The sequence below is a fragment of the Cinclus cinclus genome, chromosome 21 (assembly GCF_963662255.1).
Source record: "Cinclus cinclus chromosome 21, bCinCin1.1, whole genome shotgun sequence".
NCBI lineage: Eukaryota > Metazoa > Chordata > Aves > Passeriformes > Cinclidae > Cinclus > Cinclus cinclus.
Window position 1 is genome coordinate 10093444 of NC_085066.1, and position 69797 is coordinate 10163240.

At 49.9% G+C, this 69797-nt stretch overlaps 3 protein-coding genes across 5 annotated transcripts in view; 2 read left to right on the top strand and 1 right to left on the bottom strand.

The window, feature by feature from the left end:
* Window positions 1-14163: 14163 nt before the first annotated feature.
* On the bottom strand, window positions 14164-40713 carry NDUFA10 (NADH:ubiquinone oxidoreductase subunit A10). 3 transcript variants are annotated; one of them, XM_062506673.1, is made up of 10 exons: window positions 40600-40713; window positions 39562-39730; window positions 38955-39170; window positions 38785-38871; window positions 37748-37869; window positions 36268-36347; window positions 33175-33229; window positions 29500-29585; window positions 23958-24066; window positions 14164-14585 (listed from the first exon to the last, which is right to left on the bottom strand). In XM_062506673.1, the coding sequence occupies exons 1-10, from the start codon at window positions 40699-40701 to the stop codon at window positions 14517-14519; spliced, it is 1095 nt and encodes a 364-aa protein (XP_062362657.1). In that variant the 5' UTR covers window positions 40702-40713; the 3' UTR covers window positions 14164-14516. The 3 variants fall into 3 exon arrangements, with proteins under 3 accessions (XP_062362657.1, XP_062362660.1, XP_062362658.1); XM_062506676.1 differs by lacking the exon at window positions 38955-39170; XM_062506674.1 differs by lacking the exon at window positions 23958-24066.
* Window positions 40714-42554: 1841 nt separating this feature from the next.
* LOC134052255 (uncharacterized) lies at window positions 42555-59727 on the top strand. The gene is made up of 10 exons (XM_062506603.1): window positions 42555-42595; window positions 45545-45732; window positions 53302-53417; window positions 55726-55815; window positions 56065-56164; window positions 56272-56414; window positions 56554-56744; window positions 57054-57163; window positions 57451-57592; window positions 57966-59727. The coding sequence occupies exons 1-10, from the start codon at window positions 42555-42557 to the stop codon at window positions 59725-59727; spliced, it is 2883 nt and encodes a 960-aa protein (XP_062362587.1).
* A 2227-nt stretch (window positions 59728-61954) lies between these two features.
* Window positions 61955-69797, top strand: part of LOC134052291 (aryl hydrocarbon receptor-like) — a 17991-nt gene continuing 10148 nt past the window's right edge. Inside the window, 3 exon segments of the mRNA XM_062506656.1 lie at window positions 61955-61998; window positions 62567-62791; window positions 63564-63807. Of these exon segments, the coding sequence (XP_062362640.1) occupies window positions 61955-61998; window positions 62567-62791; window positions 63564-63807 (513 nt within the window).

Genomic DNA, 69797 nt, shown 5'->3' on the forward strand with positions numbered 1-69797 from the left:
TGACCAAATCTGAAGCACATTTGCATCCTGCAGGCCAGAGAGGGATGGATCCAATCCATGAGCCATCAGTGATGCCCTCCCAGAGATGTCCTCCTCAGCAGGATAATGGGTCACAGGATGAGACCTGAACCTTCCCTGATGCCACTGGAGGCAGTTCCCTCTCCTCCTGTCCCTGTTCCCTGGAGCAGAGCCCGACCCCCCGGCTGTCCCCTCCTGTCAGGGAGTTGTGCAGAGCCACAAGGGCCCCCCTGAGCCTTCTCTTCTCCAGCCTGAGCCCCTTTCCAGCCGCTGCCCACCGGCTTTGAGCATCCTGGGATTTCTTATTTCAGCAGAGGAGCTGACATCGCACCCACCGCGCTGCCACTGGTCGCACTCTCCGCGCTCCCCCCACTTTCCCTCCTGCTGCCCCCAATCCATTCCACATTTTTCACATTTCTGGGAATTGTTTTTCACCGCCCAGCGCTTTCTGGAGCGCGTCCAACAGAAATAAACGCAGTCTGACCATCGCTGGTGGGGAGAGGGGCAGGGGGTTACGCTCTCGGTAAATTTAGCCCCTCACTGACAGATTTATCTTCCTTAATCAGAACCAGGCGTAGTTAGCGAGGTTTGTTTTTGCAGTCTGAACTTCCCCAAAGTCCTCGCGCACTCACCTCCCCCTCCCCACCTCCCCAATTACATAAATGCTTTTAGTTAAGAGCTAATTTCCTGGAGTGTGTGCCAGTGCTCTCTCCGAGCAAACAAAGCAAAGGCGACACTGAATGGAGCCCGCGTTTGGCATTGAAAAGGAAGATTATCCTCACAAAAGGTGAAGAATGAGGTGTCAGAGGGTCTCTTGCCCGTTTCTCCTTCTTTTGCGCACGGGAGACAAAGCTCAGGTGGGGAGAACCTTCCCAGCTCCACCATCCCCTCTTGGGAGCAGTCCTGGAGGCTGTGTGGTTGGAGAGATTTTGTGGACATTTTCCCTGACGGGGCTCCTCCTCTGCATCTATCCACGGTCTTGCTCTAACATTCCCCTTCCTTTTCCTTCCTGCCACGCCAATTAATTAAGAACATTCCTAGCACGGGCCAGCCTGGAGTGTGTTGTGATGGCCATTTATTTTCTTCTGTTTCAGCTTAAACAATTCTTTTTACAGAGTTCAGCTGCTTTCCCAGTGATTAGGAACCACGACTGATTTTGGGAAGTAATTCCTCCCTGTGAGAGTGGGGAGACCCTAGCACAGGGTGCCCAGAGAAGCTTTGGCTGCCCCTGGATTCCTGGAAGTGTCCAAGGCCAGTTGGATGGGACATTGGCATTCGAAGCAGCCTGGGATAGTCGAATCGAAGGTGTCCCTGCCCATGGCAGGGGTGGAATGAGATGAGTTTTAAGGTCCTTCCCAACCCAAACCATTCTGTGGTTCTTTGTTTCTATGACAAAGGAGCTCCAGGAGCCCTCCCTCTTCGGGCAGGGTCTGGATCTGCCTGTCCCTGCCTCCTGCCATGGATGGAAGCAGCTTTCCCTAGACTAAGCTCTCAAATGATGTCCACTCACAGCCCCAGAAGCCCGGGAGAAGTCCCACACATCCCAGGGCACGGACAAATTTCAGTGGATTTGGGTTTTCATGATAATACCATTAACACTTTTCTCCCACTGATGTAATAAGGGTGAATCCTTCCGTTCCCTTGCAGTTAAGTCAGCTCCGAGGCATTTGCTGAAGCATCTGAGAGCTGAGCTGGGCAGAAAGGAGAGAAATTCCCTCTGCTAAGAGAAATTGCAGGAGAGGGAGGCAACAAGGCAGAGGGAAGAGGTGCACACTGACATGTTTTGTGGATTTGCACAGGCTGAGATGGAGTCCCAACCCATGACATCACTGATCCACTTCTCTCCCCCCTGCCTGGACACAGGTCCTGTTTTTCAGGGGGTGAGCTGGGAAAATAAATTTCCGTTTCTTTTTTTTTCTTTTTTTTTTTTCCCTTTCCCTTCAGATGAAAAGTCCCCTCGTTTCCCCTCGAAAGCAAGCACACGTGGGACTATTTTTACCCAGGTTTATTTTTAGCTCCTCTTGCCTGCGTTGCCTCTCACATGGCTGCATCGGGAGGGATGGAAGCAGCTGCAAGGACACGTTCTCCCTCTACAGCACGGCATGGCTGGAGGCAAGCACGCCGGCAGTAATTACAGCACAGCCTGCGTAATCCATCACTCTTCCCAGCCCTGCTGGGGTGCAGCCAGCAAGCTCCCATCCAACACTGCTGCTAGAGACACCCCCACTCAAGCACGTCCCCATCCCGCTGCTGCAGTCCCGAGGGACCCAGTTCCTGCTGTCCCTCTCCCTGCTGGACCCACAGCTCGGCCACAGGAAGGCAATCAGGGGCTGGAGCAAGCTGAAAGCCCAGGGAGCTGGGTGGGAGCCGAGCCCTGGCCACAGCTACCAGCAGGGCAGGAACTGGGGCACTGCAGGGCTCCTCTGGGGACAGAGTTTTCTGTGCCTGGCCCTGCCTTCCGCGTGGAACCTGGCAGGCAGGCAGCTGGGGAAAGGGGGTTGGGGTGTTCGGGAGCTGCTGTGACCGGGAACAAGGCTGTGGGTGCTGGCCCAGGGGAGGCTGCAGGACATTGGACGTGTGTGGTTGGGATGAGCAACATACAAAGGTCTGGGCTGCACTCTGTAGGAATTCGAGCACAGCCCGAGGCCTGGTGGTTTTTCCCAGAGGGGAACTCCTGCTACCCACCAGCATGACTGAGCTGCCCCATGGCCTGTGTGCTCCATCCAGCAGCAGCCAGGCCAGGAGCAGCACAAGGACTGCAGACATGGGGGCACAGGTGAGGCACAGGAGGCTGTGTCCTGCTCAGGAGACTCCCGTGTCCCACAGCTGCCTCTCTCTCAGTCTGCCGCCGGCTTCCACAGCATCTTCTCAAGGCCTCTGCGGACTTCCAGAAGGGAAAGCACAGCCTCTCCACCAGCTCTCTCCATCCTGGATCACAGCGTGCCATAGTGCCACACTGCCTGTGCCAGGCTGCAGCAGGTCCCCCATTACCATGGCAATGCTGCCAAGGTTCACATCTTCTCCTGAATCCTGATTTATCCTGCTGCTTTATCTCCCCCACACTCTCCACATCTCAGGAAGGGTCAGGGTGCAGCTCTGCCATCAGGACTGTGGTCATATTGCATGAAGTCCTTGCTCAGGAGTATCAGCCTTGGATCTCCTGTCAGCACAGAGGGAAATCTGGAATCAGGGAGCAGATACTGATAAATCCTCTGCTGTCTCTTCTCATTGACTTAGTCACATGGAAAAAAGCAAAAGGCCTGAAATGCTTTCGTTGAGTGACAGGGATTTTTTTTTTCTGGTCATTATTTTAAAAGAAAAGTTCCCTGTGCAGAGGAGACAGCTGTGGATGCAGATCCTTGTCAGTGCTGATCCCCCCACCCACCTGGTCCTGCCTTGGGTATCCAGCCCATCCCAGTGCCCAGCGCCAGCCACCTGGGCAAGCGGGAATCTCCCCTGGAACATCTCTCTGGGGCCACAGTCCCTGCCCACCCGTGTGCTGTTTCATGGAATCACAGCATCGTTAGGGCTGCAAAAGACCTTCAAGATCCTTGAGCCCAACCCCAGCACTGCCAAGGCCACCACCAAACTGTGTCCCCAGGTGCCAAGCTACACATCTTTCAAACGTTTCCAGGGATGGGACTCCACCACTGCCCTGGCCAGCCTGGCCCAGTGCCTGACCACCTTTTTGGTAAAGGAATTTTTCCCTCATCTCCAATCTAAACCTCCCCTGGCCCAGCCTGAGGCCATTCCCTCTCCTCCTGTCCCTGTTCCCTTAGAGCGTGACCCCCACCTGGCTGGCCCTCCTGTCAGGCAGTTATGCAGAGCCACAGGGGCCCGCCCCCCTGAGCCTCCTCTTCTCCTGGTGGCCTCCATCCAGCTTCTCCATAGCAACATCCAGAGACTCAATATAGATCCCAAAACTGACTTTGCTAAATGCCACCTCTCTCTACCACAAAGAAGCATTCTCAGGGAAAATCCCAGTTTGATTCCAGCCTGGGGGATTCATCATGAAATGGCAGCAGCTCACCTTTAGCTGATATTTCCAGGCTCCTTCCTACACTGGCATTGTTCCTTGTGCACTTGGCTCCTTTTAGCCTGTGGTGTGATAGGAAAGAGAAACCTAAAGGGGCTCCTAGAGAACTGGAGAGGGACTTTGTACAAGGGCCTAGAGTGACAGGACAAAGGGGAATGGCCTCACACTGATAGAAGGCAGGGATAGATGAGATATTGGGAAGAAATTCCTCCCTGAACTAAACAGAGAGCTTAGTACTTGGAGCAATCCTTTATCCAAGCACTGAACCCCATGGAATTCAGGAGCTGGGGCTTGGATTGCCATCCTGCCCTGCTTGGGGCTTTTTTCCTCACCATCCTTGATTTACAGGAGTGGCACTTTGGCTGAGGATGCCAGTGAGCTGATGTTGGGACACAGTTCCAGGAAAGGCAGATCTATTTATCAAAGTGCTTACAGCTCCCAGTTCATGGCAGGTGAGGTACCAATAAATATCGAACAATGCAAGGGATCAGACTCCAAAGTAGCATATAGTAGTATCTATCTATCTATCTATCTATCTATCTATCTATCTATCTAGCTGTCTATCTGTCTATCTGTCTATCTATCTGTCTATCTATCTGTCTATCTATCTGTCTATATGTCTATCTATCTGCAGATGCTCATGAGTCCTCTCCAGAGTCCCTGCCCAGGTCTGAATCACAGCTGAGAGCTGAGAGTGCCTGGCTGGGTCCTCCTGAGCCGACATCCCAGAGGAGAAAGATCCAAGGCACACTGCAGGCTGCACAGACGCGGGTCAGTGGGAAGGGAAGTGCTGTCTGGCAAAGGAACAAGCTGCTAATTTATTGAAATGCTTTGGAAAATAATTGCATTTGGAAGCTTTCAGCTGTCCTGGGTTTGTGCAGGACTGGAATTTCAAGAGATGGGACATAAAAGGGAGTGGAAAAGCAAAGAGAGCTTTGAAGCTGGGGCAGGAGAGCACTCTATCCAATGGAGTGAAATTCCCTGCTCCCACCCCATGAAGGCAAAGTTCTGCAGCTCCCATGGACCAGCAGTTAGGGAACAAATCAGGCCTGTTTGTTATCATAGAGGTGAGAAAAACCTCCAAACCTGGAAGCTTTTGCTCCTTCAGACAGCTCCAGGGGTGGGGAACAGATCCAGCACGAGAAAAAGCAAAGGGCAGAGAGCAGCCCCTGGAAGGGCTGAGGAGGGAATGAGCACAGAATGAGCACAATTCCAGCCCTGCCTTCCCCAGGCCCTGCTTTGCCAGGGGCTTCCAGGCACCTTTACAGCACTAGCACCGAGGCAAGGGCCAGAGATGGACAGGGTCACTGCTCCAGCAGCACAAAGAGGGGTTCAGAGCTGTTCCCAGTGGAGCTGGCTGGCTTCCCTCCATGCTCCCAGGGTCAGCTCACTGCCACCATCCCCACCTTCCTCCTGGGCCATCTTCTGGAGAAAGAGTGTCACACACAGCTAGAGCAATGGCCCGCCTTGGAGGGCTGCTCTGAAAATCAGCACAATGAGGCAAAAGCCTCCTTGGGGTTCTCTGGTGCCCAGTGGATGGGGCCATGCTGGTTCCGGGACAGAACTTGTATTCAGGCTTGGCAAACAACAGCCCTTTCAGAGGGAATGAAGGGACACTAAATCCAGAAGTGATGAACAAATAAAAGCATCTTTTCACACAATTTGCCTCGAGGAACTCCATGTTGACGTGGCCAAGGGCAGAGACTTGTGAGATCAAACAACTGCTGAGCCAGCCTTGGGTATTGCTATTGTTCAAACCAAAAAATAAATCATGTTAAAGATGGGGAAAACTCACTGAGTTTCTGAGCAGCAGAAATCACTCAGGCTGTTGAATGACCATGCTGGAGAAGACTTCCCAATGATAGGACACCTTTTCTGGGGACAGGTCCTTGGGAGCAGCTTGGATGAAGGTAGCAGGACACCCTGCAGCTTTCCCTGAGGTTCCTGGCACCAGCTGCTGAGCCAATAAAACCCCTTTGATAGCCACAGTGGTAAACAGCCCTCTCACCACAAGGATTCTCTCCTTCCAGCCACTCCTGGGAGATTTTCTTTACACCTGGCTTGACCTTCCTCTTCATCTCTGCACCTGCTGTGCAGGGAGCTGCATCCACTGCTCAGACCACATATTCATGGAGTATGCATTGGGTTGGAAGGGACCTTAAAACTCACCTCAACCCACCCCCTGCCATAGGCAGGAACTCCCTCCACTGTCCCAGGGTGCTCCAAGTCCTGTCCAGCCTGCCCAGGACACTTGCAGAGATGGAGATTCCACAACCTCTCTGTGAACAGAGACTTGCCCTGGGAACTTGGAATAAAGCATGTTGCATCCCTTCTAAACTGCAGAGGAAAAGTTTAGAGCAAAGAGCTGCTACAGAAAAACATTACCTCCAAAAGCAAACGTGCCAACAAAAGCCTCCAATTATTGAAGTTTCCCTATTAGCACTCACAACATATTTTTTCCTCTCTTGGGCACCAGTGATGCAGACACAAGAGCACAGCCTGGGAAGGATTTGGGATGCTGTTGGAGCTTTCCTTGCTGGATTGAGCCATCCCAGCACATTCCCAGGCTGAGGCTTTTCGAGCTGCAGAGATAGGGAAGAGAGTGAAGAGGTCACATAACCCAGCTCTATAGCTCATGTTTTTTGGTGTTCTGTTTTTTTTTAAGCCAGTCAGATAAATGCTTTGAGAAGACACTTTGAAGCCATGGCTGCTTTCTCCAGGGAACTATCAGGCTGATTTCTTTTGGCCAGAGTACAGTCCCAGGGTCAGGCTGTCAGCTCCCATTAAGATTTGGACGTGCGTTACAGAATGGAGAGCATTCCAATTGCTGCTCATTAGATGGCTTTATGATAAATCTCAACATTAACCTGCTCCACTTGGCCCAGCTGAAGGTGATAAGTCTGGTGCTGCAGCCAGCCCAAGAGAATTCAAACCAAATGGCTTGCCCAGGAAGAGCAGCTCCATCATGGCCATGCCAGGTCTCCCTGTTCCTGTGTCCCAGTGGGACGCACCTGCCCCAGATTTAGACCCAGATGGATGGGTTTGGGTAATTAAGGGTTACTAAAGCTTGGCCATGTATCACTGCTTCACATCTCCTCCTGCAGCCCCAGCAGGGCATGGGGCTGGGCTCCAACACTACTCCTTGGGCATCACTGGGAACAGAGGTAAAAGCTTTCCCCCCCTTTTTTTAAGACTCACCCATGGATCAAGCTCCATGTGACCCCTCCTGTGCCACATCCAGGGGTTGGAACCCTGCTACAGGTGGTACCCACAGGGTAACAGGGTTACTGGGGACCCAGGCTGGGACTGAGCCTTCCCAGCATGCCACAGCGGGGTCTGAGCCGGTGTCTTTCTCCCTGGAGATTTGGGCTGAAGGTTTGTCTGCTCCTCAGGAATTAACATATCCAGAGCAAGGACTCACATCCCCCATCACCATCATCATTTACAGAAACGGATCAGCTCTTCAAACTCCTCTGACCACCTCCTCTGTGGGCACATGGATGGGCAGAGAGGCCTAGAGCATCCACAGCTCCCTCCTCCTCTCCCACGGGCATCCATGAGGACAGTCAGCCCTTTCCCAGGGCACAGGAGCATCCTGAGACCTCTGGCCATGGCAGACGGTGGAGTGGTGCCACAGCTCCTGTAGAATGCTTCCCATCTTCCTCTGGTTGCAGGAGCTCATGAAGTCATCAAGGGGAATTAAGCTGCCCCTGTCTGAGGCATCCCAGAGAAGCTGCTGGAGTCCTTCTGCTCTTCCAGAGCAGGGTGGAAAGGGTTTGGCACCATCAGACCAGGCAGAGCCTCTGCCTGGAAATCTGGCAGCAGCCAGGTCATGTGTGGTGGGAGCCTGTGCCACCTTCCCATGCCTGGGCTGCACAGGCCCATCTCCATGGATCCTGCTGAAGATGGGAGATGGAAAGTAAACACAAACAAGCATATTCTCCAAGGAATTTAGGGAGCTGGAGCAGGAGGGGTCATGCTGGGAAACGCAGAGCTGTGTTTTTAGCCACTCAGGGGCAGCAGTGGCTCCCAAAAGCCATCAGATCATCAGGTCTTAGCTGAAGGAGGCTGCTGCCTTCTAGCAGCTGAGCTGAATTTTCTCTCCAACAAGCTGGCTGAAGTTTCAGGCCCTGAATTAACTTGCCCATGGTATTTTGGGAAGACCTTGGGATGGCAGCATGCATCCTTGGGTGCAGCAATATTCATCCCAGCAGAGAAGACCCTCCGGGTGGAGCGAGGGAGTTCTCCCAGGATGCTGTGGTAGTTTCCCACGCCTGGGGCTGTCCCTGGGAGGGCCGATGCCAGCCCCAGCACTCCTGCCTGTGTTGGCACAGCAGCCCAGCCAGGGGCTGATCCCAAACCACACACAGAGCTGCAGCCACAGACAGCAGGAGCGGTCGCACTGCTCCCTCCCAGGCACCCAGGGCTACGGATGCAGTTCAAAGTTCTCCTCAGTACAAAAATGAGCTTTAAGGGTAATTTGTTGCAGCTTGAAAGCAGCTGAAGTTAATTACAGAGCAATGAAATACTGCACTTAAATATTGCTTAATTCCCCTTGGCTGGGCTGCCATGGAACGCTGCTTCATGCTGAAATCCGGAGCCGAGCATTCTCTCATCTCCAGGTGACATCTCAGTTAAACCAGGGAGAGGCAGGCTGAGCATGCACAACCCTCAGGACAAGAGTGACAAGGCGGGATGCAGCACAGAGCTGCACCCAGGGGCTCCCAGTGGACTGGTGCTGGTCAGTGCACCCCTAACCCAGCCAGGGCACCCCTGGAGCCCCCGGGCTGTGCCCTGAGCCCATCTCCCATTTAGGGTTCAGGCCCGTTCTTCCCCATGCACAGAGCACTCCCACAGGGGCTGGTGCTGCTGCCTGGCCCAGTGGCCAGCCCGGGAAGCCCCTGGCTGTGGGCCAGCACTACCCAGGTGAGCTCCTGACTCACCTGCCTCTGGAGCAAGAGCTTGAGCACAGTGGCCGAGGGCAGTGCAGGTGTCTGCATCCTCTGCAAGCCTGGGAAATGCTGCTGGGAGCACGAGGCTGAGCAGCCCTGTCCTGCCTACAGCTCGGGGTGGCTCCATCAGGCAGCTGATGAGCAGTTGACCTGCTCGCTAGTCACCCCAGAGAAGATGCCAAGTGTACCCCTTGCCCTGGTGCCATTTAGGTGCTTTCTCCTGCTTGGAAATGACACAGAATAAAGCAAGGGGGAACACTAGGGTGGACAAAGCACATGCAAACAGAACCTGTGTAGCCTAGGCAAGGGACAGAGCTGGCTCGAGTATGGCCACAGCCATCACTAGACAATACAGGGCACCCCAAAGCCAGGACAGGAATCCCAGCGTCCTTCTTAGTGCCAGCAGCCAAAACAGAGCTGAAAACACTGATATGAGAGCCCTTTGCACACACTGAAGAGCCTTGGCTGTCGCAGCCCACCCCACAGAAGCTGCAGCCCCTTTCTCAGTGCTGCCAGAGGAGCAAGCTGCATTGCCACCTAATGGGATGTGCCGGGAAAGGCTGAGCATCCCGCTGGAAAACAGCGAGACCCTGGAGGCTCTGCAAGTGCCTGTCGCTCCCTTCACTGGCAGCTCTGTGACACGAACCCGCGCTGGGGCACAAACCAGAGGGGCAGGCAGGATGAGAGAGGGGTTGGTGTTCTTGGAGCGTGCCAGGGCACAAGGCAGCCGCTGGTGATCCAGGGCTATCAGCACCCACATCTGTCTGGGCACACCAGGAAAATGGCTTTACTGGTATCAGTTTCCCCTCGCTGCCTCCCACACCTCATAAAAAGCTTCTGCCAGCAGAACCCGTTGAACATTAAGCTCCTCGAGGAAGCGGATGTTGTCAAGTTGTCCAGTTCAAGCTGCCTCCTTGCCAAAATGCTGCATGCAGGCAGACACTGAAGGGAAAACCAGCTCCACAGGAGCTCCAGAGATGGAGGTGGGATGGTAAGCAGCATGGCTAGGAGAAACAGGGGTGATTGTGACAGGAGAGCACAGAGACTGATGCACTGTGCCAAACCCACAGCACTGAACACAGCCTTGCACCCTGCTCGTCTACACTGCCACCTGGAGAGCACCACCTTCCAGGGGACATCATGGGAATAGCTGGGAGCAGCAATTCAGCATCTCCTGAACTATTGCACTGACAAAGTCACAAATGCACTGCCAGGAGGGTCTGCTCACAGCCCCGCTTCTGCCTGGAGCACCAGCTCACAACCCAGCTTGTGCCCAGGGAGCAGCAGAGCAGCAGCATTGATGCCTCGCTCACCTCCCTGCAGAATTCTCTTGGCTCACAACAAACACCACAACAAGTCAGAAGGGACTGCAGACCCCTTAGAGCCTGTGACAGCTTTGGTTTCCCTTCCTCACTGAAGGTGCAGTCCCTGCCCATGCCAGCCTCACTTCCAGGACAGCCTCAGCTGCCCACTGAAGGCAATAGGAATCTGATTTTTACCCATGTCCAAAGATAAAAGTAGAAATGGATTTTTCATCAAGTTCCTCCCTCCTTCAGCCTTGAGTTGCTCCTGTAAGCAGAGAAACCAAAACCCAAAAAGCAGTAAATAGAGTCTGCGCCCTAATGGCAAATCCCAGCCCAATTTCTGACACTCTCACCTTTTGTGACATAAAGGAAATCAACCTTGTCCCTCAAAACACCCAGAAGTGAAGGGAACATCTTGAGGGCTGCCATGGACCCTGCCAGGGCTGCACAGGTCATGACTGCTTATCTTAGCACCACAGTGTGGGGTTTTTTTGCATGCACCAACTCCTTTTAGACACCATAAACTCTCCTGGGAGCATTATATCAAAGCATTTGGTTCCCAAAAAGCAGATCTGCTTCCATAACGAGCAGTCACCTTCTCATAGGCAGGAGAGGAAGCAGAAAAGAGCACACCTGTGCATCAGCAGCTGGATAAATCCCATTTATCTGCAGAGGGGCACTGCTGTGCCATGTTGGCACTGTAGCATGGCCCCAGGAGCTGGGTTCCCCAGCTGCACTCCCTGCTCCAGGAGCAGACAGTAGGATGAGGAGCAGTGCCTTCCTCTCCCAGAGGGAATCACAGCACCTGCTGCCAATTCCATCCCCAGGTGCCTTTGAAGGTGCTCAGCACCAAACTAACTGAGACAAGGCTTTCTCAGGCATGGAACACTGCAGTCTCATTTGTAGCTGCAGATTTCGCTTGGAGGGTACGGAGCACAGCAGGAGCAATCCCATCAGATAGCAGCAGTCAGGCTAGGCTCCAGCACCTGCAGAGGGATTACACAGCCCTGGGAGGCAACGTGCCAGGCTGGATCTCGCTGGGAAGGAGCGTTTGGCAGAAAACATGTCTTAGAACTGGGAACCAGAGCAAGTTCCATGGCATCCTGCCACCCATGGTGCCAGGTGTGAGAGCTCAGCAGGATCACAGGGAGCCATGCCGTCAGATGGGATCGGTGTTAGCCAACGTGGATGGGAGCTCCCAAGGCCAGGCACTCCCAAGGAGCTTTGGCCAGTATCACAGTCAGGGAACGGTTTGAGCTGAAAGGCACCTTAAAGCTCTGCTCCAATGTATCTGCCATGGGCAGGCACACCCCCTACTATTACAGGCTGATCCAAGCCTGGCCTGGGACACTTCCAGGGATGGGACAACTACTCTAGGAAGCCTGTGCCAGGGCCTCACCCCCCTCATGATGTACTTTCCTGTCACCTTCACACCAAATGCAAGTTAACAGAAGGCCACCCGAAGGAAGAGTCCATCCTTTTCCTTGATCTTCAGACCTCCTTTTCTTCCAAAGCCCCCTTGAGCACAGATGGCTTCTGGGGTTCTCCATAAAACACTCGGCTCACATTAAACCTGTGCAGACACGGTTTTGGGAAGCAGGTGACATTGTGCCATCCCACCTCCCCTCTGCTTTGGTTGCTTCCACTCACTTCTGCACAACTGATTCATTTTGCTTTTGTGAACAGCAGTGGAAGCCAGCTGGGATTTGTTATGCACCTAAATTCCACTTGCTCAGCAAGCAGCAGGGATAATAATGAAACCTCACTGCTCTTGTATTGCCCAGAGAACCTATGACTGCTTCTGGGTCCCTAGAAGTGTTCCAGGCCAGGCTGGACAGAGCTTGGAGCAACCTGGGATAGTAGAAGGTGTCCCTGCCCATGGCAGGGGGTGGGACAGTATGGGCTTTAATATCCCTTCCAGCCCAATCTCTTTCTGCTGTTCTGCAATTAAAACATGCAAGTTTCACTGTGAAGTAGGAAGAAACAACTTGCTGGATCTCAAAACTTCAGCCCTGGGCTTGATGTCACTGCTGAGGAGGCAATTCCTCAGCTTGGCCATGCACAGGTAGGTGCACAGCCTGGATGGCCCCAGCCTGCCCCAACTGAGGGGGAGCTATTAATGGACATACTGGGATAGCACAGACAAGCACTGGTCGCTCATCTCCTCTCTTTTTCCCCTCCTGTGCAAAGTGGAGCCAAGGGGGAGGCTGTTGCTGAACTGGAGTGAGCACAGGGAAAGCTGTGGTTTTGCCCATAAATGTGACCTTCCTCAGGGAATCTGCCCTGGGAAAGCAGACAGAGCCAAGCACAGAACATGACAGGCAAGAGGCAAATCCCAGGCACTAGGAATTTGGGATAAGGGGACAGACTGCAGATGGTTTCACACATGCACCTACGCAGAAGCATGGAAAGGACTTGAGCTGTTTTATCTTCCCCACTCTAAGCAAGAACTGGAGATGGATTCATCCAACTGGCACACCATAGCCTCCAAAATCCAAATCTTTACAGCTGGTCTGCTAGGAGATCTTTCTGAGTGTTGGAGTGGGAAGGAGGGAAGAGAAAAAACACAGAGGAGGGAAGAGAAAAACAGCTAGCACTTCTTTCTACACCAAGGGGAGAGAAAGTTATTTCCTTCACAGATTTAGCTTATGAACAGTTTTAAAGCAGAGTTAAAAGACTGAATAAAAAAAAAAAAAAACAAAAACAAAACAAAAAAAACCCCTGTCCAGACGCATGTTCTCATGCATTGTTTTCCCTAACTAGAATGAAAATCTTGTATATCCAAGGCTCAGCCCTCCATGCTGCTGGAGTGGGTGGGGAAGGCTCCTAAAGCTGCTCTGCACCACAGTGAGCCCCCCCCCCCCCCCCCAGTGTCCCACAGCAGGTTCCCCAGCTCCAAACACCTCTCCAGATCGGGCATCAGGCTGCACATGCTGCCAAGCAAATCCCAGCACCCGGAGAAGTCGGCAGCACCAGGATGGAGCACACGTGTACAAACAGAGCTGCACCCTCCAGAGGGATCCCAAAACCACAGCAAGTGTTCCTTTCATCCCCACAGCCCTCAGAGCTGGGAGATGGTGCTCTGGGCAGATGGGGGGAGGTTCACACTCAGGATTTTGTGGCACTGGCTGTGGGTCCTGAAGGATTCAAGCATCCATTCCCAGTGGACAAATGGATGAGGCACAAAACATGGAAACAAAGAGCTACAGGATCAGCAAAAAGAGGCATGTTTCTGTCCCACTGCTCCTTCATCCAGTGTCTCACCAGGCCCCCAAGGTTCTCATTAAGGGACTCTTTTCATCCTAGGTTTGATACAAGAAGGGGTATGAGCCAGACTTGGCTGCTTAACTCCGAGGCACTGCCCTAAATTCTGGAATGCCTGGCAGCACGTATCCTCAGTAACTGAAGCAGTGAGCCCCATGCTGGAAATGCAAAATTAACTGCAGCCTAAATCTGGACAGTGGTGCTTGAACCAATGCCAAGATACCTAATTTCTGTGACTAATACCAAATAAGTATTTTCTTTTTAAAAAACACCTCCAACTTGGGACTTTTAGGGACTTGCAAAAATGATAATTGCCTTTTATACCCAACAAACATTTGGCTCTATAATGGAATCAAAGCAAGAGGCTGTGAGTACAACTGCTGGCAATTATTTTGACTATTTTTAATAATTTTAAGCAGAGATTTTTTTTCTCTATGAATTGAAATCACTTATTTCCATCTCTCAATGAGCTTCTTATGCTTTGCTGAGGTCCAATCAGTGCCTTTCAGAACACATTGGTGCTTCTAATGAACTTCATAAAACACCATGCATGACAGAGCAAAAAATTAACTTTGTGAGACCAAGAGGGTACAGGGTAAAGGTTTAATTTCTCTTGAATCAGCAGAACAACAATAATCCTGGATAATAATGGGCCACAGTCTTGAGGAAGAGAAAGTTCAGCTCTGATGTTGAGCCTGCCCCCAGCTCACTTGGCTATCCCACACTGACCATCCAACACCCCTAAGTTTCTCAGGGAAAAACAAACCAGAATGAAGTGGTTTTCCTTCCGGGAGTCTACTCCCCTCTCCTGGGGATGGGAAATTATTTAAGTAGCATTTCCTTGGTGCCATGCAAGAGATATGGAGCAGGTGCACTGAACGTGGCTCCTCTTCCCTGAGGTCCCATGGTCCATCCTGGCCAGGACTCCAGCAGGACCAGATTTCATTTCAGCCAGATCCACTTGTCCCCAACGTCAGCGTTGCAGCCAGGCTTGTACTTACGCCCAGGGAGCTAAAGAAAGCAGAAAGCTCAGTCAGAACTCTGGGCATGCCCCAAAGAAAGTTCTGAAGTGCCTCATGGTATGTACAGAACAAGAAATAGTTTTTTATATTGTAATGATAAAACAGAAAAATCAATCTCTCATAAAAGACTGAGCTATGCAGCTGAAGAAGGGACTGCAAAAACCATGATACAAAACCCATAATATATGTATGGAAACGAGGCCAATGATCTCAGCACTGCATTCCACCTGGATTCACCCAGCTCCTCCCACCCTGAGTGAGATGGGTCCCCTAACTGTATCATGGAGGAGAGGAACTGAATCGTGTTCCAAAACAGGCACACACGTTATTAAATATATGAAATACTTCATGCATGAGATACGGAGTTAATTACCGTGTGAAATTAAACCGTTCAAATGAAACTGCAGATTTAGCCTTTAAGAGCTGAACTTAACTTCATTAAAGCAAAAGCAGTATCTGCCTGCCTTCATCAGCAAAGCCAGAAACCACTTTTGGATGGAAAAATCCAAAGATTTTTTGAAGACTTTACCCAGATTTCAAGGGTAGCCTGGGACCTAAGCAGCAGCCTGTGAGTCTCAGTGCTGAAGCAGCACCCTTTGGAAGGTACTGACCAAGACCTGCCATGCCAGAGATGGCGAGACCCTGGTTCCAAAAGCATAATCCATCTCCAGAACATCCATTCCTACCTCCAGGAATGAAAAATAAATGGAACAGGGTACTTATGAGCTTCAGTATTGGACCCCAGAAGCGAAGCATCAGAAAAAAAGCCAATGAGTTTGGTGAGAAAGGCTGAAGCCAGCAAAGATGCTGTAATAAATCTCTACCTTTAAAAATAGGCTATTCCCTGGCAGCCTCTCCAAATAATTAAGCACCGATCATCTGCTCTGTCTCTACACAAACACTGGTTTCACACAAGACCCAAGACCTGTCCTGAGGATTTGTCCTTTCAAAAAAAAAACAAAAAAAAACAAAAAAAAACAAAAAAAAAAAAAAAAAAAAAAACCCAAAAAAACAAAACAAACATGTAAGAGGATCTTGTTGGGGTGAGCTGCCCCTGCAGAGGGAAGCAAGATGCAGTCTTGATAAAATCTGTACTCAGGCTGCAAAAATGAGCTATTTAATAAAAGATGAAGCCTGTTGTTTGGAGGAAGAGTTGTTTATATTCACTTGAATGTCAAAAAACAGGACACTTCTTTCCCTAAAAATCAAGCTGACAGATGACCTGACCTCCTCCACAAGGCGGTCCCCACCCTGCTTTGCCACAAACCATTTGTGATCAGTTTTTCTGAGGTTTTTTAATTAATTAATGTCTTGTCTAAACATCAGCAGAAACCACACAGTCCTATTGAGAGTCCCCCCCCACTGAGCAAAGAAGAGATGGGAGATGAAAATAAATGATTACTATCTCTGCCCCACAGATTTCCAGCAGTGAGCCAGGGAGGACATAAGAACTCCTGTGACCAGCCTGTGACACAAAAACAGCCCTCTCTGGTCCTCTCCATGCAGCACATAATTGGCCCTTTGATACTTGAAGAGATTCCCAGATAAGTAGATTATTAAAGCAATGGGAGATCTCTGGGAAAATACAGCCGTTTACAGTTTTGTTTCTGGGTACATCTGCCCTCTTTAAAAAGCTACAGTATCAACCCCAACAAAATTCAAATTCATCATCCAAAACAAATTCCCTGTGTGCCTTCGGTTAAAGACATGCGAGACATCAAAGCAAGTGTTATAATAAGTATTCATCCATAACTCCATCATTCACAGTGGGCCTTGGCAAAGGCAGGAGAGTTTGGGGATTTGTTACAGATAAGCTTTCAAAATAGCAAGAAAAAAAACCAAAAAAGCAGCAGAGTAAACAAATCCTGTATTACCTAGGAAGCAGAAGGATGGGAATTGATGTTCTGTGCATGAGCTGCACATGTGACACAGACCACTTCCCCAAAGCATGCTCTTCAAACCCCACGTTTTCCAGTTGTGACTGCAGTAAAGGAGCTGCATGCTTTGGAACAAGAGTGGTAGGGGCACTAGGGAAGGTGTGGGTATGCAGGGCAAGGGGTAGGATGTGCTGGTTCTGGTTAGCCTGGTGCCCCAGAGTGCACCCAACTGAAATTCCCAGGCTGCTCTTGGCCAGCACAAGAGCAGGGCTGGGAATCAGAGACCAGCCCTGAAGCTGCTGGGTTTGTCTAGGCTGGGCAGCCTGGCTGCAAGAGATGATGAAAAGGAGACAGCAAAAAGTTCTATGGGACTTGCCAGCAGCTGAGACGACAGAGAGGAACTGAATATTCACCTTGTCTTGCAGTACAAGTTCCCTGGAAGTGTCCTAGGCCAGGCTGAAGCACCCTGGGATAGTGAAAGGTGTCTCCTCCCATGGCAGGGGTGCTTAGATGAGCCTTAAGGTCCCTTCCAACCCAACCCAATCCATAATGTTATGATCACAGATCCCACCAGGCCCAAGAGCTCCCCCACATCCATGCAGCAGCAGGCAAGGCTGAGCTCCTGCCAGGTCACCAAGGAACAAATTTTTCCACTCCATGCAAATTGAGAGAGAATGAAGCCTTGGCCTGTTGCATTACACTGCACAGAACCCAAAAGTTGGGAGTAAGGATTATTTCCAGAGGGATAGGATAAAATCCACCACACAGAGCATGAAACTCCTGAAATGAGCTGTACCCACAGTTAGAGCCAGCTCAAAGGCATCAAACTGCTCAACTTTAAAAGACCATTAGGAAAAGAGATGAAAACAAGACCATCTCATCAGTTAAATTAAGAATCTGCCACAGAAGTGCCTGTCAAAACTATACACATGATGAAAAGCCCCATAAAGTGGCAGAGGCTGTGGAGGAGAAACAAGCAGCTCCAGCCAGCTGCTTGCTCCAGATCATTCCGCAGCAGGCATGTGCAGGTAGAGCTCTGGAGAACTCTAACCACCTGGAAAGGTTGTTGAGGAGCCTGCCTTGTTTTCCAGCCTTTGGGGAACAACCAGAATTGCTGGTTTTGCCTTCTGTTGCTGCACTGCGCTGTGCTGATAGCTGGGCTCCACAGCTCTAGGAGCTCTATAATTAGCCTGTTTGGAGCAGCACAGATCAAAGAGCACTTAAAAGTAGAGCCATTACTCTGGGAGCTCAGGCTCATTCATCAATATCCCAACCTCATCCTTCAATGGCTGTTTAGAACAGCCACAATAATAGCCCCTTCCATCACTGCTGAGAGCAGATGACTGCTGCTTACAGGAGAAATCCTAGCTTCCAAAAGGTTGGTAGTGTTGTAGGCACACAGCTAAAATCTGAGAGAATCTAGGAACACAGAGCTGCAGATATTGGCTGGATTCTAGGAGGGTTTGGTTCCTGTTTCTTATTATTCCTCCCTTGGTTCCTCTCTACAGCTGCACAAAAGGAGGCTGTAGCCAGGTGGGGTCGGTCTCTCCCCCAGAGTGACAAGAGGAAATAGCCTCAAGATACATGAGAGGACATTGGAATCAGGTAGTAGGGAAAAAATTCTTCATGGAAAGAGCTGTCACCCTTGGCACAAACTGCGCAGGAGTCCCCATCCCTGGAGGGATTTAAAAGCCAAGTGGATGTAGCACCTGGGGACATGGGTTGGTGGAGGTCTTGGCACTACTGGGTTTAAGCTGGGCTCAGTGATCCTCTCCAACCCCATTAATCCTGAGTTCCAAAGCAGCAGTTAAAGCAGGGAAGGGTAGTGGTTTCACCCCCAAACATACATCTGAGGTGTGCATGGCTCGGTTCCCAAAGGCCTGGCACAGACAGCCTCACTCCAATAAAACCCTCAATGCTGTTAACATCCATCACAGCCCAAAAAACAAGAGCATCCAAATGTTTCACTGAATTGAGGCTAAAACAATTCCAGTTTGCTGCAACTATTCAGTGGCTGTTGTCCTGCCCTTCATTCATTCGTTAGAAAAATAGACAATAAAAGTCCTTTGGAAAGAGAAGTACCCCAAGAGGATCAGTTACCCACCAGAGAGTGCAGGGAAAAGCCAAGGAACTAATCCAAGCCACACAGCACAGTTAAACACCTCAAGCACAGTCTAAGGTCCATGGAGATGTTACCCCCCTATTAAATTATATGCTAATCAATTTTAATTTAATAGACATCTACCCTGGGGATCACATCCCTCCACAGGTATGGGATTGAGAGGGGTTTGGGAAAGGGAGATGTGCTCCCACATAAAAAAGCATTTCCTTTCACAGGGACAGACTATCAAGTTGAAAATTGATTACTTTAATGCCAGTGAGATTTGACTGTCTTTTTGATTTACAGAGGTACTCGGTGCCTGGGACAGCAGGGGCCATCACATAAAATATAACAGACACAACCACCAAGCCCAAGACTAGAGAAAGTTTCAAGGTCTGTCAGGCTTATTCCCTACTATTTCTGGGATAGATATTCCTGCTAACTGTCCATGATACTTTTCAGGAGGAGCAGGGTAGAGAAGCTGCCTGTTCCTAAAGAGGGGCTCTCATACTCTCTCCCCATATGGACAGGATTGGTGAGAGCAGAGGAGAAGTGGGAAGGTGGGAAGAGGAGGAAATCCAGGTATCCTTCAGCAACAACTGTCATTCTCATGTTTTTGTTATTCCTCAGGTTCTTTTGGTCTTACTGATACCTAGCCAGGCAACATCTTGTTACTTTAGAAAGGGCTAAAACATTTTTGCAGTGATGAAAGAGAAGAAAGAAAAAATCCACACAAAAAAACAAAACAAAACAAAACAAAACAAACAAAAAAAAAACCCTTAAATTAAGCCTCTTCTAATTTATTGAGTGTCTGCTCTCATTCCTTCCTGGATTCAAGAGGACACAGGGCTGGGCATTACAGATGTCAAACACCTCCTTTAAAACAGAATTAGGAATGGATATCTTAATCCTAAAAAGAATGAAAGCTTCATCAAGCCAAAACAAAAAAATGGCAGGAGAGAAAAAACAGAAGGCAGCATCTATAGCAACGATTGCAAACATGGAGAAGGAAAGATATCCTAAGCTCCCTGCTCCTGCAAAGGCCAGAGTTGTTCCTGCTGTCGATCTAGACTCTGGCTTTCTGAAAGCTCAAATATTCATTCTGTAGCTCTTCTAGGAGATTTTTATGTGAGAAGCTCCCTGCACTCTCAGTGGAGATGGGGAACTAAGGGCCCTGCCAGCAGCCACCTTCAGCCCCACAGCTGCCAAGAAGAGCCAGGGCTGCCCTCAGGCCCCTCAGACCTGGGGAGTCTTCCTTTAATGCCCTCCCTCTGGGGCTGGTTGTGGCTTCCCATTGCAAACACAAACTCTTCCAGCACTCTCACTATTGGGCTGTGGGACAGAGCTGACTCATGCTGCAGGCTCACCTTCTGCCTCTCAAAGCTACTGCCCTGCAACCACCTCAGACCTGGAGGCACGGCAGACACTGGAGGATTTCCCCTGCTAAGGCTGCACCCTTATGGGAAAGAGTGAAGAAAAGCCTGGGAAAAGAGTGTGGGATTCCCCTCTGCTCTGCTTGCTGCTACACAGGACTGCAGGGCCCTGCCAGACCCACATTCCCAAGCCCCGAGGCAGGAGGGAGGAGGATGAGGAACCGGGCGAAGTTTGGCAAGGCAGCTGAGCTTTGGAAGGAGCTGGCTTGCACCTCACAGCAGTAGCCAGGACTTTGATCTGCTCAAGTTTTCCTTGCCTCATGCTCAGCATCCCTGTATTACAAAAGCAATCTTCCACCAAGGAAAACAGGGAGGGAAATGAGAGCCTTCTCTTATCTTTCCAGGCACAGGACAAAGAGGAATCGCCTCACACTACCAGAGGGCAGGGATGGATGGGATATTGGGAAGGAATTTTCCCTGGGAGGGTGGGCAGGCCCTGGCACAGGGTGCCCAGAGCAGCTGTGGCTGCCCCTGGATCCCTGGAAGTGTCCCAGGCCAGGTTGGGCATTGGGGCTTGGAGCAACGCGGGATAGTGGAAGGTGTCCCTGCCCATGGCAGGGGGTGGGAATGAGATGAGCTTTAAGGTCCCTTTCAACTCAAAGCATTCTGTGATTTTTTGATTCTCTGAATTCCAGCAAGGAGCTGCACTTTTATGTACACAGCAAAGCACATGCATGTCAAAGATGCCCTTTTTCCCCACTCCAGGAGATACAGCAAGAGTGTGAAGCATATTATTTAAGTACACTGATTCCATTAAACAGAACCACTTGTTTTCATCTTCACTGCAAACACATCTGCCTAAGTGCTCCAGCTTTACAGGGTGCACACAGAGTTTGGAGCATTATCCCTGGGGTTTGTGTGCACAGAGATACAGCAGTTAAGGGGGGAAGAAGAAAAAAAAAAAAAAAAAAAAAAAAAAAAGGATAGTCAAGCCTTTATTAGCCTGACAGCTCCTAAAATAATATTGCTTTCCTGAAGAATGAATGTGCTTATCTCTGATCTACAGAACCTGACTGAAAGGTTCATTCTCCCTTCCCAGAAAAGTGTCCTTTGAAGTTTTGGAATCCCTGAGCAGAACTCCTGGACCCTGCCAGAGGACTTCATGTTGTAAGAAGGCTGCAAAAAGCCACCTCCTCACACATGAAAAGTGCCTTTATGGAAGAAACTTAGAGGACAGCATTTTTTAAAAAGTGAGTTTTGAGTATTCAGAACTGTATGTGGCCACTTCATTATTTCATGGAAAAGCATACATACTAAAATCCTGAACTCTGAAGAATGCTCCCGCCTCCTCCTCCTTCTTGGTTGCTTCTAATTAATATTTTGAACAAAACCCAGCTTTTGCCTGGAATTTGTAAATCCCTGGAAACCACCATTATTAGGCAGCATGAATTGTGTGCATGGAGCTCTGAAAAGCGCAGCAGTTTGCTGCCTATTGGAGAGATCAAGGATTTAGAAGTAGTTGCAGGGGGAAAAAATCCCCTACCCAAATCATTGTATTTATGTGGTAAACATCATTATACCAACTTTAAAAGCACACATTTCCCACAAGGAAAAGTTAAACTTCTGTAATTATCCCATAATTAAGGTCTTTACTTACAAGTCAGTCTAAACTTTACTTACAAGTGAGTCTAAACCCTTTATCTTCAAATGCCAAAGTGGCAGCACAGGTGTGACCATCCCTGCACAGACACCGGCAAGGCAGGGGCCAGTGATTTCCTCTTTACAGACCCAACAACCTCCCAGCCCAAATCTGGGTGTCTGGAAGTTCATCTGCTCTCTGTGCCTGTGGTGGCTGGCCTCTTGCTGGATCACTTCTGCACAGGGGCCTCGCCTGAGAAAAAAAATCAGCCCTTCATTTGCTAAACAAAGTTGGAAGGGGGAAAAAAAAATCCAGTTCTTCAAAGTTTCAGCAAAAAGAATGCAATCCTCAGAACATAAAACAGCAGGTGGGGTAGGCTCTGTGCTTCTCCCTCCAGCAGCTGATGGAAAACAGGAAAACTCAGCATCTTTTGCATTGTGCACTATCCCTGTACGCCCCCATACCACTGAAGGCTGACAAGTGTCCAAGCACTCAGAAGAGAAAAAAAGAATATTAATGCAGCCTAAGTTTAACAGAATACTTCCTCAAACAAGCAACTCCTTCCGATTCCAAAGGACATTATCACTTTCCACAGCACTTTCCTGCATCAGGACCTACAAACAAGGCTGCAGAAGGGAGATGATACTTTGGCAATGGTTTTTTTGCTCAGCTTCAGCTGTCAACTAACTGGCATGGAGCAGAGCAATCTAAGAGCACAGCTTTCCTTCCCAGGTACCCATATTCCTACTCCTAAGCAACTCTCTGCTACATCTGCAAGGCAAGTCACCAATTTCTCCTGGCAGCCAGTTCCTGGATGAGCCAGGACATTCTGAGTTTCCTGCCAGCACAAACAGTGATGTGCTGCTGTACAGCCAGAGGAAAAAAGACTTTCAGAAGTCTCATCCCCGGCTCTCGGTACACAGCACCAAGGTCACATCTAGCTGTGTGTCAGGCAGCCTCAGTAATTCCCAGCTCCGCTGCAAAGGGACATCTCAGCCCCAAAAAAACCCTCTCATCTCAGGGAAGAAAGGCACTGGCAGTGCAGATAGATGCTGTGTGCTACAGACAAGGCATACAGCAGATCCTGCCCAAATCTATGGTGCACAGCACAGGCAGCTCTCAGAGGGAAGGGCTCCAAAAATCCTGAGCCCGAGCTTCAAGTTTTGGATTTAAGAATGTGACAGCAAGGAGGAAGAAATCCTGAAAGCAATTTCTCAGCTGGACCAGGGAGTTTTCAAACCTATTAAGACAACCTCAGATGCTTTCTGCTGCTTTAACCTTTAGCTTTAACCCTTTTGACAAGATGGAAAGGTCATATCTCAAATGAGGCAGAACAGTGTGAGCCCAGGAACCTCTAAACTACACAGCCAGCCAAGGAGAAACAAATTATGTGGAATATTCTGTCTATTCCAGAAGAAAACATTGGTAGTTCAGTTTCCAAACAAGTCTATAAATGTGTAGCTTACATTTTAATCTCAGTAAGAGACTGTATACTAACAGGAAAAGAAAAATTATGGTGCTTGGATTGTGCAAATCATGGTTTCTAACAATTTATATTGTATATTCTTCCCTTTGTCTTCAGGATTGCTTGGAAAATAATAAGATGAAGTGGCAGAGAAGATTTCAACCCAGCTGGAAAACAGAGGCTCACCTGTAACTTTGGCCATTCAGTATTAATTATCATCAGTTCCACAACTTCTCCAAGGAGCTTTTCCAATACCTGGTTGTTAGGCAAGCCCCACGTGGGGTGAAAGGCCCCCATGCCAGAAACCCATGGAGCAGCACCAGGGCAGAGCTCCAGGGATACTGGAAGATGCTGTCTCCAGAAGCAGCAAGGCAGGAGCTAATTAAAACCCTGTGTGGGAGCCTGCATGAGGTGTGCAAGAGCACTGGGCACAACAGGCTTTGGATGCATGCCCATGTGCAGAAACACTCTATTTAAAGGAACAGCACTTTGGGGAAGCAAGGAAGCATTCATTCCTCCTCATAAAAAACACCCCCTCCCTCAGCATTCGATAAGGAGACACCATGGGTTTACGATTTTCTTGTTTGACTTAAGGGATTATTTTAGATTTCAGAGGTCACAGACTCATCAAAGCATGAGAAACAGAAACAAATGAAAACCATTCATCCTTTAGTCCATATCTAAATATAACAACAACAACAAAAAAAAACAAACAAAAACAATCAGGAAGATAAAATCAGCTTATGAAGCAAACCATTTGCTTCACTATTCCTCTTGGAGGGAAGCTGGACTTTAAAAAAGGTGGGGATTTGGGCAAAATGAAGTTCCCAGTGGTAATGGGCAGGATGACCCCGGCAGCCAGGAGCACCCTGGCCATGTCTCCTGGCTGTCCCCAGCAGCACTCACCGCCCGGTACTCATAGTAGATCTTGTCGAACTGGGAGCCGCCGATGGTGATCTCGGGGACGAAGCGTGGGATGGACACTGAATCCAGCACTGCAGACTTGTCCTGCACACTGACAGGAAAAGGAGCACTCAGTTCAAATCCTGCCCCAACAACAGGCAGGTGCTGCACCCAGAGAAGCTGTGGCTTGCCCATCTCTGGAAATGTTCTGAACCAAGGTGGATGCAGCTCAGATGGAGCAACCTCATCCAGTGGAAGGTGTCCCTGCCTACAACAGGATGTGGGACTGCATGGGCTTTAACCTAAACCATTCTAGGATTCATGATCATCGTTCTATGATTAAAGAATACTTTTCTGTTCAAAAAAGCTTCCAGAGGTTTGGGCTGTTTCCCAAACATTTATCCTTCTCCTCACAAATCTATGATGCATTGCCCCTCATCCTTGCCTGCAGTCTGCTCCTGCTCCACCTTTCTGCTTCTCCATTTCCCCTCCCAGGTTCTTCCTCCTTGGAGATGCTCCATCATTCTCCTGGGACCCTTCTCCAAGAATCCCCTCTGGCTTCTGTGCTTTCTATAAAAGCAGTGTAAAAAACAGTGGTTTTATTCAATGCCACACACTACCTTGCTAAATTCCCATCCTACATGGACCAGTACTGAGACAGTGAGAGGGTCTGGAAGGAGACAATGTCTCCAGCATCCTGCCTGGGAACACCTAGAAGAATCTGCAGCAGCTCCAGTGATGGATCTCGAGATCCACCACAAAGCCACTCTGCACAGCACCAGCACTTCAGATATCCCGAATTTTAAAAGCCTGAGAAACTGCTAGAAAGCCTCCTGCTGCCTGTGGCTGGCCACAAGCCGACAGTGCCACCTGCACGTGGCTGGCAAAAACACATCCCTTCTCAGTCAGCACTGACCAAACCCTAAATTCAACACCAGAAACTCTGCACCTTGGGTTGTTTTCAGTGAATTCCATTTCTCAACAAATACTGACATGCCCTGAGCAAAGCCAAGTTCATCATCTTCAAGCAATTATTTTTACCCCCAAATCATAAATTTTGGGATACTTCCTCCCAGCAATGAAGAGTTCCAACAATTGAACTGGTTTGCTAACATACCCTGATATTCACACTGTAAATTATCCCACTACAGACAGATTTGTATGGAAATGCAATAATGCAGTCAAAGTTCGGATGGGAGAAGGAAAGGATAAGTGCCCTTTTCCAAGATCAGGATCAACACCAAAGATGCTTCCTATAAACTGCAAAATTATTTAACTTCAACAACATTAAAAGTGTATTTCACATGCTGGAAGGCACAAAAGGCAGTCCAGGCATATATAAAGCGTAACTTTACACACGGAAATAAGGTTTTGTGGTCACCCACTCTGCACTGAATCCATTCCTTCCTGAATATTAGCCAAGTAGCCACTTGGAGAGGACAATTCCCAGGCACAATTAATTTTAGTTAAGGGCCAAATGACAAACCTGCTGCCCCGAAACTTCTTTGCACAAGAAAATAATGAAAGCTACTAGTGGCTTCTCCATGTTCTCTGCACCTTCAGAAATAATTTGGAATACTAAGCAAAAGCACACCCAAAGACACCTGCCACAACATTGCCTGACCACAAAACCACAGCCACTTGCCAGGACTAATTCCCTGCTCAGCAGGAAGCATTTATGAGCACCTTTTATGTTTCTTTCATGTTTTCTCTCTCCTCCAGCAGAAAATTATTACTATTTATGCTTTTATGAAATGTTACCAGACTTTCCTGAAGGAGCTCTCAGCACACAGCACATTTACCTTCCAGATTAAGTTAGATGTTCTCAGTTCCTTTTCAGATATAAGTGACTGTGTGCTCCCAAGACTTCAAGGACAATAAATTTTAGCTCACCTAACCTTAACTATGCTTCTTCCACAGGAATCACCCTACACCAATGGATAACTCATCTCTTCTCCAAAAACACCTATTACACACTAATTCATACACTTTATTCAGCACAACTGCACAAGCAGAAGGATCAGGACTGACAGATTCCTACTTTTTAGAGGAGGAATTCCTGCTTCCCTTACAGGCAGCCCACACCAGGACACACACCACAAACTTCAGAGTCTGATGAACCTTGCCAAAGGTACAAGGTGGGGTAAGGAAAGGAGACTGGTTAGGAAAAAATAAACTAGGCAACCCAACAATAAAACCTGAGTTTGCATAGCCTGGGCTGTGATTTCTCAACACCCAAAGTCACAAAAACTTGCATGACAAGAGAGACCTAAAAGCATTCGCTGGCCTAAAAGCGAACACCACAAAACCATCCCAGATAAGCTCTGTGTTGACAGATGAAATTAATATTCCTCCTTCTGCCAAAGGGACTCCAATTCCCTCATTTGGCCAGGCAAAACAGGTATGGCATGGCCAAGGTGAGGCACAACCACTGCCTTGGTGAGCAAACATTCACCATCAACACTAAGAACAAAAACCACTTTCCAAAATGTTATGCAAGAAAAGGGGAGAAAGTGCAACAATAGCTCTTCAGACCCAGACAAGCCACTGCAAAGAGGAAATCACAAAGTGTTTCAATTGCAGCAAAGAGATGGGGTGGGCAGGACTTGGAGCAACCTGGAATAATGGAAGATGTCCCTGCCCATGACAAGGGGAGTGATGGGATGGGCTTTAAGGTCCCTTCCACCCAAATCTTTCTGGGATTCTGTGATTTTATGATGGAAAGAGAACCAAGGTGCTAAAGAAAATACAGGGCCAGAAGTTTTACAATTAACAGTTCATGAGGTTCTTGGAGTCCCCACGACAGAAATTCCAAAGCCAGGTCCAACACACCTCTTGCCAGCCCCTCTAGTCCTGCTGTTTGCAATCAGACATTAAAACAGGGACACTTTTTCCCTTTGCTAAGCAAAGTTACACTGCCAAGCAGAGCTTCAGGGTCTCTGTTCCTCACTCCCAGATTCTGAAGGAGCTGCAGGGACAGACCAGATTTAGCTGTGCAGCTGTCTGATGCAACAAGCACAGCAAGTTCCCCCCACGAGCTGACCAAGTAAGGCAGGCAAGGTTACACAGCGTGCAGCTCCTCATCCCAAACGTGATTCATTTTGCAGTACGTGTGGACAGATGTCAATGGGAAGAGCCCAGATAAAAACATGCCTGAGACAGCGCAGTGGCAGCAGAGGAGTTCCCTGAGACATTTAAAAAGCCAGAATGGTTTCTGCTGGAGAGGAAGGGAAGATGAGAAGAAACATCCTCTGCAAGATCCCTCCCGCTTCCAAGCCACAAAAGCAGCCCTTTTTCACCATTTACCGAGATCCCACAACCACGAAGTCAGGGCAAGGGAGAGCACTTAAGGGCAGGGAGATGAAAGGGATCATTATGCAGCTGATTGCCCATGGGTGCGGCTCACCGGTGTGATTAGCTGGGTAATTTGCATTAATCACTCCGAGGGCCTGCTGGGGTCTCCACGCATTAGACCCCATAGGTGTGCAATAAAGAAGCTCTCCTCAGCCCGGCTCACCCACCCCGCTCCCCCAGACATGCTGGTACAAGCTGAAGATGGAAGGGAACAGCAGGGCTGACAAAACCCCAAGAGCTGGAAGGTCAGCAAAGAAAGCAACTGCAGGTGGAAAACCAAGCAGAGCAAAACTTGGATCGGATACCAGGGGAAAGTGCCTCACAGGAAGGGTGCTCAGGCATTGGAACAGGCAGTGGTGCAATCACTGTTCCTGTAAGTGTTCCAGAGCCATGCGGGTGTGGCACCTGGGGCCACGGCTCACGGTGGGCTGGGCAGTGCTGAGGGAAAGGTGAGCTCCATGATCTGAGAGAGCTTTTCCAACCCAAACGGTCAAGAAGAGCTGCTGGAGCCTGCCAGGAACACCCAGGAGAGAGCAGCATGTGCCAGCACACAAGCAGGCACCGGACACCTGCATGCCTGTGGGGACCATGGGCTCTTTGCTTCTCGGGCACTGGAAAAACTGATAAAAGTATCAACTTAAGGTTCATGGACTCCCACTTGGGCTGATTGAATCCAGCATGCAATTTCAACGCGGCCGGCCTGGAGCAGGATCCCTGCATTTCTGGAGTTATCATGGGGAAAGACCATGTCCAAACACACACATTTTTACAAATAAGCTCTTCCCGGGCTGCCCCAGACATTGCCCAGGACTTCCTCACTCAGCTGAGCAAGGCACAAGCTCAAGATGGGCACAGGATGTGCTGTCACCCCTCTATCGATGGTCTGACAGCCCAGAATCTTTTGAAGAAAGATTCAAAAGCAAACCCAAGGAGCTGGGCTTGATGTTCAATGTGGGTCCCTTACGCGTAGAATATTTCATGATTCTGTGCTTTAAGTAAGCAGTTTATTGCTTTCTGGGATCTTCAAATAGCCCCATGTTTTTGCCAAAAGAAGAAATTATTTCATATTACCTACAGTGACAAGAGCCTTGTGCAGGAAATTATCTCACCCTCCTCCAGGGTTCAATGAAAAATTGAGTCCTTAAAGCAATTTATTCTCTTCTAAAACTGTGAAATAGAATTTTAATAAAGTATCTTAACACACTGCTGTAATTGTAAGGTTTCCTTCAACTCCCTCCTACTCAGCACAATTAATAATCCTTTGCCAATAGCTGCACTAGTGTGGAGCTACAGGAATACAAGCAACCTCTTCCCTCTTTGAAAGGAAGTCGGATTGTGATAACTTTAGGGCCTAAGTCACCAGATGCTATCCTCCAATTACTACACAAAGCATCCTCATCTTTGATACATAAAATGTACCCAAATCATTACTTGTTCCTCTCAGACACCACCCAGCACTGCTCTTCTGCAATCTACCTTCACTTTTCAATAGAAAAACCATACAATAGGATCATTATCTCTATTTTTTAGGGAATCATTTGAAGTAACAGCACAGAAAAGTAAAATGCAAGAAATATCACAAGTCTGCAAAAATGTTTAACCTGCTACTCCAATACCTGTAACAAAGTCATAAACTTAGGGGCAGACAGACAAAAAAAAAATGTGTTTCTATCAACCTGTGAGGCAACCAGAAAACAACGAAAATAATGCAATTCTTAAATTTTGTTTTAAAAACATAACTACACTGAAATTTCCACCTGCACATTCAATCTGAAGCTGCAGCAAACTGGGGAGCCCGTCTCACTTCTGGTATTAACAGCCTTACAAGTGCAGCTATATTCTTTACCTATGTATCTTTGTATTTTATATAAACAAAACTGAAAAATTAAATACTGTGTACTTGCAAAGAATTATTAAAATCAAATTAAATTCTATTCCAACAAGTCACTTTCCACTGTCTGAGTCTGATCTCTTCCAACTGGGCAGATAATGATCTTTGACAAAAAACACTCTTAAATTTGTCTGGAGCCTCTAGTCTCATCAAAGAGCAGTAAATATGTCACACCACCTTCCAGTGCCAACCACCAATATTACAAAATACAGCCCCACCTTTAAAAACTCATGGCTTTGAACATATTCCCTGGAATTTGATACCAATAATTGCTCAGTGGTTGGATGACATCACACTTACTAAAGTCTCAAGTGATGGAAAGAAACATCATCTTGCTCCACCCATGGCCCCTTGTCAAACTTCAGGTACTCGATGTCTTCAATTACCTGGAATCAGAAAAGAAAGCTCACTGAGGGGTGGTTTGAGCCAAAAAAAGACCAATGAAATAATCAAAACAGGTTAATTAAAGAAATGAGAAAAGCTTGACTTCTAAAGCTGTAGTAATAAGGCAAATGTCTAGAGATAACATGATCATCTCCCAGTTCTATTTCTGGAGGCTGTGGCCCTGCTAGGAGCACTGGGCACACACATGGAAGATCTCCTAACCTCCTGTGCTTTCAGTATTGGATGTCAGGGAATAAACTGGCTGAGAGGTGCCTTGTTGCCACATTCTTACCTGATCCAGGACATTCTTCCTTAACCTACCACTGGGGCTGAAAAGCAAAGAAAGTACAACCTCACCCTGAAGGAGAATGAGGAAGAAACGGAGAAGAGTCTAAATTGAGTGCCTTTTTGTTACAAAAATAGTTTGGTCAGTTTTATTCCCAGAGAGGCTTAGTAACACATTTCCTGAGATAGGCAGGGCAGCTGGTGTGGCATCTGCCTCCATGCAGTGTGGTTCACAGCACAGAAACTTTAAAGACACGTTTCAGGCTGGAAAACTCAGGCCTGCAGGAGCTGCAGCCATGAGTCCAAGGGCTCAGGATTTCATCAGCCATCAGCACTCACCCACCCATGAAAGGAAACACTCACAGCTTGGAACCCTTCAAACAAGCAATACCAGCTCAGCAAATCATTCCTCCAGCATCCCCAAACTCATTAACCCCAGGTTTTATTTACAGCCTGGTTCCACCAGAAAACAGAGCTCTGCTGCTCCAGGAGGTAATTGCTTATCACACCTAGCTGCCTGGAGCTGAGGGAAACCTGCCCTGGTGTCAGAAGGATACATTTCAGGTGCCTGATGAGGTGGAGACAGCACCTTGGAGCAACCTGTGAAGGACTGGATTGTTACAGCTCCAAACATCCCTCTCCAGAGACCTTTTCCATAGGGAAAGGACAAAGCTGAGGTCACAATCAAATTCCTGATGGCACATTGTCAACCCACCGACAGGTGAGCACATGTCAGCAATGAAGTGACAGAATGCTAAACAAAAAATCCTTGTTTTTTTTATATTCAGTCCACCACAATTATTCCCTGCAAACACTAAATCCCAGCCATTACCACTTAAAACATAACTGAGTGCTATTACAAAGTAGCCTCAACTATAAAGGTCCATTCTTACCAGAATTGTTTTCATGGTGAGAAATAATGGCTTGGACATGACTGAATAAACACTTTTGAAGCACAAACTGCTGGAATGTAACTCCAAGATAAGAGGAAGAAAGGTGTAAGGTTAGTTCAAACAGCCATTATTTCTTTGAATTATATAACTGACAAGCTGAACAAAAGCAGTTCCTTCTCTATTCCATTGCAAAGCTTTGGAAACTCTCTGCACCTGATAACAGCACTAATCACAGAACTGCTACAATAGGGCTCACAATGTGCTACAAGGGAAGAAGAATCTATATCCAAATTACTTTTGCTCACTGTTACCATGATGTCAGAAGATCTCTCCCAGCAGCTCCTTAACAATGGCATCAGTTGCCCAAACAGAAGAACAACTTCTTAATAATTTACAAGGAATGCCCTAGCATCCCCTAGGAATTAGCAGTAAATATCCAAGGCTTTAAAAGAAATTAAACATATAGGTAACTTTGTACTCCCAGTTTTACCCTCCCTATGCAAGTGTGAAACATCCTAATGAAGCTCATTTCAGCACCCATTACCCTTCAGCCACCACAATCAAAGTTAATTACAACAGGAAACCCCAACTGACCTTTTCAGGACATGTAAAAAATTATTTTGAAGCTGTGTATGTGTGCTATGAGCAAGCTAAAACTTATTAAACTATAAGGCATAAAAAAAAAAAATCAGCTCCCCAATCCCCAGGCAAACAGACAGGAGTGGGCTAATGAATACTGCTGCCTGTCAAGAGGACACACCTGTGTAAACACACACCTTGCAAGCCAAAGCCCTCCTGCCAACCCTTATTTCCAAATTTCTGCTGTGTCACCCCAAAAGGGAACTGAATCCGAGCAGAAAAGGGAGGAAAAACAACTGAATTATTCCACACACCAGTATCTACCACCAACTCCCAACAATGACAGACAGTATCATAGGCTGGATAATCTTACAGGGTCTTTTTTTTTTTTTTTACCCTTAATCATTCTGTGGCATTGTACTTTAACTTCCAAATGATAAATCCTAGCCCAGATTTGTCCAAGAAAATTAAGGACTCCTCTGGTGCATCTGATGACCCTATTTAGAGCAATAACAAGATTGCCGACCTCGAGAGAGTTGCTCCTTGAATAAGAGTTTCAGACTGACTTTAAACCCCAATTTAATGGATTAAAATCAAATCTCTAGCAATGGGGTTTACTACAAAAAAACCTAAGGAGGAAACAATCTGCTTTATTCTGACCACTCGGAGATGTGTCCAGAGAGGAGGACAGAGAAAAAACAGGCATTTGACTCCCTTCCCAACTTTCCTTTAATTCCCTAAGTACCCATCCTGAAACACCACAGCTCTCAACTCCTACCCATGCTTCTATGTTGTTGTCCAGAAAAAAAAAAAACTCATTGCTCTAGATTCTCTATGCACAACACAACCTCAGTTTTTTGTTCATTTCAGCCTGACGTTTTGTGTATTTCTTCTATTTATTATCTGCTGTCACACTGAAGCCACCAGCCCTTTTTTAGGGGTATAAACCCACACTACCCAACAGGTCTAGTGGTTAATGATAACCTTTATTATCAAGTGCAGGAGCACCCAAAAAAATCTGTCCACAACAACAGATGACCCAAAATGTGGCACATAACCCTGTTCTTATAAAGGGAACCAAAAGGCCCCGAGACACACAGCAGTGTACCTACGGGGGGGGGGGGGGGGGGTATGGAGTGTTAATTTTAGGACCAGGGAAGTCCTTACCAATATTTTCTGCTTCACACAGTCAACAGTCATATAACCAGAACTTGGAAAAACACCTCAGGCAAATAAAAGTAATTTTAGTCTGAATAAGGGACTGATAGTTTATTTATTTAATTTACATAATAATTTAAATATTAAAATGCATGATCTGAATAAGCTAATAAGCTTAATGAGGTACAGGCTACTGCATACATACATACATATACACGTATGTATATCTATCTCAACTCTCTGCCAAGATCACACTGCACATAACATAGGAGGAGAGGCAGTTTGGGCTGTGTGTAAGTAGGGCAGAAGTTTCACCTCATCAGGATGAAGACCCAAAAAGCCCTTGGAGACACTGTCCACAGGCAAATTCTCCTCTCCCTCCTCCCAAGTGGGGATGACTCCTTAGCAAGCTTCCATATAGGATTATTATTATTATTATTATGCAGCTAACATCATATTACTGTTAACAGAAATCTATGCCTAGAACTGAAACGGACCCAAAAAACTGTCCAGAGTCTCAAAAGCCTTGTTCCTCAGGGAACAGCAGCTAGAGAGAAAAGTTAATGATGGTGAAGCAAAAAGCTTCTGTCATCCTGTTAATAACCCTCCATGAAGGGGGAAATTTACTGAAATAAGAGAATTCTATTAAACTTACTCCCAGAAAAGCAAAACTTACCTTCTCCACATCCTCAGCTGCAGCTGCTGAGTACTGCAGAACTTCACTGCTCTCACTGCAAAGAACACAGAAATTGAGTTTCCCTGATAAAAGTGTTCTACCCATCCTCCCCCCTCCCCAAAAAAAGGGATCAAAAATGAAGTTAAAACGCACAAACACCGAACCAGAATCATTGCAAATTTTTAGACTGCTCCCAGCTGTTGCAACAATTCCTGCTGCACCTGAGAGCTGCTTCTTTGCTGATGGAAAGTTGCTTTTAAAGGGCAGATGGCCTAGATATCTACATAACTTCAGTTGAAAAAAATTTTTAAAAACCATACATGTGAATTTGTTTCCATTTAATTAATGTGGATACTTGCCCCCATTACAGCTGCCCAATCTCCTTAAAAGTAAGTGACATTTTCAGTCTAACCCAGAACTTCAGTAGACTTTCCTTCTTCCAAGTGCATGACTTGCTGTGAGCCATTTCAGGAGAATTTATTCATTTATCACTATTTACTCAGGTTGAGCTAGCTGAATGAATACAAATGCAGGCATCAGGATCTGTTAGTGTAAAATAATTTTTAAAAGGTAATGTTTCCTGGTTACAAGATTGTTTTCTTCATCAGCCAGCAGCCTTCAGAGAAAAGGCACTTGCAGAGCAGAGCCACAACAGGAGTTTCTAAATGAACCTTTCACACTACACATGTTCAGCCACATTCAGCAATAGCTGTTTGTGGCTGGAAAACCTGGAAGGCCTTGGAATAGCAGCCCAATGTGGACATTATATCAAACATCACACAGCAAAGTTTAGGAGCATGATGGAAAATTCCTAGAATCACAGATGGTTTGGGTGGGACAGGAGTTTAAAGCTCATCCTGTTCCACCTCCTGCCATGGGCAGGGACACCTTCCTCTATCCCAGGTTGCTCCAAGCCCTGTAGGACCTGTCCTTGGACACTTCCAGGAATGGGGCAGGCACCTGGAATAAGAGATTCTCCTCAATATCAGCCCAAGGGAGAGGTCAGCCTTCAGCAGAGCCTGACACCAGCAACTGCATTAAGGATGCTGATCAAATCACTTGATCCCATCTCTTGATTTGACTCTGCAGATTATCGGGGCTTCATTAAGAGAAAACAGCTGCTCACTCTGCAGATTATCAGAGCTTTCCTTAAGAGAAAACAGCTGCTCAGTGGAAGCAGTGCTGGATATGAAAGAGAATATTACCAGTCTTAAGGCTCTGTTCCAGGAAAAGAGACAAATCAAACAGAACCCAAACACTGTCTGTTCCAAATCACCAGGCAGTACCTGCCACAGCACCCAGCTCACAAATCCCTACTAATAAAAACATTAAAGACATTCATAACAAGTCAACCAGAAAGACAGCATCACTTTTAAAGCAAAAATCCACTATAAGCTACTTTAGGCAGCATCAGGCTGCTCCAGTTAAACAGCCCAGTAGCAAACTGCTTTTCAAGGAACAAGCAAACAAATTTCAATATGGAAAGCATGCAGGAGTTTGCTCAGCAGTTCTCTTTTTAGCTTGCCTATTTGGACCAGATTTTAGGCACCCCCAGGAGTCAGGGAATCAAACGAGGCAGACTTAAGAGGTAACAGCCAGGCATGAACACAGCTCCCTGTACCACTGCCAGCAAACAGTTAAAGGCAGCTGTGGCTTCTGCATCTATCCCAGACTGGAGCCACCCTGAGGTGCACAGAGCTGGATTCACACACTGCCAGGCCCCAGAGCCAGGGGAGAGAGAGACAGACCAGTGTGACAGGTTGCTGGGAGCCCATCCACTGCCAGGCTGCCAAGAAGAGGAGGTTGGCCTGACAGGGGCATTGACCAGGTACATACAGATGGCCAAGAGGTGAAATTCCAGCTGGATTCAGGATTCAGCCTTACTGACTGCCACAGGATGTATGTGGGGCTGGATGTGATACAGACAACAAGCAGCAGTTGTCTCCCAACCAGTGACTGCACCAGCTTGCCCTCACAGGGATGACATTCCCAAGGCTTCCCAGTCCCTTCTAGGAGCCGTGTGCTGGCTGTGGGGACACATAGGGAGGCTGTTGGCCACCCCTGACACCAACCCCTGCCTGCATGAGTGACAAGCTCAATATCGAGTTATCCACTTCAGTAGCTGACAGAGCCATCACACTGACCTACCTGGGGAGATGGATCAAGTACCACAGGGGCACACATAGGCTACAAAACACCTGGGAATCTACTCTGATTTCCATCAGCCTCCTGCACACACCAGGACTTACACACTTAATTCATCTGATACCCTTTGAGAGTTTCCCTTCCAGAAGTATAAGGGACCACAATTCTGCTTTTAGATTTTTAGGAGGATTTTAATTTTCCTAGAGCTCCTCTAAAAGAATTGGGAGAGCTGGCAAGCTCTGTTTTATCCCAGGTTTACAGGGCACACACTTTTGCTTCCCAGACTGAGGAAGAGAGGGAAGCCCAGAGAGATACAGGACACAAGGAATGGCTTCCCATTGCCAGAGGGTAGGGATAGATGGGATACTGGGAAGGAATCCTTCCCTGTGAGGGTGAGGAAGCCCTGGGACAGGGTGCCCAGAGAAGCTGTGGCTGCCCCTGGATCCCTGGAAGTGTCCGAGGCCAGGGTGGACTTTGGAGCAACCTGGAACAGTGGAAGGTGCCCCTACCCATGGCAGGAGGTGGAATGGGTGAGCTTTAAGCTCCCTTCCAACCCAATCCATTCTGGGATTTTGTGACAACTGAAAAGACTTTCTGAGGAAAGAAATGCCCTAAAGCTTCCCAAAAACACCTAGAAAAGCTTGTATTGCATCACTCTCTCCTAAGGTCGTGCAAACACATACAGCCATAGTTGTGGCATTCTCCACATCACTCCTGAACCCATTTTAATCTTCCAATGGTGGCATCAGGGTGCTAGGATGGCAGAGGTAGCTACACTCACACAGTTGTTATGCTGTGAATGCAGCACCCCTTCATTAGGGCACAATAGTGTATCCTGTATCACAAGGAGGATTTCTGCACATGATTTGCTGATATTGGCAGAGATTTTAAGGTTTGCACACATTTTTCCTCAAAGACCTAAGAGGCAAAACATTTGGCTTTGCTAACCTGATCTCTGGTAGGAAGGTCCTCTTGTAAGCATCCTCAATGCTCTGGAGATAGGAAGGAGACACCTTTTTCTCATATGGCTACAAACAAACAGGCAGAAAAAGTTGTGGAATTAGCTTCCTTTCTTTTCCCACTAGCACAGACTCCAAGGGTTCACTCTGGGTAAGAGTCAAACTTCCAAGTGAACCACATGCACATCAGTGAAAGCTTCAAATAATTAAGGCACTTGGAATTCCTTACGTGCCATAAAATATCTAGAGCAGCCCTCAGCTTTCCAAGCTTCATCCCTGCTAAGTCCATATTCCAGGGAGCTGCAACAGTCACACAGAACACAGGAGAAGACTGAGTACACCTTTTCCATAAGGAGTCCAAATTTGCACCTATTCCCATAGTTTCAGACAAGTGCATGGGCAGACACCCACTCCAAATTCCTGTGAAATTTCATGGATATCATCCCTGCTGTTAACCATCTTGTTTTCCACACAGTCTACTTTCAATGCCACATTTGCAAAACACCAGGAATTCCTCTGGTCTACCATGTGTTCCCCAAACAAGCCCTACAAAGCTCAGCACTGCCACAAAAAGGCACAAATTGCTATGTCAGCAATTTCTGTCCAAATATTTCAAAAATGTCACCTATTTTCATGCTCACAAGAACTAAAAACTCACAAGTTCCCCCAATACAACAACTTCTTAACTGAGAATTTTCTAATAAATCAAAGCTTTCTTTTAATCTATCAGGTTTCCCAGAGCTAAACTGCATTTCCCACAGCCTTTGAACAGGCAAAACAAATACCTTTTAATCCTCATAATAGATCTGCAAATATCTAAACATCAAATAAAGGCCAGGGGGGAAAGCCCCAAATTACAAACCCTATTTAGATTAGTCATTCCCAAAAGCACCCTACAGCTTTCCTGAGCCAAGACGAGTTCAATAACGCAGTCATCCAGCAGTGATTTGCTGGATTTCAGGGAGTTTAGTGAACCTGCTGATCCCAGATGACTCACAAATGAACCCCAGCACAGGTGTGAGGAAGCAGTCAACTGGGAAGCAGAAGCCAGGGAGCCCAGCTGGGCTCCTGCCACTCAGGAATAAGAAATGCATCATCTCTAAGTGCATTGCAAGAAGCACATCACCTGCCCACAGCTCCTGAAGTGGCAGCTACACAGCCTGGTATAAAACTGACCTGCTCTTACAAAAATTCTCATTCCACAAATGACAACATATTGATGCAGTCACAAAGTTGATTTTTTGCTTCTTTTAAAGCAAACATACAAGAATAGCCACAGAGTCACCACCACCACACAGATCTCACACTTCAGAGGACAAGCAGCTCCTCAGAAGAAGAATTCAGCAGCAAACCCCACAGGACTGACACATAAGGTGTGATTACAGCAGACATTAGCAGGCAGCAGTTGTGAGAGACAAGTAATAATAAAGGCAAAGAGATAAATGGGCAATAATCAGAGGTCAAATTACCTTGCCTTTCTCTTGAATCCTCTTCTGCACCTCTAGGACAGGCATATCTATATAAATGACCAAGTGAGGTGGCAGCAACTCAGAAATGCTGATCTCTTTGACCTCTTTGTAGTGATCAAGGCCTGTGAAAAACACAAATAAATCACATTTTCCACCTCTGTATTTGCAGTCTCTTCTTCTGGGCTCAGAGAAAGTTTAGGTTACGCTTTTCCTCAAACAGAATTCAGGAATTTTACAGAATAAACTATGGCCTGAGAAGTTCCATGCACTGAGATCTAAGAATCTAAACCCAGTTATATCAAAGAGGGACTTTATTCCTGACTCGGGTTCAGAGGAATCTCAGCTTTTCCTCCACCATTTAGAGACAATAGGCAGCAGTAGCTCTGATCAAGATGTTTGCTCCCTAGGGATCCCAGTACAATCCAAATTCTGTATTAAATTGTGGGTTGCTGGGCTTTGCTACCTCAGCAGTACAGAGCAGGAAGACACGTAGATGATTATAACCAGCTTTCAAAGTTACCCAGCAACTTACAGCAGGTGGTAAAAAGCAAACACACGCTTCTTAAATCCAACTGCAAAACCAGGAAGCAATCAAGAAAACAGTTGCATCCACCTCAGGAGCAGCCAAAAGAACAGATTTACTCAGTGCCCATAACCCTAAACCCAAACACTCAGGTTGGGAGGAACATTCCAAATCACCTGGTTCAAAGCTCTGCTGAGAACTCCACCCACAACATTCTAAGTATCTCCACGGGGGAGATCCCAGGTGATTTGCTCCACGGTTTGTCTCCCTCCATAGTGAAAAAGGCTTTTTCCTTACAAATGAAACATTTTGCATTTCAATTTATCTCTTGTCCTCTCACTGCCACTAAGACCAGACTGGCTCCACCCAGCAACACATGAATACTGAGTATTTAAAGAAGTCCCTCCTTCCAAGCAGGATTTTTTTTTTTTTGTTTCTTTTTTAAAGTAAAGTAAACTACCAGACTTCACAGAGATTATGGCAAAACAGCTTCCTTTTGCTGGCAGGAACTCACATCTCCTGTGGACATATCCCTGCTTTAACATGGCATCCAGGAACACAAAGTCGCTATAGGGAGAGCGCTCCAGCACCACGCCTTGACCTGCAAGGGAAAACAGGCTCCAGGTTGGAACAAAAGGAGCTGCAAGGTCCCTTCCAACTCCAAGCATTCTGTGACTCCCCAACCTGTGCTGAGCAAGTGCTCCAAGGCATCGGTGTACTGCAGGACACGGTTCCCAAAGATCCAGGACTGCATACGGTACGAGTGTCCATCGGGAGACTTGGGGTCCGTGTAGAACTTCTCCAGGTTACAGAAACCATTGAACTTGTCAGGCAGCAGCTGCCCACCCCCCGAGATCCTGTCCTGGTAGTGGATGTCTGCCTCAGGGAAGTGCTTCATTCCTGACAAGGAGAAGAACCCCACAGCAGAAATAAGCTGCGCTCAGTTGCAGCAAACACCTCCTCAGCTACTGAACACACACCTGTTCCTTGTTCCTGTTCCCAAACAGCCCCAACCCCTCTGGGCAATGAACCCAAACTCTGCCACTGCCCAAGGAGAGCTCAGCTGTTCCAAGAACAACCATGTGGAAAATCCAAGCTCTCCAGGAGCACACCGATTCCATTACAAGTGAAGCTTCACTCACAATAAATGCCCATCCCAAACTTCACCCACAAAAACTCTCCCCACTCCCTCTGGCATGTCCCAGTCCAGAACTGCTGCTCAGAACTCCCTCTGCACAAGACTCACATTAAACTCTGTCAGCTCTCAGACAAACATTCCAGTGAGACATACCCAGCTTTTCTGCTATTTGCTGGGCCAGCTTGCCCTTCCCAGAGGACAGATTGCCCTCCACCGTGAAGACTTTGCTGTGCTCTGTGAACTTCTTGCTGGCCCTGTCTCCCAACATATAGGCCAGCCACCCATATTGCAGGCTCTGCTCAGGGCTGGTATGGATTCTTGCCTGGAGGAGAATACATGGAAATCAGTAGATTTGGAGGGGTTTTTAGCTGAAAACACACCTTTTTCAGACACACAGACAGGACACACTCTTACACATCTAACACAAAGAATTTTTACGCAGTAACCTCAGCACTGTCATTTCAACTTAGCAGCTGCAGCAGTGGTTAGGCTGGGAAGCTGATCATGAAATTAAAGGCTGAGAGGACAGAAAGCATGGAACAATTTTCAGTCTGAAGGCCAGAGATACAACACACCCAGAGCTCCCAAGAGAGACATCACATCCGACTTTTGCTTGTATTTTGTGTGGTTTTGGGCATATAATAACACTAAACCCACTCTCAGGAGAGTTACACTTTTATTTCAATATGGCTCAGTAGGCAAAAGTCTGGACTTGGTAACCCTGGATGCCTTTTTCAGCCTTAACTATTCCACGATCTCTGAGAGGTGGCAAGAAGGTTCCCCTTGGCTGTGGGCTGAAGGCAGGATCTTTCTGAGCCCTACTCAGGGCCTGCCACAGACCCTGGTATACACTGTACAAACCTCATTCTGCAGCAGTGCAGCGGTCCCTTACACACAGGGACGTTCATTTCTATTGAACACTCCTTTCCTCGCAGCACCACAGCCACAATCAAAGATCGTTACACTCCACTCTCCCGCATTTGCCCCAGTCTGCCTCGCATTTAGCCACCCTTCCCAGATCTCTGCTGGGAATATCCCTTTCCAAGGGACAGGACAGGACAGCCCAGCCCAGCCCCGGGGAGAAGCATACCCGGCCCCAGGTCGTCTCTGCTCACCCACCCCCGGCAGGACAGAGCTCTGGACAGAGCCCTGCCCGCTCACCCCCCGCAGGACGGAGCCCAGCCCACTCACCCCAGGCAGGACGGAGCCCAGCGCGGCGCTGCCCGGCTTAGAGCTCCCCCACCGGCCCCGTGCGACCGCGACCCGGACGAGCCGGGACACCCACAAGGACATGGCGGTGCCGGGCGGAGGTCGGCGGCGCGACGTGATGACGTCAGGAGGAGAGGCGGTGCTCCGGGGTGACGAACTCTGGGAGGCCACGCCCCCAAGTCACGCCCCTCGCGAAAGGTCACGCCCACGGCCCGGGTGGGCTCAGGCGGGAGAGGGGATAGTGGGGACAGTGGGGATAGGGACAGCGGGGACGGGGACAGCGGGGATAGGGGGTCTAGCGGGGACAGGGACAGAGACAGCGGGGACGGGGACCGGGGGGATAGCGGGGATAGGGGGACAGCGGGGATAGGGGGACAGCGGGGATAGGGGGACAGCGGGGATATGGACAGCGGGGATATGGACAGCGGGGACATGGACAGCGGGGATATGGACAGCGGGGACATGGACAGCGGGGATAGGGGGCACAGCGGGAATAGGGGGCACAGCGGGGATAGGGACGACAGCGGGGATGGGGGGACAGTGGGGACAGGGACAGCGGGAACAGCGGGGATAGGGGGGACCGGGAACCACCGGGATAGGGAGCAGGCGGTCTAAAGGGCGGGCTGGCTGGGGGGCAGGCTGGATAAGGGGCAGCCGGGTTAGGGAGCAGGGATAAGGCACAGACGGGATGCCGGCACTGTATCTGCCCGCAGGTCCCCGCAGGAGGGAGCCTGGACTACGTCTGTTTCCAATACCTGCACATCCAGTTGTGCCAATTCCCCCTGCAGCCTGCTTCGGGTGCTTGACCGACACCTCCAAGCTTTTAGGCTTGGAATACGTGCAGTAATCCCAACCCTTATTTAAAAGCAATGTTAAATTACTGGGCCAGGAAAGGTCATAATCAAACGTTTTGCGCGTTTCCCATTGCAGTGACATCAGCTCTGCTGACCTGCCACATTTGTGACACCATTAGTGGCTTCTGCTTTGCCCTCTGGCAAGAAGCAATCAAGTTGCATTTCAAGGATTTATCCATGGAATTTGAAAACAGCTTGAAAAACCCAACCAAACAATCCACAAAGGATGGGTCTGGGCTCCCTTAACAGCTCTGTCTGCAGCCAGACCCGTTGGATGTTCCAAGCTCTGTTCATCCTGGCCTTCAGCCCTTCCAGGGATGGGGAGTCACAGCTTCCCTGGCCAACCTGTGCCAGGGCCTCGCCACAGCAGCTGGTTTTTGGGGAAGAGCAAAAGTTTTGGGCAACATTAACTCAGAGAAAGGCAAAGTGAGAGGGAACAGACTGGCTTTTCCTGAAGGGGCACCAGCGAGGATGTCAGGCTCTGGAATGGTGGCCCATGTACACAGTGTTTCCCCCTACCCAATGCTCCCTGAGGATCGTGGCCCACAGATAAATTTCCCAGGATTCAGTGTCACCTGTACATAAGATGGTGGTTTATAATCATGGCATTTCCCAGGATTTTGTGGCTATTGGGAATTTGGTAGCTCCTGGGAAGAGTGGCTTTGTGGACATGGTGTTTTCCAGGATTTAGTGTCCTCTGGGGATTGTGGCCCAGCTGCATGGTGTTTTCTAGGATTTGGTCTCCTCTGTGGATGGTGACCCATGGGCACAGTGCTCTCTAGGATTCGGTGTCCCCTTGTGAGGGTGGCCCTTGGGGCTCAGCGTCCCCAGGACTAGGGTGTCACCTGGGGACAGTGGTCCACGGGCACAGTGTTTCCCAGGACATAGCGTCCGCTGCGGAGTGTGTCACATAGACGCGGCGTTTCCCAGGATTTGGCGTCCCGGGGGCGTGGCCATGTCCCTCGGGCTCGGTAGCCACCCAAGGGCGTGGCCGGGGCGTGGCCGGGGTCGGTCCCCGCAGCCCCGGGCGTGGTGCCGGTGCTGCCGCCGCTGCGGTGGGCGCTGCCGATGCCCATGCCCGGGATGTACGCCGGCAGGAAGAGGAAGAAGCCGGTGCCCAAGAGGTGGGTGCAGCGAGGGGGGGTCACCCCGGACAGGGCGAGCGAAAGCCGGGCATCGGGAGCCCAGCTGGTTCTGGAGAAGCGCTTGGAGCCGCTCTGGTGCGAGCGCTAGCGGGGCGAAAGGGAGCAGAATGCTTGGGTTACTCGGTTTTAATCAGGGTTAATTTGAGCTAACGCTGTGTCAGCTCTGGCGCGCTGATAGCAGAACAGAAATCCCCAAGATGCTTGTCCTGCATCCCGGTGAGAAAGATCGCCGGAGAGTTTGAGCTGAGCTGCTCAGCAGAGATTTGCGGGCTGTTTTGGTGCCCGCCTAAATCAAACACACAGCGATTAGTAATTACCAAAAAATCTCGATTCCTTAATTATTAATCACCACACTGCTCAGTACTGTTGCATAACACCCTCTTCGGTGTGTCCCTGGTGTGTCCTGCTTCCCTTGTGCCTTCCCCAGCTCCCAAGTCCCACCAGCCTGTTTAACCTCAGTTTTTCCAGGTGTATGGGAACTAAAGGTGGATATCTGTTTCTGGGAGGCTGTGGTGGAGGACGTGGATTAGCTGAGTCCAAGGCAGGGATGAAGGAGGGAGCATCAACGCTTCAAACCTGTGGTGAGGTGGCCCCGAGCCTCTCTTGGGTATTCGTTTGAGAGTCTTGTGGAAACATGAAGGATAGTTGTTCTGCCACAAACCTGTCTCCTGTTCATCCTGGAGTGGTGATTCCAGCCCTCTGGCATTCCAGCCTGAGGGTTTGGGCTGGATTGGTGTGGCTCAGAGTGGAGGAGGTGTCTCTTTGGAGCAGGAGGGTCCTTGTTCCCTTGGGAATGGGAAGAGATTATTTTTCTCTGTGATAGGTCAGATCTTGGAGCAGGATCCTGCTGGGAGAGGCCAGGCAGGGCAGGGCTGGTGGCAGTGGGATGTACAGCCAGCCAGAAGGGACAGAGAGGATGGGCCGAGGGGCTTCTCCTGCCTCTTTGCAGTTTGCTCAGGACTTTTTACATACTAAAAAAAAAGACTGTTAACAAGAATTAGGAGACAACAGATCAGTTCAGGCAAATTCCACTATCAGGAACAATCTCCCTTGGTACTTGCCACCTTGCAGAAGTGATACACTTCTGACAGGGTTCCCGTTCAGAGAGCAGCTGGGGAAGAGCAAACCCCAGCAGCAGCAGCACAGCCTTTGCCCAGCTGGGAGCTGAGCTTTCCCTTGTCATGGGGGCCACCAGCTTCACCACGAAGCCCATGGCACAGTGTGCTTCATAACAACTAGGCCAAAAGGAAGGGAATTGAAAGAGGTTTTAAATGTCTAGAGCAAGCTTCATTGTTTCCATGAGGCATTTTCCTCACTGGCATCCCCCCATCAAGGCTGGCCATGGAGCATGCTGCATGCCACAGCTGGGACATGCAGGGACAGAGGTGTTGGGATGTCCTCCTTGGGCTGTGGGGTGACTTGCTGCTGGCTGTGTCACCCTGTGTGCCTCAGCCAGAGGATTTTCAGTGTTTGGCCAGGCTATTCCAGTGATTCTGTTATACCTCAGTGTTTTACCCACTGCAGTGCTCATCTGCAGTCTCATTTTCTCTTCTTTCTGTCTCTTTGGGGCTGGATTTGGATGGTGAGTGGCCAGAAGACTTTAAAGGATATATGAGGAATCTCAGATGAATCTTCTTTGCCCCACCCCCCTTTTATTTTTTAAAACAAAGGAAAGCCATTTTAATTTTTCTCCTTCCTAGTTGTGATTGTGATTTCAAGAGTGTTTAAGCTTTGTAAAAGCCCTCTTGCCAGCGTGTTTTACTTAGGTTGTGTCGACTGGTTTGGAGCTGGGTTGTGCCAGCCTCCCTGGAAGAGGGGATATCCCTCCTGATGCTGCTCTTACAACCCAGCAGGCTTGAGCTTTCCTGGGGAAATGCTGCAATTTTCTGTTCAGCCTTAAAAGACGCCCCAAGCTCTCTCCGATCTGCAAATTCAACAGGCACCTCAGTGCATTTCATTTAATGATTATTTCCTCCCGTGTCACACATGAGAGCAGCCCTGCCAGATGAGATTGGAAAGTGTTGGTAGAGGAGAGAGCTTCAATTGCTGCTAAACACTGGCAGATCCTGTTATGCAAAGCTCCATCCGGAGGCGAGGATGCCTGCAGAGAGGGTGTTTGTGGTTAGACAAATCACATCAAGCCGAACGAGATGCCTGTTGGGGGATGCAGCCAAGTGAGATACAGAGCTGAGAGGGACTGAAGGGTTTGTCTTCGAGCTACGAAATTCAGACTGGCATTAAAAAATAAAGGGCACAGGGTGACATCCAGGACTTGTTAGTAATTAACTGAGCTGTTGCTGCTGTTCGGCTGGGGTAGGTGTAATAACTGCAGTTCACAGAGATGGGACCTTGTGTAGGCTTCAGGCTGCTCTCCTGGACACTATTCCTTCTGCAGGCTGAGGGTTGCCCCCAGGGCCTAAGTGTGGCATCAAATGCTGGTTTAATTTGGAAATGCCCATCTGAAAGGGTCAGAAATCAGAATATTGGAAGAAAACAAAACTTTTTACATCAACTTTTTTTTTTTTTTAAGAGAGGCTCTTTTCAATGTGTGGTGCCCTAAACCACCCTATGAGATATCCCTTTGTTTAAGTCATAGAATCCCAGAATGGTTTGGGTTGGAAGGGACCTTAAGACTCATCTCATTCTGCCCCCTGGCTTGCCCCATCCCTGGGAGTGTTCAGGGCCCCGTTGGACAGGGCTTGTAACAACCTGGGATAGTGAAAGGTGTCCCTGCTCATGGCAGGGGGTGCAGCAAGGTGGGCTTTAAGGTCTCTTCCAACCCAAACCAGTTTGTGATTATATGATTTCTAAGAGGACCAGGATGTGTGTGTACAAATCTTAACTCACTCTTGGGGTTGCACCAAAGCCAGTGCTGGGTTTGAAAATGAACAATCCAAGTTTAATCAACCTCTCCTTTGCCTCTTCCAGCCCCAAACCACCCCCACCCGAGGGTGTGAAGTCCAACCCTTCCAAGCGGCACCGGGACCGGCTGAACCACGAGCTGAACACGTTGATGGGGCTGCTGCCTTTCCCTGAAGATGTGCGCTCCAGGCTGGATAAACTCTCCATCCTCCGCCTGACCGTGGGCTACCTGAAGGTGAAGAGCTACCTGAGGGGTAAGTGTCCATGCTGGGAGAGGGAAAAAGTCCGTGGGATCAATCCCCACTGCACAGCTTGCATCCCACCCCAAGCTTTGGGATGGGAAGTTGTGTTTCCTGAAGGGAGCATGATGGTGAGTTGTGGGAGCAGGCCCTTGGATGTGGATACTGGCAGGAAAATGTCACTATGGATGGAGGGAGCAGCTTGGGGGCCTGCCCAGTGGCTGAGACCTCCTGCAGAGTTTCTCCATGTCATTAACAGCCATCCTTTATGTCCAAAACCCCTCCTGTGTCGCACTCCCAGTACACTGTGGAGAGAGGTGGATAAAACAATATGTGTTGTTGTGCAGCAACATTGCCCTCATCTAACTGGAATGGCAATTTAAAATTAAATTAATAGTTAATAATACATCTTGTATATTCTCTTTTATTATATTTCATGTACTGTATTTCCTTATTTATTCCATATTTGGTATTCTTATATTTATTCCATATTCCTTCTTCCTCTCTTCCTATTCTTCTTCAACCCTTCATTATTACTATTACAACTACAGCATGTTTAATGAATTATAAGATTATATATGGTGCAGAGCCTGGCTGGGGGGGTCACCACATTCCCAGGAGTCACCAGAACGTGTTCCCTCTCCAGTGACTTGAGCCCGATGGAATGGGTGATGGACCCTGGGGAAGGCAGAACATGTAGGGCAAGAAGGCAGCTGCAGCTTTTTATGTTTAGAGGCTCCTACTGTGTCTTCTCCCCACCACAGACTGGAAAAACCTGACTCCCTTGGCTTTTCCCTCATGCCCACTCCTCTAGGCTTTCAGGGCCCTCTCCAGCTGGGATGCTGGGCTCCAGGAGGAGATTCCTGTGCCAGACTCTCCAGATGGGACCTGTGCCTCCAGGCAGGAGCTGTTTCCCACTGGATGTGCTCAGCATATGCTTCCTAGTGTGAGAGCTGATCTGGAAAAGCATGTGGCATTGCAGAGGTTCTGGAGGTTCGTTCTGCTAGGCCAATTATTCCCATTTAGCCAGTTGCCTGTGATTTCCAGCTCCTTCACTGTGCTCTGCCCTGAAGTTCATCTTGTTTGACTTCAGAAAAACCCAGACTCATCAGGGTTGGCCAGGGTCTCAGGCATGCCTGATGAACACCCGTGCCAGCTGCAGGTCACTGCAGCGGGCTGCTGGTGTGTCCTGTTGGGCATTTTGGGGGCACATGGTGGCACCCCTTGTGCTCTGCTTTCTGCCTCAGGTTTGCTGTCCTGTGCTTCTTGCAGGCTCTTCTCCTGCAGTAGGAGAGCTTGGCAACAACTGGTGAGCATCCCTGTCCTCTCTGAATCCACAGCCCAAGCCTGGCCTTGTCTCCAGGCAGAAGAGAGGTGGATGTTTTGATAGATTGGTAATTGCCTTATCTCCAGGCAATTGAGAGACCAATTGCACAGTGGGCTTAGGGTGATGCCCTGAGGCTTCTTTTTCCCTTGCGCTGCATTTCTCCAGCCCTAGAGTTGAGCTTCCCAGTGTTGTCTGCATCTTGTCTAGCTGTTGACACCAGCAGAAATCTAAGAAGAAGCTTCCAGCCTTCTCCACCTGTGATATTTCTGAGGTGTGGGTACTGTCTGCCTCTGGCTTGGGAACAGACCTGCTCAGTGGGGTGTAGGAAGCCAGGCATCAGGGTGTGGGGCAGTGTTTGGGGTAGGACAGAGCAGAGGACTACCACAGTGGGTCTGTGTGCTGGTATCAGTGCCTGCTTCCGCAGTGAATACAAGGAGAGGGACTTGACATCTATGTGGGATCCTGGCTTCCATGGCAGGGTGGTGACTCACTGCATCGTCCTTTGAATCTGCTTTGCTTTTAAATATTCTTCTCTGTGTTTTAATGAGAAATCAGACTAATTAGTAGTTTTCTGGAAATGCCAAGCTTCAGGCCTAGAGAGGGAAGCTCTTGGAGCTCCCTCTGTGCCTCCACGGGCTGATTCCATGGGCTGTGCACATCTGTAACGCCCCTGTGCCCTGGGGCAAACGCTGCAGGTGTTGCACAGCTCTCTGCTGCCTGGGACCTCAGTCTTCCCTTTGCAAAATCGGGGGGCTCAGGGCTTGGTTTCCTCAAGCTTTGCCCATCAGGCCCAGCCTGTGAGTGCAACTGGGTAGAGCTCTGGTGCTATCACAGCCTGCCTTAAAGGCACTTTAAAGGTTTTGTCACTTGGAAACAGTCACTGAACCTCACTGCCAGACTTGAGCTGAGCTCTGTCTGCAAACCAATTTGCAGTGGTTGCTATTGGACCTGTGTCTGACAGTCTCCCAGACAAATCTGGAGTGACTTTGCTGACCCCTGTCTCTTTGAAAGCAAGTGCCCAAGGAGAAAAGCTTGTGTCTATGTTGCCAACTGCCATGATGCTCTGGGCTCTCTGTGATGTGACAAAAGCCCCACTTGCTGCAAAGAGGGAGATCTTATAAAAGCTTGGATGGCTCTGGGAGGAACACTGTGGACTGTTTTCTAGTAGGCCCGCTGGCCTCCTCAGATTTGAGTGGCTTGGAAATCTCCAAATCTCCAGCTAGCTGGAGAACTGTGCTGGGGTTTGTTTCCTATGGTTCCTGTAACAAAGGAAGCAGATGTTGGGGTTGCAGATATGACTCTGCCAAGGGTGAGCAAGAAAATGGGGCTTAAAATGCTCTCTGAGGTGGAGAGGGTATGATTAGGGAATGTGCTGCTATGTCTTCTTGCTAGACCACCCGGCAGGGAGGTCTGCAAGGGAGAGGTTGGTTAGACTGGTTTGGGTTGGAACAAAGTTCATCCACTGCCACCCCCTGGCATGGGCAGGGACACCTCCCACTATCCCACGTGCTTCAAGCCCCACTGTCCAAACTGGTCTGAAACTCTTCCAGGGATGGGGCACCCACAGCTACTCTGGTAATCTGTGCCAGGACCTCCCCACCCTCACAGGGAAGAATTCTTTCCCAACATCCAACCTAACCCAATCTCTTTCAGAACTCATGGAAAACCCTGTCATGCTCTGAGACCACATTGAGGAGTCTGGCAAGGCTTGAGATATCTAACAGCTCCTAGCAAACAGTGAACAGTGGGCTATCTCCCCATCTAGCTGACCTGGCTGGGACAGGGGCTGGGCTTGGGAGGTCTCACCAGGTCCTTTCCCACCTCTGGTGCTGGTCTCGCCAGTTCCCTCCCCAGTGCTCCTCTGCAGCTGGCTGCAGGTCTTCTTGGGTAATCTCACTGCCACCAGCACTAAATTAGCTTTTTTATTCATCTCCTCGTTGTTTGTTGTTACCATGGGCCAGAGCTACAGGGGTCTGGACCTGAAGTAACTGAGGCAGTGAAAGGAGTCAAGCTCAAATCTGTCCCTGGGCAAGATCCTGCAGACTGTGTGGGATGAAGGTTTGCAGCAGCAGGTCAGAGAGGCTGGCATGGACTTGGGGATGCCAGTGCTCCCCAGGGCATTTCAGTGCTTCTCAGAAAACACAGAGTGACTTTTCCTAATAGTTTATAATCTGTGGGTTTAGCATTTGTCTGTTTCACTTGGATGGCACCAGCCTGCTCTGCTTGGCACTGTGCCTCTGTTAAACAGCTGAGGCAAAGGTTGGTGCTAATTTGACTGGGTTTGGGATCGGATCCAAGAGGAAAATGGTTGTGCATGGCTTGGTGTTGCTGGAAGAGCTGGGAGCTCCTGGTTTTTGGATGCCAGGCACCTCTGGAGACTGTTCAAAAAGAAGTGTTTGCTGTGAGTGAAGCTTGTCAACTCCCCCCAGTGTAACCCAGTCTGTGAGAGCAGATCTGACTCTGGAGTTGTCACCAATAACCTTTTATTTTCAGTGCCAAATCCAGAGGCAAGGGATGTGTTTTAGCCTCCATGGCTGCCTTGCCATGTGTTTCTTTGCGAATGTGATGGGCAAAAAAGTGAAGAGATTAGATGACTTTGGTCTTTTTTCCTTCTTTCTCCTGCTGAAAGTTTTTCCTCCGTTGCAGGGCTTGGGAACCTCCTTGCAGAGGCAAGAAAGCCAACCCATAAGGAGATGCTCTTGGGGATGTATGGGGCACATCATGATTGATTGATGCTGGAAAATCTGCTGATCCTGTCTGGCATCTTCCCTGGCTGAGGGAAAGCCCAGCAGTCTTTGAGGATCACACCAGCAGCAGGAAACCTGCAGTGCTCTGGCTGATGTTGGGGCTCAGCACAGAGCTGGATTTCCCCCTCCTCTCTTAAAAATTACACACAGCCTCTGTCCCAGCACTTTGAAAATATAAGTGATCACCACACTGCTCCAACAGATGCCTGGATCTTACCTGGAAACTACAGATGGCTTTTGCCATGGTCTTTTCCATAGAATTATGGAATCATTACACTTGGAAAAGACCCCTACGATCATCAAGTCCAACTATTAACCCAGCAATGCCAAGCCCACCACTAACCCATGTCCCTAAGCACCGCATCCACATGTTAATTCCCACTGATTGTCCAAGATGCACTGCAGGAGACTGGAAAAACTGGGCGCAAACAGCAAAAATGCATTGTCCTTTTACCCAGTTACTTCTGTAGTTGTGGGTATATTATAGCTTTGATACACATTGGGCCTGTTTCCTTTAATCCCATTAATTCATGGTCTCAGCTGCTTTGTGTTGGAGTCTCAAGGGCTCCATTAGAAGGAGTGTGTTAAATGGGATGAATTAGCCTGTTTTAATACAGCTCATCACCTGCTTTGTCCTGCCTGGCAGCCAGTGGGGTCTCTTCCTCCTGCCAGCCACTGTTTCCAGTCCATCTTAGTCTCCATCATGGAGACATGGCTTCAGCAGCCTGAGGGATCCATGGCTCTGGGTGGGATTCCAGAGGGTGCCATCTCCCCATCTTGTCTCAAGCAAGGGGGATGTTTCACAAGGGATCCCCCCTCCCACGAGGTGTCTGTGTTGTAAATGGGCTGAGGTATGATTAAAATGTTGGGTTTTCCTTTCCAAGTCAAAAAATGACTGGGAATGGCCTCTGTACCCCTAGTGGTTGCATGGGCCTGGAGTCCTCTGCCTGGAAGTGCTTGGGTTTCTCTTGGTATTGCTCCCAATCCCAATGGTTCTTGGCAGTTTGAGGATGAGTTCAGAGACCTGTTTGGAGGGGGGGAGCCACAGGAACACCATGGCCCCTGGCTGTGGATGGTGAGGACTGGGCTGGATGTGAGCACCAGCTGCTCCGCAGCACCAGTACTTTGGTGGCAGACAACATCTCTGAGCTTCTTCCCCTCTCTCCATGCTCCAGACCTTCTCCCCAAGTCAGGTGTGTCCCATGGGAGACAGATTCTGGAGGATTTTTGAGGTCAGCTGTGCAGAAATGGACTGCTCTGTGTTTGAGAGAAGGGGAAGTTGAGCACCTTTGGTAGGAGATTAAAAGCCCTTCTCCCAGTGGGAGAGGTGAAGAAATTCTGCTGGAAAGTGCAAAATGGCTATTTCCTGCTGGACTCTGAAAGCCATAGCAGGTCCCCATGCAGATACTGCTGGTGGACACTGGGAGAGAGCTGGAGACCAGATGCTCTCAGGATGTGCATGCTCTCAAAAAGTTCTGTGCCCTTTTGGAGTTGTATTTTGGAAGAACTTGTTTCTTTGTGAAATCCCTTGCTGGCCTGCCTCATTTCAGTGCTTTAGAGAGCAGTCAGCCCTTCACAAGAAATCCAGTTTTCAACAAGAATTGATGTTTCATTTTGCAGCTATTATGCTCTATGAAGTGCAAATTGAAGGCAGGTGGTCCAGATGGGAAGCTTTTCCTTGGGGATCACATGGCAATCACATGAGGAGGCTTTTTGCTTGTGTCTCCCTGTTGAATCTCATCGTTCTCAACCTTTCCCAGAGGCCTCACATCCCCTGAGCAGGTTGGTCTGACAGCAGAGGATGGAAAAGAGCAGAAGCTGTGGCTGGTGAAGGGAGAAGGTGGAGATGCTTCCTGAGTATCTCCAAAGACTGCTGAAGGTTTGGGGGAGGAAGAAGTACCCCAGCTCTGCCAGCAATGGATATGGAGGCTGGCTCTGCTCCAGAGCACCCTCTTCACTGCTATTTGTGTCACCTTATGCAAGACCTGCAGCTAATTACCTTAACCCTGCTGTATCCATGCTCTGGCTGCTGACAGCCTCCTTGGGTGGGTGCTCATTGGCACATAGGCTCCAGGTGTAAATACATCCCAGGGGTGCTTTAACTGCAAATTTTTTTAAATTCAAATGTGCCAATCCATCAGGGAAAATGCTTTTGCATGTTGATGGTTTGCTGCAGAGCAAAGTATCCCAGATCAACAGTTGCATGTGAAACTTTTTTAGAGTCCAAATTGTTTTGGCTTTGAACTGGGTGTTACCAGGGAAGAAAACAAACAAACATTCAAAACATTTCAGTGGAGAAGTGAGAGCTTCTGCTCTCCATAAAAATTCAGTTTTGGAATTTTTGGAGAAAATTAAATATATGGTCAGATGTGGGATGGTTTGAGGTTCTTCGTCATTTCCAACATTCAGAGGATCTTTTCCCTTTGGATCCAACACCAGGATCTGACTGGGGGCACTGACACCCAGGACTGAGAGGGGGCAGGCAGTGTTCTCTGCTGGGATGTGAATTACACCTGATATGTGACCTCTGTCGGACCTCAGGGAGCTGCAGGAGCTGGAGATGGTGGCAGAGGTGGGGTGGTTCCTACATGGGCATTGCTTTGAGCTTTTCTGTGATTTTTTTGGGGGGGGTTTTGTTTTTTTTTTTTTTTGAGCTGGCACAAAAATATGCCTTGAAAATCATCCTTTTCCTGGCAGCTGAGCTTGGATTGAGTTTTTTCAGTGATAATCAGCAGATAAAGGATCACACTGGGAATGTCCCTGGGAGCCTCTGTCCTCATTCCTGTTCCCTGAACAACCAGCTGTGTGGGAGACCCACAAAGCTGGAGGTCCCATGAGCAGGGCAGCAGGACGTTTCATGCTGGCCACACCCAGGGGTGTTGCTTTGAAGGCATCCGGTGCTGAAGTATGAGGCAGTTCCTGAATCAGCCTGGGGAGGTAATGGCAGCGAGTCCTGGGGGCCAAGAGCTCTCAGGTGTCACCTGGAGTGCCATGGCCACCAGCTCTTGATCTGTTTCCAAGCAGCCAAAGGTGGAAGGGAGAAAACAAGTATGGGTGCTTTGATGGCATCTCAGATGCTTTGGGAAGGTTTGCCTGCATCTTTCTCCAACCCTGGAGGGCAGCAGAGCAGACAGAGCACCCCAGTGGGGTGGCTGGAAACTAATTCCAGCTCTGCCAGGCTTTAATCAGAAGTCTCCTGGCTGTGTTGGATGGTATTCCCCAGCCTGGGAAGCCCAGAAGCCCTCAGCCCCCCTCTGTCCTTTGTATCTCTGCCTCACACCCTGACAGGAGTGAGGTTTCCCAGAAATGGGATCAAGCAGGGAAAAAATCTCTTGGAGGAAGCCCTGGACAAGCTGGGCTCTGTGCCAGTTCCTACTGATGGTCTCACTTTCCTCCACTCTGAGTCCATGGGCATCCAGTAGCTGCCTGAGCAGCCCGGCGGTGGGGAGGAGGAGGGGGAGGCTCCTGGCTTGCTCCTTTCACACTGATTTCTTGCCTTCTCATTTGCAGCTACAGGTCCAAAGGTTGGCAACTGCATGGATCAGCTCAAAGCCCCAGGAGGGGACAGATGGACGGAGCTGCAGGGTGACAGGGAGCTGTTTCCTGAGGGGAATCTGCTGCTCCAGGTGTGGTCCTTGGTCTTTTAGGGTCTCCCCAAGCAGCTCTGGAGCCTGTGGTCCCATTTGTGGAGCAAGAGGAGACCCTGCCTTGCCCAGAGCTGCTTTGCTGTTATTCCTGCAGGCACTAAGTTCCTGGTGACAGAGACCAGTGACACTGCCTGGCTGGGATGTGTCCAGATTCCCATTCCCACTATTCCCTCTCATCCCACTGCAATTTGCTGCCCCTTTGATTATGTTGCAGCTCATGGACACAAGCTCCATCCCAACCAAGAGATTCAGAGATATCAAATGGTGGGGTAGGGATTGCTCCCTGAAAAGTTCCCAAGGTGCTGGGTTGGTTCATTATCTTTAGCAAAGGCCAAGAGGAGAATGCTGAGAGCTGTGGGACAAAACATCCCCCAGGAATTCCTTGCTTTCCTGGGGCATTGCATGAGCTCTGTAGGGATGAGTTCACAGCCTGCCTGGGATGGAGAAATGTCCAGCTTCAGTTTGTAGGTTGTGGGGAATAAGAGCAGTTGGATGTTAGAAAACAGTGGTGGACAAAACCAATGGGAAATGAGAGTTTTGCTTTGTAGAAAGGCCATGTATATCTCGTGAAACAGCTGACAGTTATGCTGGGAGCACAAGGAGCTGGTGAATCAACCTCCCACAATGCTGTTAGTTTGGGCTGCCGTTATAAATGTGAGCTGGAAGGAACTGGCATGGAAAGGTCACATGGAAAGGCTGACTGCTGAACAAGCATCTGGGCACAGGCACATCAGCTGAGGAGCATGCTGCTCCCTGGGGCTGCAGGGCAGTCTGTGCAAGACCTTCAATCATTCCATGTTCTTGGCATCTCCTGTGCCTGGGCTTTCCCAGAATCCCAGAATGGTTTGGGTGGGAAGGAAGCTTAGAGTTCATCTTGTGATGAGTTGCCATGGGCAGGGACACCTTCCCCTATCCCAGAGTGCTCCAAGCCCCAGTGTCCAGCCTGGCCTGGGTCACTTCCAGCAATCCAGGGGAAGCTACGGCTTCTCTGGGCGCCCTGTGCCAGGGCCTGCCCACCTTCACAGGGAACAATTCCTTCCCAATATCCCATCCATCCCTGCCCTCTGGCAATATGAAGCCCCTTTGTCCTGTCCCTTCATGCCCTCTCCAGCTCTCCTGTAGGCTTTCTGGGCCTCCAGGCCTCCTCTCCCACCTCTCCAAATACCAGCAGATGGATGCTTGGTTCTCCTTGAGCCTGACTTTGGTCACTTCAGCCCTGCTCCTGCAGATCCCTCCAGGCAGCAGGCAGTGTGAGCAGACCCCCAGCAGGAGCCTCCATGTGGGATTTTGGCAAGACAGTGACTCCTGGGAGCTCAGTGTGACTTTTGGCAGTGAGTCCTGGACCACACAAGGTCCCCCACAGTCCCAGCTGTGTGCAAGTGTGCCAGTCAAGGAGGAGCAGCTGGATACCAGGTGGGAGCTTGTGACTGCCCCAGCCCCAGCATAGAGCTGCTCCCCAGGGCTTTGGACTCAGACCATATGATGGCAATTTGTTGAATCACCAGAGCATTGGCAGGCTGGGATGATTGAAGACATCTGGAGAGCTTATGAGGTATTGCTGTGGCAGAAATCTCCCCGCTGAGCTGTCTGGTGGCTTTTTTTCCTCCCCACAAAAATAATTTTAAGCATATACTGTGATTTGCAGAAATCTCTGACTTGTGGTCTCTTGGGGGGCTGTAGCACACAAAGGGAAGGGATTGGTCCCTCAGCAAGCGGGATCTGTACACTAGGCTTCCATTTAGGGTGTTCTTCTAATTTCTCTCCTTCTATTCACTAATAAATTAAACCTATGACAGTCAAGAGCAGGGACAAGAGTTACTGTCTAGTGCTGTGACTAGTGCTTTGCTTTTGAGGGAAATCAGCCTGAAATGGTCACCAGAATCACAATATCCAGAGCTAGAAGGGACCCACAAGGATAATCGTGTCCCAGAGCAGAGCCCCAGGAGATTGTGGCTATTCCCAGCTGGAAAGGAGGAAACCAACTCCAGATCCTCCATGAAACCTCTCCTTAGCTGGTACCTCCTGATGCAGGAGCTGCCCTGCAGTGAGAGGGGCTTCCATGGGGGGTTTGGATCCAGCTTGATCGTTGCTCATGCTGGGAACAAAAAACTCCCCAGAACTGAGTCTTCCATGGTTAGCAGGTGCTGCCCTTCTTTGTGGGGCTCCTTGTTGAGGAAGAAGGTCCCTTTCTGTCCCTGGATGCTGAAGAAACAGCTAGGGGATTTCATTGTTCTGCAGCTGGATTGAAGCTGGGGAGAGTAACTTTGGGCTGAATTTTTGCTTTCAGGCACTCAATGGATTTGTCATTGCTGTGACTGGAGATGGCTACATCTTCTACATCTCCCCTACTGTGCAGGACTACCTGGGCTTCCACCAGGTGAGCACCATGTTTTCCTGGCTGGAAACAGATGGATGCAGTCCTGGTGTGGGAAGGAGGTGCAGATGGGGTGCAAAGCTTCCCAAAGGGCAGCAGCTCCTGTGGCAAGGGAAGGAGCTGGAGTCTGCCTGTTCTTTACACTCAGTCCCTGCACTTTTAGTGCCCAGGAAGGGAAACCTGCTGTGTCCTTCTCCCAACACCTCTGCCAGGTTGTCTGGGAGCAGACACTGTTCTCTTATGTCATTCCAGTCGGATCTTATCTACCAGAGTGTGTACGAGCTGATCCATGCAGACGACAGGGCTGCCTTCCACCACCAGCTGCACAGGACCCCCCTGCACGCTGCTGACAGTGAGTGCCAGGGTGATCCCTGCGGGGTTCACTTGAGCAGCTCTGAGCCATGAGCTCAGGGTGTGCAGCATGGCTTGGAAAGCTTCCTTTTCCCTTGGCTTTTCCAGCCTTTCACCCTGAGCAGCCACTGCTGACAGGACACAGCACCACGTCCAGCCCCCAGCACCTCTGTGCTGAGAAGCAATCCTTCATGGAGAGGAGCTTCACCTGCCGCTTCCGCTGCCTGCTGGATAACTCCTCGGGATTCCTGGTAATGCTGGGACACCCCTCTGCTCCCCCTGGGCCCGCAGGGTGTTCCCCCAGAGCCACTTGTGTCCCATAGGGATGAGAGCTCTACCAGTTCCCACCACCCTGTTTCCTTCACACCTTTGTTTTCTAATCCTTGTAAGGCCTTGAATTTCCATGGGCGCCTGAAGTTTCTTCTTGGGCAGCAAAAGTCAACAGCAGACAAGTCCCCAGTTGCTCTCTTTGCCATTGCCACACTCCTTCAGCCTCTGTCCATCCTGGAGCTCCAGACCAAGACGCTGATCTTCCAGACAAAGCACAAGCTGGACTTCACTCCCATGGCCTGTGACTCCCGGTAAGACATCTCTCACTTTCCCCATGGCAAAATCCCTGATGCTGGACAGAAGACTAGACTGGGTGGGGACAAAGAACACCTGACCCAGCTCCCACAGCCTGATGCTTTTGTCCTTCTGTGGCAGACCCACAATAACGGGGAGCAGGTTAATACGGAACGAGCACTTCTTGTCTGCAGTGGTTTGTAGAACAGCAGATGCAGCTCTGCCCAGGATGGAGCATTGCACCACCCAAAGTGGGGGTCCAGCCAGTGGGGTGCAACTGTGGAGGCTGCATCCCTGGTGTCACTGTGTTCCTATGCTGTTCCCAGGGGGAAGGTTGTCCTGGGATACACGGAGGTGGAGCTGTGCAGGAGGGGGTCCGGTTACCAGTTTGTGCACGTGGCCGACATGATGCACTGCGCAGAGCACCACGTCAGAAGTGAGTGCTGGGGGATTGCTGGGGGCATATTTGTGGGGTCCCTCCAGGCTCTGGCCTGGCTGTAGTATCGCTCCTTGGTGCTGTCTATCCCAGGGCTGGAGTAATTGTAATAAAGGCTCTTCCTCCTGAATGAGCTCGGGGAGCTGGCAGACAGACAGCATCCTGCATCTCCTGCCCCCATGGCATGGCCACGAGGTGATGCTCAGCCTCATGGCATCTTGTACATGTCATTTGTCTGCCTGCATGGAGGAGCTGTCAGTGGTGTTTCTCTTGTGTCCCTGCCCCAGTGATGAAGACAGGGGAGAGCGGGCTGACGGTGTTCCGGCTGCTGACCAAGAGGGGTGGCTGGGTGTGGGTGCAGGCCAACGCACAGCTGGTGTACAAAGGGGACAAGCCCGACTGCATCATCGCCCGCCAGCGAGCCCTGTCGTGAGTATTGCTGGCCCCCTTCAGCAGCTCTGGGCCTGGGGGGCTGCCCAAGTCATGCAGAGGCCAAGAGGGTACAGAAAAGGGTATGTAGGGCTGGCAGTTTGCAGCATCTCCTGTAGTGTGAGTGGAATGGCTCTGAGAAGGTGGTTGTGGACATGCTCCTGCCTGGGAGCAGCAGCCCTTCCTTGAGCCATGCAGATCTCCCTGTGGGTTCCCCAGAGCCCTCTTGTAGCCAGCCCAATCCAGCCCCCTTTTCCTCTAGAAGGGCCACAGCAGGACTGTGAGTTCCCCCCTTGCTATCAGAAGGGTGGTTTTACCTGGCCTGCAGGAGCTGCTGATGCTATTTCCATCCCTTTTTCCCTCCACACCAAAGGAATGAAGAAGGGGAGGAACATCTCCGGAAGAGAAACCTGCAGCTGCCTTTCAGCTTTGCCACGGGGGAAGCAGTCTTGTATGGGAACGATGTTCCCGGGTTCTTGGACTCATTCCAAGCCAAGGAGAAGTTGCAAGTGCAAGCAAATTCCAACCCTGAGCAGCGCTTGGTAGACCCCAACTCTCTGCTTGAGGCTGTGATGAAGCAGGATGCACCCCTATACAATTGCCACGCTGATATCGTGCCTCAGTTCTGCCTGTCAGGTTTCCCCCCTGAGCCCGATGGGCTGAGCCGGAATGAGGACAGCAGTGCCAAAGAGGACAGCGACCCCCTCCTGGTGGTCATCGAAACGCTCTTTGAGAAGAGGGAGGTGGCTGGAAACGTCTGCCAGAGCTTCGGCGTGGATAGCACAGAGCTGCAGCAGTGGGAGGAGGCTCTGCTTAGCCTGGGGGCAGAGCAGGAGCCACCAGCTCAGGGGCTCGGCCAGAGGCCGGCCACCAAGGTGACATCCTGTGTGGAGCAGATGCTCCTCAGGGAGGGTGCTGGGAAGAGCCTGGACTTCCCACCCTGCCGTGAGGAAAACAGTGTTGTGGCTCGCTTCCAGCGCTGCCAGGCATCTGGCTCAGCGTTCCCAGTGCAGTCCCGGGCAGCAGGCACACCAGGAGGCCAGGGAGCTGTGGGCTCTATAGCCTCCATTGCCTCTGATGGCAGCTCTGCCCAGCCAGAGCAGCAGGTCCCATTTAACCCAGCCAGGCTGGTGGCAGGGACTGTGCTGGGTGTCCCCATCTCCAGCAGTACATCCTCTGCAGCACTTCAGCTGGCAAACCAAGCATTTCAAGCAGGAGCTATGACCTCTGCTCCTGTAGATAACACTGCTCCTACTGCTCAGAGCCAGTCTGGGTGCCAGCCGGTGGGCTCAAACACATTGGTGACTCTGTGGCACAATGTCCCCCTTCAGGCAAACCCAGCCAGTTGCCTGTCGGAGGCTTGGCTGGCCATAGCTTCGAAACAGCTGGAAGCTGCAGGAGCACACATGGAGTCCCAAACTCTGCCAGCTGGCAGCCCTGAGAGCCCACCAGGGGCCAGGCTGTTGTTGCAACCCCCTTCTCAATCTATTCCTTGCCCTACCCAGGGCTTGCATGACTCCCTTTTCTCTGGGGATGGGAAGCTCTGTGATGTTGAGGCTGCTCTCCCTGCACCTTTAGGATCTAGTGCACTGTCAGGGCATGGAGGCTTCCCCAGACAGCCCCTGGCAGCCCGTGTGGAGCCCAGCTTTTCCTGGGAAGGGGAACAGTCAGTGCTCCGAGAGGACAAATGGTTCTCACAGCTGTGGCTCCCACAGGATGGGGCAGCTCCTCAGAGGAGCCATGGAGAAGGGCCAGCACACTGCAGCGGGCTCCTGCTGGGCTTCAGCACGGATCCCAGCGCGGAAGAGATGGACTGCATTGTGCTGCCCGAGTGCCAGTATGGAAACAGCCTCTTTAGATATGAGAGCAGCTTCCTGAGGGATGATGCTGAAGTACCCCTTCCCCAGCAGCTGGGTGCTTTGCCTTGCCCTGCTGAGAGCCACCCTGGAGCACCCTGCTCCTCCCTGGGCTCTGGTTCAAGGCACTCAGCAGCTCTCCCTGTGAAGGTGGGTCCAGGAGCACCCCAGTGCTCCGGGCAGGGTCCTGGCTGCCCACTGGTTCCCTTCTCAGATGGGCAGCCCCTCTGTGCCTGTGAGGTCCAGCTCAAGGCAAGGTGTGATGGCTGCAGGACCTGAAGGGTGCCTGGCTCCTGTGGAGGGAGCAAGGGGTCTGCCAGGGTGCAGGCACACCATCCTTTGTGGGCAGCCTGGTTTGGAGCTCGCTGTGAACCAGGAGCCATGTCTTGGAAAGCCACCAGCAGCTGTGAGCTGTTCTCATACCTGCCAGTGGTGCCCCATGCTCCCTTTGTCTCTCAAGATTTTGTCTTACAATGCTGTCAGGCAGTCTGAGGTGAAGTGGTTTGGACTTTTTCTTCCATGACAAGTCTTTCAGGGAGATGCAGATGTACCACTGGGGAGGCTTGCGGGCTCCTGGGGTCCAAAGAAGGACATTGCTGGCTGGTATGTCCATGTGCTTGGCCCAGCCTCTTGCAGATGGAGCTGCTGCCTCACAGGCAGGTAGCACTGAACTGCTGTTTCTCATCTCCTATGTTGGACCACTGTTGTCATGTTGCTCTTTGGTCCCCTGCATCATCTCTGTCTGCCTGAGCCTCTTTTCTTCCTGGGCTCTCCATCTCCTCCAGAGACCACCCAAATCCTTTGGAAAAAGTGTTACCAAGTACTTGAAGAAGCCCAGAAGCACTGAAGGGTCTTGGTGGGAGATGGAGTTGGTGGGAGTGGAGGTACCTTGTGGGTATGGGCTCTTCCCAGCAGCCTTCCAGGGGAATTTGGAAGAGGTGGGTACCAAGCCATTGTGGCCTTTCCGGGATGCATGGTGGGGAAGGTCCAGCCAAGCTCCCCTTTGGTTTGTCACTGGCTCGTCCTTACTTTCTTCTCCTTTGCTCCACGGTGCCATGGGACAGGAACAATGGGGGTTCCCCCTGTCATTTTGCCAAAACAGGGAGAAGGAAAGGCAGGGAGGGATGCAGTGACCACTGTCTGTCTCTCCAGACCCACTTGGTGGCTCTCAAACCATTGTCCTGCAGCCCAGCACAACCACTTTGGTGAATTATTTTCCTTTTCTATATACGTAATCTAAGATGTGAGCGAATTGGTTTTTTTCCTCACCATGGAGCAAAGCCTTGCAGATCCATCAAGGAAACCCACAAAAAAAGCAATGACTGGGGAGTGTGGGGGTGATTTGATACCACACTGGCTTGCAACATTGGGTCAGAGAGATCAGAGTGATTGGGGACATTCACGCCTTCCCCTCATGTACCCATCACCCTGAGCATCACATCTGCCTTGCACACCAGTGTTAAGCATTTACCGAACAAATTAAATCAGGTAATTAGCACAAGGCCAGCAGCAAGCCCATGTGTCCTGGTGTGGAGTGGCCTCATCTCTCCGAGTCTCTTCCTTCATGCCCAGCTTTGCCTCAGCTGATGGGGCCTGAGAAAGGTCAAGCTCCTGTCTGCAGGCTGGGAGCAGAGTGATGCTGAAACCTGCTGGACCACTCTAAGGTGGCTTCAGGGAGCACCTAGGACAGGGCAAGGAGTTGACTGGCAATGATCTGGATCCAAAAAGCAGCAGGATGGACTCTGCTCACCAGCCTCTTGTTCTGGCACCTGTAAGAGGGTACCAGGGCATGCCAGGGGCTCCCAGGGCTTCAAGAGGCAGGCCTTGGGCTGGGGGCACTGCTGCCTGGGGCAAGGACAGACCGCCCTGTGCTCTGTCACTGGGGTCTGATCTCTCTGTACCTTGTGGCTGTGCAGATAAAGTCTGTTCTGGTGGCAGTGTCTCATTTTCTACTCTGTGATTCCTTTGTGCTGCCGGTGGCATCTGGAAGGTGCTGAGGAGAAAAGAGCTGTCCAGAGCCTCACCCCTGTGTTTGGCTATGTATTAAAAGCTATTTGCTTTGTATGGTGCTGATGTCTGTATTGACCCAAAACCACATCTCTCCATTTCCTCCTTCGAGCAAGTACTGGGAAAAGCCTGGCCCTGGTACGACACGCTCATTGTCACTGTCCCCAGCCACTGTGGGCACACAGGGCAGCAGAGGCGTGACAGTGTCTGCCCTTTGCACCTCCGAACTGCCCTGTTGGGGTTGTGGGACTCACAGGCAGGGTTACACTCGGCATTAACACACATGGTTGTTAATATCCAACCATTAAAAATTATTAGAGATGCCACTGCCTGAAATAAAGTGTAAATGATACCATGTGCCAATGCCAATAGTACAGATTTTTATTTAACAGTAAACGTGAGGGGGAGAGAGGGAAAAGATAGGAGGGTGGAGAGAAAGTGGCAGATAAACAGACTGTGCAGGAAAAAAAAGAATACCACGACTCTAGATTTTAGCGACATGCTGGTGGTCCTCTTTGTGTCCTCTCGGTGTGCCGCCAAATGGTGACTGGAGACTATGCCCATCGAGTGATGAAGGGAAAGAGTCCAAAAAACACCGCCTCCATGGAGTTTATATTCTGCTGAAGCTACGTGAAAACATCCCCTGGGGCAGGGAGCTGCACACTGGAGATATAATTGTGGGTTGCAGGACACTTGGGGACCCTTGACACCTTCTGAGATGTTGCAACGGGCTCCAAGTGAGCGTATTGAATTGATTATGGGCCATAAGTCGAGATGAGTGTCTTCACCTTATGCGTGAATGTCCCGATACGTGGGAGTGGAGTTTTCATAGCTGAACCATTATGTGAGGGAGGCCATTGGTATCATAAAGACTTACTCAACCATCGCAGGATTTGCCTCTTCCCTTATCTGCTAGCCCTTCTGCACCTGGCAGGTCGCTGTGTGCGTCCCTGGCAAAGCACCAGGTGGATTGTTCGAGCCATTAGCACCCGCGGTCAGGGCCCCACCTCCCCATCAACACCCTCACATCCCACCCACCCACTGCCCTTTCACACCCCAAATCCCCTTCACCTCCTCTTTAGCCCCACCTATCATCCCCTCTCTCCATCAGCTCCTACCCCTTCTTCAGCCCCCAAATCCCTTCTCAGCTCCATCACACACCAATCCACCGCAGCCTTAAATCCCCGTCCGTCCCCGGTCTCTCCCCGTCGCCCGGGGTGGGCCGTTCCTATTCCCGTTCTCGTCTCGCTGCCCCTTTCTCCGAGGGAGCAGCGTCGGGCGGTGCCGGCCCGGCCACGTACGCGGGTCGCAGGCGGAGGAAGCCGGTGCAGCGGGCGTGAGTGAGGGCGAGGGGGCCGGGATGAGGGGGTTCCTTTTCCCGGTAACGCGGCTGTGCCCGGGGCAGGGATGAGGGGGTTCCTTTTCCCGGTAACGCGGCTGTGCCCGGGGCAGGGATGAGGGGGTTCCTTTTCCCGGTAACGCGGCTGTGCCCGGGGCAGGGATGAGGGGGTTCCTTTTCCCGGTAACGCGGCTGTGCCCGGGGCAGGGATGAGGGGGTTCCTTTTCCCGGTAACGCGGCTGTGCCCGGGGCAGGGATGAGGGGGTTCCTTTTCCCGGTCGCGCGGCTGTGCCCGGGGCAGGGATGAGGGGGCTCCTTTTCCCGGTCGCGCGGCTGTGCCCGGGGCAGGGATGAGGGGGTTCCTTTTCCCGGTCGCGCGGCTGTGCCCGGGGCAGGGATGAGGGGGCTCCTTTTCCCGGTCGCGCGGCTGTGCCCGGGGCAGGGATGAGGGGGTTCCTTTTCCCGGTAACGCGGCTGTGCCCGGGGCAGGGATGAGGGGGTTCCTTTTCCCGGTAACGCGGCTGTGCCCGGGGCAGGGATGAGGGGGTTCCTTTTCCCGGTAACGCGGCTGTGCCCGGGGCAGGGATGAGGGGGTTCCTTTTCCCGGTAACGCGGCTGTGCCCGGGGCAGGGATGAGGGGGTTCCTTTTCCCGGTCGCGCGGCTGTGCCCGGGGCAGGGATGAGGGGGCTCCTTTTCCCGGTAACGCGGCTGTGCCCGGGGCAGGGATGAGGGGGTTCCTTTTCCCGGTCGCGCGGCTGTTCCCGGCAGGTCGCTGCCGGGCCTGGCTGAAGGCGGCGGCTCCAACCCGTCCAAGCGGCACCGGGAGCGGCTGAACCAGGAGCTGGAGCGGCTGGCGGGGTTGCTGCCCTTCCCCCCCCACGTGGTGACGGGGCTCGACAGGCTCTCGGTGCTGGTGCTCCGCCTCAGCGCCGGCTTCCTGCGTGCCAGGAGCTTCTTGGGCGGTAAGGACCTCAGTCACGGCCTGCCCCGCTCGCCATTCCTGCCTGGAACTGCGCATTGTCCCCGTCCTGCACCTGTCACTCTCTCCTGCAATTCCTTCCCCCCCCCCCCCCCCCAAAATGCTTCGTGTGTTTGTTTTCCTCCACGGAGCATTTTTCGCTTAGGCTTTTTAGTGGCTTTTTTTTTTTTTTTCCGCCCCTAAATTTTGTGGGGTTTCCCCTCACCAAATATTTGTTTTCTTTCCCTCCCAGAATCGTGCTTTTTTTTTTTTTTTGTATTGTTTTGTTTTTTCATTTTTCCTTTTTTCCTTCCCTGCTTTCAGGATTTTCATATCAATCCCTCCGCGAATTTTTGTTGGATATTTTTTCCCCTTCTCGAATTTTGCTGGGTTTTCCCCCCACCTGAGTTGTGTGGGATTTCTGCCCTCGAATGTTTTTGTCTCTAACAGCGTTGCTTTTTTTTGTTTGTTTATTTCTTGTTTGGTTGGGTGGGTTTTTTTCCTTTGAAATTGATTCCCTCTCTCTGCCTCGAATTTTGTGGTATTTCTCTCTCTCCCTCAAGTTTTGATATTGTTTTTTTTTTTTTGTGTTTTTTTTCTCTTGAGTTCTGGGTTTGGTTTCTTCTCTAACCTTCCCCCCTTGAATTCTGGGGCTCCCACCCCACCCAAACCCGACTTTTTTGTTTTGTTTTGGTTTTGTTATCTCAAATATTGGTAAGATTTACCCCTTCGAATTTTGTATCTTTCTGTCTTTACCTCCCTGGAATTTTGTTTCCCCCTCCCCCGAATATTTTGTTCTTTATCTGCCCTAGAATTTTATCTTTTTGCCCCCCAGAATTTTGTTGGTTTTTTTTTTTTCCCTTGTCTAGCCCACATTTCCCTGCTGTGCCATCTCCAACTGCTAGGCTGGGGCTGCATCTGGCACTGCCGTGGGGTCAGAGGGATCTGGAGGGATGAAGTTGATTTTGTTTGTGGGTTCCACTGAGGTAGAAAACTCCAGTTTATGTGGGAGGGTTGAGGGCAGAGTCTTTTGCATCCCAGCTGGGGAGTTTCCCCATGGAAGTGACTTTTTCCCACTCTCTTCTGATAGACTCGCTATGCTGGCAGTGAGCAGTAATTCCTGGTGATGTGCTTACAATTTATCTGGGAGCCTTTTATTTCTGTGAATCTGTTATTTTTGTGGGATCTGTTCTGCTGTGCTGTAATTGTGATTAAGAGGAGCCCTCAGGATGGCATTGAGGCATCCCTGGATTTTCCTGGTGGTGTAGCAGTGGCTCGAAAATGCTGTGTTTTCAGGCCACAGAAACACCACAGTTTCTCACTGAATATATTCAATGCTGCTTTTTTGTTTGTTTGTTTCCTGTTCTCCACTCTTTTAACCCCACTTAAAGGATGGGCAAGTGGGTGAGATGGGAAAGGAATGGTCTGGGAGAGTTGTTTGCCTTGCTGAACCAGGTCATCAGGAAATTGACTGTTCTGAGGCTCTCATTTGTTGAGGGTCTTACACCGACACCCCCCCACACACCATCCTTCTGTCTGGTTTAATTCCATGGCATCGATTTCCCATTTGTCCTGGGTTGTGGGATGGCTTCGAGGCAGGTGTGGCAGGGAAGAAAAGCTTCAGCCTTTCAGATACAAGTAGCAATTGCAGATGGAGCTGAATCCCTTGTGATGCTTAACAATTTAAAAAGAATCCTTGAATGCAACTCTGGGCAAGCTTATAAAAAAATAATTGATTTTAAGTAACTTTATCCACCTTTCTTGAGCACTCCCTGAAAGAAGATTGTGGGAAAGAAAGGACAAAATTTGGGATGTGCTGCCATGGATTGTGAGGAGGAACAGCTGGAGCAGGTCTCATGTGTTGCCCATGATTGCTGACAGCAATTTACCCAGTTTATGCTAGCCCATCCCCTGCCAGAATAAATAATTCTTTAATTTTTAATCTGTTTTAATGTTACTTCACCATCTCGGTTTACATGACTGATATATGGGGAAGTTTGTACAGGCTTAAAGGCTTTTGATTTTTTTATAAGGATACGTTTTTCCTGGGAGAGTGAGGATTTGTATTCCTTATACAGTTGGAAGGGAAGCTGTCCCTGCTGCCTCTCTGCCTGCATGGGGGCACCACTGAAGGCCTGTGGTTCAGTGGTAGGAATCAGAGGATTTAAGGCTGCTCAGAGTTCTGTTGTTTAATCTTTGGAGTGGTTTAGCGATCATGAAGGGCTGCCTTTGCTGAGCAGGGTTATTTACCCAGACAAACCCTTCCTCTGGCTGATGTGCTGGGTTGGTGGCTCTGTTGCCACCCTGGTGTCTGGTGGTGGCTTTCTGAAGGGCTTTGGAAGAGCAAAGAACAAGAGCATCCTGTGTGTTTGTGGACTGATTCCACTCAATTTTTTCCACTCAAATCTCTCCAGTTTAACAAAGCAGGAAGCAGCTCTGGGGGTGGAGGGATCTCAGCTAAGGTCTCCTGATCCATGGCAGGTAGAGGAGGCTCCCTTTGTGGTGGGGCAGCAGTGCTTCCTCTGTGAGATTCCCAGGTGCCTTTCCCTTCCTCCATTGCCTGACTTTGCAATCCCAAGTTCGTGCAAGTGCTTCCTTACCATGAAAGAGGGGAGTAGGATCACAGGAGGGATGGAGACATTGGCAGAGGTGTCCTGCCGGGGAGCAGGATATCCAGCCCATCTGACATCCACCCTGCTGAGAAACTTGCACCACCCAGAACCCAGCACCTGTACCAGGAGGGCCAAAAGGAGCTGAGGTCAGCTTCCAAGCTATCCGAACATCAGTGACAGCTAATTTAAAGGCTTGTACCTACTCCTTTCCCATCCAGGTCTCTTCCCCTACCAGAGTCCTCCCAAATGCCTTATTTCTTACCTGCCTTGTTGAACAAGTATTTCTAATTCCCATTTACTACCCTGATCTTCCTCCCTGTTCTGCTGGAGGCTCTTTCAGCTCGTGGAGTTCAGTAGAGGTGGGACTTTGCTGCAGGGAACTTCCCTGTCCCCTAGCCCATGTGCTGCTGTCCTGGGGGGTGGTGCACAGCATGTCACACCAGCTGTGTGCCAGCAGCTTATCCCTGGTGGTGCCTGGCAGGACTGCTCCCCTCTAGCCTCTCCCTGTTCTGCCCCTTGGAGTGAGGGCCCAACACTGCTGGGAGGGGAGGTGTCCTGTCTTTTCTACTTCCCTCACCTCCTAGAAAGGAGGAGAGAAGGAAAGATGCTCCAGGGGAAGGTTTGCTGTCTCAAAGGCACCTTGTCATGTGGCTGTCAGGTGCCATCTGTGTAGTTTGGGCAACTCCTGGTAGGAGGTCAACTGGCGGATGTCAAAAAGGCCAAGGGCTCACTTTGGAGAAGCATCTCTTGGAGTTTGTTCCTTCAGTGTGATGGGAAGGTCATCTGAGCTGTGCTTCCCATCCTATGGCAAGCCTGGCCCCTCTGGTGTATGAGTGTAGCCCCTGCTGGGCACTCACTTGCCCCTGGGGGCCAGCTGGGTGTCCCCAGGGCACCATATGCCTGTCACAGTCCTGTGTCTGATGTTGATGACCTGTGGGATTCCTCTTGCTGGTCAAGTTTAGGGTTTATGAGCTGTAGGAAGAGGTCAGTCAGTGGTGCCTGGAGCTGCATGTTTGAACCCACAGGAATGGGCTAAGCCTACCTTGAAGGGGGAATCCTCAGAGATGCTGATACACCTCTGCCTGTGTGCAGCTTCCTGCCTGGCTCTCTTGGCAGCTCAAGTGCATTGCTGGCTGGGAGGAGAGGGGAAAACATCCTGGCATGTGTTACGGCCTTAGAAACTTTAGGTTCCAAAGGGGCTTGTTGGCTGCACAGTCTGTGACTGTGGATCAGAGAGTTGTTCTGGGCTCTGTGTGGGTTTGAGCTCTGCATGGGTCTGTTCTATACAGAAGCTTAAGGCTATGTATCCAAAATGTGAGCAGTTTTTTCTCTCCCATGTTTCTTTAAAAGATGACACTCTTGTGGGTGTTGGGGGCTTGGGGATTTTCTCAGAGTCTTCTTAAAATCGTTGGTGGCTGCTGTGGGATTGATGTGCAGCCTTGGGACTGAGTCTCACCCTTTGAACTGTGATATGAACCCAGGTTGTTACTGCTGGAGCTGTGGTGGCCCAAAAAGTTTCCTGAGCTGCAGTCATGTCAGGCTGGAAAAGTGCTTTTAATTGTATCAGTATTATAGACTATGTAAATGTGCCCCTGAAACCTCTGCTTAGGGATGAGATGAGTGAGATTTCTGCTTGAGATGGGGTGCATGGGACTAATGCTGCTCATCCCTTCACTTGTATACCCTCCTTCCTCCTGAGCTGTTTGCCAAGCACTGCAGGAAGCTGTAGCAGTGAAGTCTAAGGGCTGCTTTAGAAAAGCAAAGCCTGGTCCTGTGATCAATGTGCCCTCTTAATTGCCTAGGTAATGATCTGACCTCAGAGGAGCAATTTCAGGTGGGGAAGTCTTGTGACTTCCCTTAGGTAGGCAGTTTCCCTGCTTCCTGCTTTCCTTGCTGAGTGCTTTTCCTTGAGTCTCAGGAAAGCAGTTGGTGGGATGCTGTTGGAGCTCTCTGGGGCTCACAGTGAGCTCCTGGGGTCTGCCTGCTCTGCTGCCTACAAGTAACTGGGCTGTCTCAGGGCTCCTGCAAAGGCAGGCAGGGGTGGGAAGAAACTCCAGGCTGAAGTTTTGGGCTGTGATGATCCTTCCTGGGCTGGTGGAAGGTGTCCCTGTCCACAGTAAGGAGTGGAACCAGGTGGTGTTTAAGGTCCCTTCCAACCCAAACCATTCTATGATGGACACTAAAGCTCCTGAGGGAGGAGCACTGGGAGAGGGAGGCTTCAAACAGTTGATGATGCTCCAGGAAGAAGGAAAATCTGGCAGGTCCTTGTTTAACCTCCTTCATGTGCTCCTCTCTTTGAGACCCAAGTGACACAGCCAAAAGCTACATGTAGTCAAGGCCTTCTTGCTTCTAAAAGTGTGGTGAGATCTTTTAAGAGGCCATCCATTATTAACCACAATGGTTGGGTACCCACACCATTCAGGCAGGGATAAATAATGAATCTGTTTAATGAAATTTTTGCCAACAGGAAGCTGTGGCAGGTACAAAGTGAAGTTAAACCATGCTGTCCATATTGAATTAATAAATGGGAAGTCAGGAGGTATTTGCCAGTGGCTGGAAAAGGGGCTTTTGAACAGTGTTGATGAGAACCCAACTCATAGTTCAGGGGAAGGCAGGGAAAAGATGGCTATGTGGCTTGGTGTCAGCAAATCTGTGCCCACTTTGCTCACCATACACATGATGTTTTCTAAATTCCTGATATTTTTGCTCTTCCTAGCAATAAAATGTAGGAAAAAGCAATGTTGAGGGGTTGTTTGATGTGCAGGGAGTATACTGAGCAGCAGAGCTATGGGTCCCTCTGCCCATGAGCAAAGAGGAGCTGGAGAAGTGGATGGGAAAGGGACACCTGGAGATCCACTGGTGGGAGTAGAGACTTTACTGGGAGGTAAGACCAGCTCTTCAGGGGTTTGGCACAAATAGCGGAGAGAGGTGGATAAAAGGCAATTTTGTTAAGAAATCAATCAGTCCTTCCCCTGGAGTGGCTGGTACATGCTGGGGTGTTTGGCAGAAGGCTTGTAGGGAGCACCATTACCAAAATTCTGCTTTCTCCACAATCTGCTCATACTGACAGTGGTCATGCAGATGGCTCAGCCCTCTCCTGTAGCTCTTGAAGAGTCAGGAAGCAGTCTGGTTTCCTTCTCCTTCATCAACACCTGGAGCAGGTTTGGGATAGAGTTTTTATTTTCCTCCTTTGCAGTCAGTGGCTGATGGAAACCCTGCTCCCATCAGGAGCTTTTGCTGTATGGAGGGAAGGGGGCTGGGAGATATCCTCTCAAAAATGCTAATTCCTACCTGGTAGTGCAGAGATTTCCCAAGTCTACAAAGCCCTGGCAGGTTCAGGAGTTCACTGGCAAACCTGGTAGGCAGCACCAGAGGTTCCCTGCAGCACAATGTGAAACAGATTCCCAGGCTGGAAGCACCTGGAGATGGAGG

Excerpts from the sequence above, each read along its gene's own strand:
- NDUFA10 (XM_062506673.1), bottom strand. The coding sequence starts at position 40,701 with ATGTCCTTGTGGGTGTCCCGGCTCGTCCGGGTCGCGGTCGCACGGGGC. Across the intron at positions 39,731-40,599 it reads TGGGCTCCGTCCTGCCTGGG|GCAAGAATCCATACCAGCCC; the intron begins GTGAGTGGGCTG and ends ATTCTCCTCCAG. Across the intron at positions 29,586-33,174 it reads CAGCTGAGGATGTGGAGAAG|GTAATTGAAGACATCGAGTA; the intron begins GTAAGTTTTGCT and ends TTCTGATTCCAG.
- LOC134052255 (XM_062506603.1), top strand. The coding sequence starts at position 42,555 with ATGTACGCCGGCAGGAAGAGGAAGAAGCCGGTGCCCAAGAG. Across the intron at positions 56,745-57,053 it reads CCCATGGCCTGTGACTCCCG|GGGGAAGGTTGTCCTGGGAT; the intron begins GTAAGACATCTC and ends TGCTGTTCCCAG. Across the intron at positions 57,164-57,450 it reads CGCAGAGCACCACGTCAGAA|TGATGAAGACAGGGGAGAGC; the intron begins GTGAGTGCTGGG and ends TCCCTGCCCCAG.